The 64,736-nt window shown below is 43.6% G+C and overlaps 1 protein-coding gene across 1 annotated transcript; it reads right to left on the bottom strand.

The window, feature by feature from the left end:
* Nucleotides 1-5,305: 5,305 nt before the first annotated feature.
* LOC124544913 (cytochrome P450 6j1-like) lies at nucleotides 5,306-44,187 on the bottom strand. Its single transcript, XM_047123652.1, has 8 exons — nucleotides 44,098-44,187; nucleotides 34,778-35,187; nucleotides 28,352-28,476; nucleotides 18,787-19,046; nucleotides 17,682-17,793; nucleotides 16,003-16,221; nucleotides 9,776-10,027; nucleotides 5,306-5,807 (listed from the first exon to the last, which is right to left on the bottom strand). The coding sequence occupies exons 2-8, from the start codon at nucleotides 35,164-35,166 to the stop codon at nucleotides 5,635-5,637; spliced, it is 1,530 nt and encodes a 509-aa protein (XP_046979608.1). The 5' UTR covers nucleotides 35,167-35,187; nucleotides 44,098-44,187; the 3' UTR covers nucleotides 5,306-5,634.
* Nucleotides 44,188-64,736: the final 20,549 nt, after the last annotated feature.

Genomic DNA, 64,736 nt, shown 5'->3' with positions numbered 1-64,736 from the left:
ACTGGCCATTAAAATTGCTACACCACAAAGATGACTTGCTACAGACGCGAAACTTATCCGACAGGAATAAGATGCTGTGATATGCAAATGATTAGCTTTTCAGAGCATTCACACAAGGTTGGCGCCGGTGGCGACACCTAAAACGTGCTGACATGACGAGAGTTTCCAATCGATTTCTCATACACAAACAGCAGTTGACCGGCGTTGCCCGGTGAAACGTTGTTGTGATGCCTCGTGTAAGGAGGAGAAATGCGTACCATCACGTTTCCGACTTTGATAAAGGTCGGATCGAAGCCTATCGCGATTGCGGTTTATCGTATCGCTACATTGCTGGTCGCGTTGGTCGACATCCAATGACTGTTAGCAGAATACGGAATCGGTGGGTTCAGGAGGGTAATACGGAACGCCATGCTGGATCTCAACGGCCTCGTATCACTAGCAGTCGAGATGACAGGCATCTTATCCGCACGGCTGTAAAGGATCGTGCAGCCACGTCTCGATCCCTGAGTCAACAGATGGAGACGTTTGCAAGATAAAAACCATCTTCACGAACAGTTCGACGGCGTTTGCAGCAGCATGGACTATCAGCTCGGAGACCATGGCTGCGGTTACCCTTGACGCTGCATCACAGACAGGAGCGCCTGCGATGGTGTACTCTTCGACGAACTTGGGTGCACAAATGGCAAAACGTCATTTTTTCGGATGAATCCAGGTTCTGTTTACAGCATCATGATGGTCGCATCCGTGTTTGGCGACATCGCGGTGAACGCACATTGGAAGCGTGTATTCGTCATCGCCATACTGGCGTATCACCTGGCGTGATGGTATTGGGTGTCATCGGTTACACGTCTCGGTCACCTCTCGTTCGCATTGACGGCACTTTGAACAGTGGACGTTACATTTAAGATGTGTTACGACCCGTGGCTCTCCCTTCATTCGATCCCTGCAAAACCCTACATTTCAGCAGGATAATGCACGACCGCATGTTATAGGTCCTGTACGGACGGGCCTTTCTGAATACAGAAATTGTTCGACTTTGCCCTGGCCAGCACATTCTCCAGATCTCTCACCAATTGAAAACGTCTGCTCAATGGTGGCCGAGCAACTGGCTCGTCACAATACGCCAGTCACTACTCTTGATGAACTGTGGTATTGTGTTGAAGCTGCATGGGCAGCTGTACCTGTACACGCCATCCAAGCTCTGTTTGACACAATTCCCAGGCGTATCAAGGCCGTTATTACGGCCAGAGGTGGTTTTTCTGGGTACTGATTTCTCAGGATCTATGCACCCAAATTGCGTGAACATGTAATCACATGTCATTTCTAGTATAATATATTTATCCAATGAATACCCGTTTATCATCTGCGTTTCTTCTTGGTGCAGCAATTTTAATGGCCAGTAGTGTATTATGAAAGAGCCTGTACTCCAACAACTTGCTTAAAGGTAAGTAGCTTCTTGTTCTTATGAATGAAGAACCCAGTTGATACATATGCGCAGTTTTGTTGTAGAAAGAGGATACAACCACCAAACAACATCCTCTCCCTGGCTTCCCCTTGTACAAGACTCTGCAATGTCAATGACACACAAAGATAAAAAATCAGCGCTCAGATTCAGCTGCCTTTTATTTATTTATTTTTTTTGTTTATGGTCGAAACGTTGTTGTTTTATATTTGTATTTGGCAAGCATTCAACATAGTACAAATATTTTGCATAGTTAATTATTCACATACAACCTGCGTTTTCCTCTCTTTTGACACTCCTATGGTATTTCACATGTATTTAATCACTGAATGTCTAGTAACATATTTTGATCTTTCTCCAAGAGAAACATAACTGGTTAGTACTCTAGAGCCAATGATTAAGTTTAGAATGAAGAAACAGACTCAGCCTAAACTATCAGTTTTCGATGACTTTCCATCATCAATTAGCCGTCAAAAACAAAGGAAGGACCATGTATGGCGGCTCGGTATTCCTGTTAATCTGTTTGAAAGAAACACGCTTTAAAAGGCCATATAATGAAAAATGTTCCGACAACGTAACTGGTGCTTGGCTTACGTTGTACCAACATAATGTAAACAAAATTTTATTTATTTACACGCTGCGTTTGTGTCAGTCAGGGAAATTTTGACCTGCCCTTTTATATCTGTTGTTTATTCATATCCTTATGCTTCATTTAGAACGCGTGTTGAAGGAGAACTGATGAGCACGGTGGGTGCAGTACATGTTTTCCCAAGTTGTTCCTTGTATTTCTTTAATACTTAGGTTGGAACTTAAATAGTGGCAACACTGCTGTGGGGCCACTACGCAATGGAACCTACTATTGTCGCTGACAGCACACGTTGTTGACATACCTACCTTTCCTCCGAGAAATGGACTCGCCCGTCCCACGTCACCGGGGTGCGAACAGTCGAGGGAAACAGTCACTTGTAAGCGAGCGGTATACCGTAACGGTGTCTCTATTCGAAACAGGAACAACGGAGCTGGATCAAAATTGAATGTGCCAGAGGTCGTACAGCGCAGCCCACCCGTCATTTTGCACGACAATGTGCGGGCGCATACAGCGCAAGCTGTGGCTGCTCTGTTCGGTCGATGGGACTGGGAAGTACTGTACCATCCACCATACTCCCCTGACTTAAGTCCTTGTGACTTTGATTTGATTCCGAAGATGAAGTAACTACTTCGTGGCATTCGCTTCAGAACTGTTCCAGAGATTCGATAGGCAGTAGACCGCTCCATTCGCACCATTAACAGAACAGGCTCTGCTAACGGTATATTACGCCTTCCACATCGCTGACAACGGGTTCTACACAACGCTGGTGACTACTTTGAAGGACAGTAACAGGTGCAAACATGTAACTCTTCTGCATCGGTTGTGAATAAATAGTTGCCACTATTTAAGTTCCAACCCTCGTATTTAAGTGTACCAGACAAAGAATCAGAATTACAATGCGTTGAACAATACACATAAATTTTATAATAAATTGCTTTAATACAGTTTTCAGTTTTTCATTACTCGCATCAAAGAGATTTACAAAAATTGTAACATTTATGTGTTAAAAATTACATTATTTTCTTATTTTAATTATTGTGCTATGACTGAATATAGCTACGTATGCAGTACTCCATGTGATTCATAAAAATGCAATTAGTCGATGTAGGTGTGACGTACGAGGTTCCCATTTTGTAACAAGATTCTCCTATGAAAAATATCGGAGGAATGTCTCAAAAACTCTCTACCATCATCAACATTCTGGAGAGTAGACCCACAGCAAAGGGTTTTCATTCCTTCAAGACAACCTGTTTATAGTAGTTGGCTGATCAAATATAGTTTACAATTTACAAAATTTACATGAGTCTCGCAGAGAGATAAACATAGACAGAAACTTAATTTTAAGCAGTCACATATATACAGAATATAAACCCAGTAGTACTTCACGAGTAAATCAAGTTACCAACACAATGTTTACGGCATGTGATGGTGCACAAAGGAACGAGTATTTTGTTGTGACGTTAATACTCTTACTATCTGGTTTAAGAACAGACTTACGCACTCTTAACGGCATTCGAGAGCCCTTGGAAAGCGATACAGTGCAATGAAACGGTCTACAGGAAATAAATGGGAGTTACGTTCAACTTATAATTTTAGACTGTCAGTCTAGTGTAATTTCAGCCCTATAATGTAATGTTTACATAGCAGTGGCAGTGTAACAGAGCTATTGTAGCAACGATTACTAATACTGCAGGATTCCCGCACTATTTACGACATCTTATACATTAAAGAAAGAAGCAAATGAGTACACGACTTACACATACGCATGCACAGCAGAAACAAGTATATTTAAATACACTCCTGGAAATGGAAAAAAGAACACATTGACACCGGTGTGTCAGACCCACCATACTTGCTCCGGACACTGCGAGAGGGTTGTACAAGCAATGATCACACGCACGGCACAGCGGACACACCGGGAACCGCGGTGTTGGCCGTCGAATGGCGCTAGCTGCGCAGCATTTGTGCACCACCGCCGTCAGTGTCAGCCAGTTTGCCGTGGCATACGGAGCTCCATCGCAGTCTTTAACACTGGTAGCATGCCGCGACAGCGTGGACGTGAACCGTATGTGCAGTTGACGGACTTTGAGCGAGGGCGTATAGTGGGCATGCGGGAGGCCGGGTGGACGTACCGCCGAATTGCTCAACACGTGGGGCGTGAGGTCTCCACAGTACATCGATGTTGTCGCCAGTGGTCGGCGGAAGGTGCACGTGCCCGTCGACCTGGGACCGGACCGCAGCGACGCACGGATGCACGCCAAGACCGTAGGATCCTACGCAGTGCCGTAGGGGACCGCACCGCCACTTCCCAGCAAATTAGGGACACTGTTGCTCCTGGGGTATCGGCGAGGACCATTCGCAACCGTCTCCATGAAGCTGGGCTACGGTCCCGCACACCGTTAGGCCGTCTTCCGCTCACGCCCCAACATCGTGCAGCCCGCCTCCAGTGGTGTCGCGACAGGCGTGAATGGAGGGACGAATGGAGACGTGTCGTCTTCAGCGATGAGAGTCGCTTCTGCCTTGGTGCCAATGATGGTCGTATGCGTGTTTGGCGCCGTGCAGGTGAGCGCCACAATCAGGACTGCATACGACCGAGGCACACAGGGCCAACACCCGGCATCATGGTGTGGGGAGCGATCTCCTACACTGGCCGTACACCACTGGTGATCGTCGAGGGGACACTGAATAGTGCACGGTACATCCAAACCGTCATCGAACCCATCGTTCTACCATTCCTAGATCGGCAAGGGAACTTGCTGTTCCAACAGGACAATGCACGTCCGCATGTATCCCGTGCCACCCAACGTGCTCTAGAAGGTGTAAGTCAACTACCCTGGCCAGCAAGATCTCCGGATCTGTCCCTCATTGAGCATGTTTGGGACTGGATGAAGCGTCGTCTCACGCGGTCTGCACGTCCAGCACGAACGCTGGTCCAACTGAGGCGCCAGGTGGAAATGGCATGGCAAGCCATTCCACAGGACTACATCCAGCATCTCTACGATCGTCTCCATGGGAGAATAGCAGCCTGCATTGCTGCGAAAGGTGGATATACACTGTACTGGTGCCGACAATGTGCATGCTCTGTTGCCTGTGTCTATGTGCCTGTGGTTCTGTCAGTGTGATCATGTGATGTATCTGACCCCATGAATGTGTCAATAAAGTTTCCCCTTCCTGGGACAATGAATTCACGGTGTTCTTATTTCAATTTCCAGGAGTGTATTATACTGAAGTTATGCTAATGTGGCATGGTTCCTACAGACATTTACCTGTTTCATGCCATATATTTAACAGGCACAAATAATTTCCTGTGTTGGAAACATTGCCATGACAATAACTTATATAGTTGCAAATGAAGCAGCACCTGTGACTTGCATTACAGTACGTAACTTAGTTCCTGGCTCCCGTGAGACGCATTTCTGGACGTTCTTCGCACTTCTTTGCAACTCTTCCCAGTACACAGCTCTAAAAAAGTCATACATAGAGCGAGCTGAAAAATAAAAAGTAATGCACGACGTGTGAGCTGTAACGGTGGCGGTCCATTTTTGCAGGTGCTGCACGTGGAACACTGGCTACACACGACGTGTCACTGCGCCGCCAGAGGTTGGAAGCTGAGCACCAGCGACCCTTCTGGTCTTCGGATGAAGTTCCTGGGGTCCAGAGGCAGCGGGACTGGCGTGTACGCCGTGGGGCCGACGACGAAGTTGCTGAGGATGTGCGCCAGGCCGAGACGCACCTGCATCTGACCAGCCCTCATCCCTGCAAAAAAAAAAAAAAAAGAAAAAAAAAAAAAAAAGCGTACTTGTAAGACTATGGAGAAATTTTCGGTTGGTGTATAAGTTCATGATGATTTTCCATAAGATTAATAAACATAACAGACGCACATCAGCAACATATCCTCATTCACTGTTTACAACAGTTTGCCACCGCTGGGGTAATTTTCGATTCCCACGACTATAGAAATCACGACTATAGAAATCACGACTACACTGACGTGAACCATTGTGTATTAATGCATTGAAATGATTTTCATCAAACGCCGAAGATCTTTCTGATCATGGAGAGTCTCTAATGTCAAAACGGTTCTACTTAAAAGGAGAAATCCATATTCTGTCAGTGCTGTGTCCCCCACAAGAATATGTCGGAAATGGGGGATATTGCCATTGGACAGGGCGTGAAAAGAAAATGATTTTCTCCTTTTAAGGAGGATCATTTGACGTTAGCGACTCAATATTCAAGAAGACCTTCGCGGTTTGATGAAGATCGTTTAAAAGCTTTAAACCACAATGATCCACATCGGCGTGCTCGAGATATGGCGAATGTGATGAACTCTCTCCACCTGGCACTCCATTTTCTAGCACCCACAGCTCCACTCACTATCTTCAAGTGATAAAATGACAATCTGTAAGCTGAAATAGTAACAGTCAACTACAAACTGACAATCGGTAAATAAATCTGTACCAACGTCCAAAAGAAAAACCCTACCAACTTATCCAACAAACCTAATATAAGATAATAACGTAAGATAGATGGTATGAACAAAGTGTATGAAACGATCCTTTAGAGGAAAAGGAGCGAGAAAGGTCATGCGGCACACCTACTTCAAGGTACAGATAACAGATCTTTGACAGCGTAGATTTTACTGATTCAAATGCCCTTGAGAACATGCTAGGTAAGGGGAATTTTCTGCCTCTACCAGTGTTTTAGCTCCATACTCAAGAGAGCAGTCAGGTGGAGCATCGTAATACAGCAGCCACATAGTCTTTTGTACCTTCACCGGCACGTCTTCCAGCAGGGGAGGCAGTGTCATCTACATCTACATCTACATCCATACTCCGCAAGCCAGATGACGGTGTGCGGCGGAGGGTACCTTGAGTACCTCTATCGGTTCTCCCTTCTATTCTAGTCTCTTATTGTTAGTGGAAAGAAGGATTGCCGGTACGCCTCTGTGTGGGGTCTGATCTCTCTGATTTTATCCTCATGGTCTCTTCGCGAGATATACGTAGGAGGGAGCATTATACTGCTTGACTCCTCGGTGAAGGTATGTTCTCGAAACTTCAACAAAAGCTCGTACCGAGCTACTGAGCGTCTCTCCTGCAGAGTCTTCCACTGTAGTTTATCTATCATCTGCGTAACGCTTCGCGATTACTAAATGATCCTGTAACGAAGCGCGCTGCTCTCCGTTGGATCTTCTCTATCTCTTCTATCAACCCTATCTGGTACGGATCCCACACTGCTGAGCAGTACTCAAGCAATGGGCGAACAAGCGTACAGTAACCTACTTCCTTTGTTTTCGGGCTGCATTTCCTTAGGATTCTTCCAATGAATCTCAGTGTGGCATCTGCTTTACCGACGATCAACTTTATGTGATCATTCCATTTTAAATCACTCCTAATGCGTACTCCCAGATAATTTATGGAATTAAGTGCTTCCAGTTGCTGACCTGCTATATTGTAGCTAAATGATAAGGGATCTTTCTTTCTGTGTATTCGCAGCACATTACACTTGTGTACATTGACATTCAATTGCCATTCCCTGCACCATGCGTCAATTCGCTACAGATCCTCCTGCATTTCAGCAACGGTCCTACGACACTCCCCTGCGGCACACCTTAAATCACTCTTACTTCGGAAGACTTCTCTCCATTGAGAATGACATGCTGCGTTCTGTTATCTAGGAACTCTTCAATCCAATCACAGAACTGGTCTGATAGTCCATATGCTCTTACTTTGTTCATTAAACGACTGTGGGGAACTGTATCGAACGCCTTGCGGAAGTCAAGAAACACGGCATCTACCTGTGAACCCGTGTCTATGGCCCTCTGAGTCTCGTGGACGAATAGCGCGAGCTGGGTTTCACATGACCGTCTTTTTCGAAACCCATGCTGATTCCTACAGAGTAGATTTCTAGTTTCCAGAAAAGTCATTATACTCGAACATAATACGTGTTCCAAAATTGTACAACTGATCGACCTTAGAGATATAGGTCTATAGTTCTGCACATCTGTACGAAGTGCAGACATGCCTCGTCTGTGAGGCGTTGTGAGAGGATAACTGGTCCCACGAGAGGGGGAGGATAATACCATTGGACAGGGCATGGAAAGAAAATGATTTTCTCGTTTTAAGGAGGATCATTTGACGTTAGTGAGTCGCCCGAGATCTGGCGAATGTGATGAACTGGGACCATTCCACCATCGTGCGACAGTTGCGTGCAGTGGGGAAGGTTCGAAAGTCTGGTGTATGGGCACTGCATTCTGTAAGCGAAAATCACAGAAATCAGCGGGAGGCTATATGTGAATCTCCGCTTGCTCGTCATCAATTGGCTCTGTGAACAACACAGACCATTTCTATCCCGTATCGTTACCGGTGAGGAGAAATGGTGCCTTTCTGCTAACGGAAGGAAACGAAAGGAATGGAAAAACAGCAACTCCCTGTAGAAAGACCTGTGCACATCCACAAAAGATAATGTATGCATCTGGTAGGACAGCGACGGTGTGGTGTTCTACGAACTGGTTCCGCCCAAGGTGTAATTTCACTACTGACGTTTATTGTCAACAACTGAGACGTCCTGCAGACGCAGTCCAACAACAACAAAGAACAGCAAAACAGCGGGAAGCCGGCCGAAGTGGCCGAGCGGTTCTATGCGCTACAGTCTGGAACCGCGTGACCGCTACGGTCGTAGGTTCAAATCCTGCCTCGGGCATGGGTGTGTGTGATGTCCTTAGGTTGGTTAGGCTTAAGTAGTTCTAAGTTCTAGGGGACTGATGACCACAGCAGTTAAGTCCCATAGTGCTCAGAGGAATTTTTTGAAACAACGAGAAGTGCTGCTACTCCATGATAACGTCCGCCCGCATTGTAATAGACCGACAGAAAACCGTATAGAGCAGTTGGGTTGGGAAGTCGTTTCCCGCGTCCCTTAGTCAAATGGTTCAAATGGCTCTGAGCACTATGGGACTTAACATCTGAGGTCATCAGTCCCCTAGAACTTAGAACTACTTAAACCTATCTAACCTAAGGACATCACACACATCCATGCCCGTGGCAGGATTCGAACCTGCGACCGTAGCGGTCGCGCGGTTCCAGACTGAAGCCCCTAGAACCGCTCGGCCACACCGTCCGGCGCCCCTTAGTCACTTCATCTGATACGTATCTGTCGTGTTTATTAAACTTAGGGAAAAACGGTACGAACATATGAACAAAACTAGAGTAATGAAGCATAAAATTGATACAGCATAGCAACAGAGTGAAACAAGTAGTCAGTACAATACAACAGGAAAGAGACATGTAGGACGACTGAGGAGTGAATGGCTCTGCTGGCCTCTGTGGCCGATCGGTTCTAGGCGCTTCAGTCCGGAACTGCGCTGCTGCTGCGGGCGCAGGTTCGAATCCTGCCTCAGGCATGGATGTGTGTGATGTCCTTATGTTAGTTAGGTTTAACTAGTTCCAAGTCTAGGGGACTGTCGACCGCAGATGTTAAGTCCCATACTGTTCAGAGCCATTTGAACTGAATGGCTCTAGTGAAGACGGAACAGGCTGTAAGCAGCAGAAGAAGTAGATTATGACGACCTTCTATGTCTGTTTCATCGTGTGACGTCCTTAATGAAGTATGCTGCACCCGGTAACTTAGTGATCTGGTGATGAATCCACTTAATGACCCAAAAAATTTCCAGAAATAACTCATACAATGCACGTAACTTGTTATGCGAGTGACGGAAGTACAGTACTTACCGATGCACTGCCTGGGCCCGTCGCCAAAGGGCATGTAGGTGTAGTTGGGTCGGCCCTTGGAGTTCTCCTCGCTGAACCTGTCGGGCATGAAGCGGTACGGCTGCTGCCAGTACTTGGGGTCGTAGTGCAGGCCCAGCACCGAGACCACCACCCCAGTGTCCTTGGGTAGCACCACGGACGTGCCGGGAATCTGGTAGTCACGCGTCGAGCGCCGGTCCAGAAAGTTGACCACGGGGTACATGCGGAGGGCCTCTGCGAGCAGCACACGTAAGGGAGTCCGTCAGCAGAGCTGTCGTACTATTCTGTCCAATCCTCCGCCATTTTTGTAGATCTGTTCACGTGTAATTTAACAGACACAGTGTGCTTCAACATATAATTGCTTCAAATTATCTTCCTCTTTTCGTATCAGTTATTTCACTTTTAGCGTACCTTGTTAAGTCCTCTAGTGAGATTAAAGTTTTCGCATCGAGTTTCCTTTTTTCGAAATTATCACCAACATTACTAACATTTGTCGGAAGTCACAATCAGCTCTCATTCGCAGTGACGTAACAAATTTTTGTGGAGGATAGCTAAAAGCAACTAATACCATCTAACTCGGTACGAAAGCACTGCATAACTTAATTTTTGACACTTTCTTTAAAAAAGGAGCAGTTAGGGTAGCCCAGTCGAAGGAAAAACTTGTTGCATCGTAAAAATTATGTTATATTATTATTATTATTATTATTATTATTATTATTATACTTTCCTTTCTCAGACATTATGTCTGGTTCAAAATCGAAGGTGACGCGGACCTTGATGAAGCGTGACTTTCTTTTAACTGTACGGTATATGTTACATTGCATTTAGCAACTTTCGGGTAATTGAACATGTGTCAATAATTACAGATTTCTATAGTTGTATATATACGTTTGGATGTAGCTGTATTGCGTTGATGTTCTGGTGGATATTGTGTGGTATGACTCCTGTAGTTGATAGTATAATTGGTATGATGACAACTTTATCCTGATGCCACATGTCCTTGACTTCCTCAGCCAGTTGGATGTATTTTTCAATTTTTTCTCCTGTTATATTCTGTATATTTGTTATATTGGGTATGGATATTTCGATTAGTTGTGTTAATTTCTTCTTTTTATTGGTGAGTATGATGTCAGGTTTGTTATGTGGCGTTTTTTTTATCTATTGTAATGGTTCTGTTCCAGTATAATTTGTATTCATCATTCTCCAGTACATTTTGTGGTGCATACTTGTATGTGGGAACGTGTTGTTTTATTAGTTTATATTGTATGGCAAGTTGTTGATGTATTATTTTTGCTACATTGTCATGTCTTCTGGTGTATTCTGTATTTGCTAGTATTGTACATCCGCTTGTGATGTGATCTACTGTTTCCATTTGTTGTCTGCAAAGCCTCCATTTATCTGTTGTGCTATTGGGATCTTTAATAATATGCTTGCTGTAATATCTGGTGTTTATTGTTTGATCTTGTATTGCAATCATGAATCCTTATTATTATTATTGTCTTCACTTTCTCAGACGTTAAGTCCGGTTAAAAATGGAGTGACGCGGACCTTGATCAAGCGTCACTTCCTTTTAAATGTACGGTATGTGTTATATTGCATTTAGGAACTTTCGGGTAATTGAACATGTATCAATAATTACGGATTTCTGTAGCTGTATATATATGTTTGGATGTAGCTGTATTGCATTGATGTACTGGTGGATATTGTGTGGTATGACTCCTGTAGTTGATAGTATAATTGGTATGATGACAACTTTATCCTGATGCCACATGTCTTTGACTTCCTCAGCCAGTTGGATGTATTTTTCAATTTTTTCTCCTGTTTTCTTTTGTATATTTGTTGTATTGGGTATGGATATTTCGATTAGTTGTGTTAATTTCTTCTTTTTATTGGTGAGTATGATGTCAGGTTTGTTATGTGGCGTTGTTTTATCTGTTATAATGGTTCTGTTCCAGTATAATTTGTATTCATCATTCTCCAGTACATTTTGTGGTGTATACTTGTATGTAGGAACGTGTTGTTTTAAAAGTTTATGTTGTAAGGCAAGCTGTTGATGTATTATTTTTGCGACATTGTCATGTCTTCTGCGGTATTCTGTATTTGCTAGTATTGTACATCCGCTTGTGATGTGATCTACTGTTTCTATTTGTTGTTTACAAAGTCTGCATTTATCCGTTGTGGTATTGGGATCTTTAATAATATGCTTGCTGTAATACCTAGTGTTTATTGTTTGATCCTGTATTATTATTATTATTATTATTATTGGTATAAATATTATTATTATTCACGTTTGGGTGCTACTGGACAACAGGAGCATTACCGAGGGGTTTCCTTTTAGCTTTTCTTCTCTCCTATATTACTGTCATTTTGTCAGAATGTAATCTTTTCCGCTCGCCAGACCAAGCTTTCCGCTCGTCTTTGGTCCTACTGCCAGGCCAACGACCCAAACGTTGAATTTATTCTTGAATTTTTTTTTCTATCTGCTATAGCCAGTTGTGTTGCTTCTGATTGCTTTAGGTTTTCTCTAATTTCACCAAAACTTTATTGTTACAATTTTAGCTTTACTGCAGCTTTCATAGAATTCCACAACCTATCTAGTTAATCTTGTTGGTTCCATTCATTTGATATGCCCCTGCAATTTTAGCCTTTCTTTATATCGAAATTAATGTTGGTATGCTTTTCAATATTTTTATTTGGTCTTGACATGTATGTTCTCTTTTCAGTATAATTTGCACCTAAAATTTCCTTGATTAATATTCTTTCTCTTTTATCGATTTCTTCAATGTTTTCTGTTTAAAACTAGTATTTCAGTCCCACAAAGACACTCTCATTTGATGACTCAGTTTGGCGTATTTTGCGATGCATTTTTTGTTATAGATGTCTTTCGTAACCCTGAAAGTTGTTTACACTAAGTGATCACAAATTTCCTAACCAATCTTTTCCACGTTTCTTTCCAGACTGGTTTCGTCTAAATATTTGAAATGAGAAATTCTCTCGATTTTTACGTATTTAGTTTTTATATCTATGGTCCCCAGGCAGCTGCATGTACTTTTTTCAGTTGATATTTGGAGTCCTACTATCCGTGCTGTTTATTTCAGAGTTTCTGTTGTTTTTACACTACTTGCACTGACATAGAATCACCAGACAGTCTGCAAAAGCTAAGCGTCCTAATACCAGGTCTTTTATTTTGGTTTGTTCGTCAATTTTAAACTTTTATTTTAGGTTTCGGCACTGTTAGATTACTTTTTCTAACACACTGTTGAAATGTAATGGTAGAGTCCATCACCTACTCTCACTCCTGTTGAACTTTCAAAATTTTCCGAAATTTCTCTCCTGAATTCTAACTTAGTGTTTGAATCATTTAGTGTTTCACTAACAACTGCAACGGTTTTCAGGTCAACACCTTCTTTCTCAGAATTTGGGAGAGAGAGTTACAGGCTATTGTTCCTTCCCAGATTTTACAAAACTTTTGACTCGATCTACTTTCTTATTATAAATACGTTGATGCCAGAGAATTAGTTTCAGAACTAAAGGTTGTTCTAGGCAAAACCTATTTGGTATGAAACCTGCTCGATATTCGCCAATTTTGCAGCCAGGTAGCAGCTATACTCATTCCTGGAGACGTTGACGCAGAATGATGTGCGTGACAGGGAGAATGTAAATCCTCCTATAAATCGTAACATTCATTCTGTCTTCCTCTTCATATAGCAACTATATCAAAGGGGTTCTTCATTCTTCTGGAATTTTCTCAATTTGCCAAATTTCTTTTAAGGAATGCGGGTTATCTGGTTACGGAAGACATGCAACAGTTGTCTTCTGGGTTTTAGGGCTACTTGTGGAATACACCTTTCTGTGGGATGAGGGCAATTGAGAAGTTTCATAAATATAATTGTGAAGTTTCTGTAGTTTTCTTGGCTTGTCCGCTTTCCTTCTTGAAGCAGCGATCTTGGGATGGTATCCCGTTAGCTTTGTTCTAAAAGTTTTTATAAACAGACCTGGTATTGTATGTTTGGAGGTCTTCTTTCGTTTCACGGAGTTGACTACTCTCATATGTCTTTTTTTTTTGTCTATTTAACTCTGAAGCTTCTTTTCATCTATCCAGGAGCATGCCATGTTCTGATTTGTTAGTTTTCCATGTTTTGAATTTCTCATGTCACGATTATTACTGCCTGCTCACAATCCCCATTCCAACGAAGGATGCTTTCTTCGCCTTGTAAACGATTTTTTTTTTTTAGTTATTTTGAGTCACGGATTGTCCGTTGCGTGTAAAGATATAAATGGTTCAACTTTCTTTCAGAGCCTTGTTTAAATTTGCGGCAGCTGTCCTGAGTCTTTATAGCCTCTGGTTATGGCTTCAGCATTAGAAGACGAAACGCAAGGCACGGAAATGTGCCCTTAAAATGAAATTCATCAAGGACACTACGTACCCGTCACCAACATCATATGGTGGCATGTGAGGCGTAAAGGTAGATGTACCGCTTAGTTGTAATTAAACTGACGTTGTTCTAAGGGCTGCAGTGGAGGCTGTGCATTGCACGCTGCTGACACGACGTAGATACATTCATGCACTCGCGAAGTATGCTGAAAAAAATATAGTTCCACTTTCTACAAACTGGTGAAAATGTAGCGCTGGAAACAGTCAGAAAAATACGGTGTGGGTGCAGGAAAAGGTGAGGGAGGGTCAAACACATGAAAACGGTGGGTCTAGCACGTTTATTAGGATGTGGTTGTAAGTTGTTACATGTGTTCAATATGTTTTCCCGACTCAGCAACATACTGCATCCGTAACATGGCATGGTCGACAGTTGCTCAAAGCATTCCAGTGTAATTACAACGATATGTCGTCGTATGCTATCATTCAGATCAGAAAGAATCCGAATGCATCCCTGATAGAGACGATCTTTCAGGTATTCCAACAACCACTAGTGACGAGGATTTAGGTCGGGTGAATTGGGAGGCCACACGTTTTCAAATCGCCTAGAGATGAGGCGGTCGTCACCAAAAGTTTCTCGAAGCCAATTTTTCACCTAGCAAGAGAAATGAGGTGTCATCCTATCTTGTATGAAAATAGTTGTGTGGACACAGTTGCGTTTATGCAAAGCTGGAATCACGTATTGTACAAGGAGGTCCTTATAATGTGCAGATGTCACTGTACACCTAACAGGGACCTGAGATACCTTCTCCTCGAAGAAAAACGGACCCAAAGTGAAGGAGCTTAAGAAACCACGCCACACAGTCACATAACTTTAGTGCACTGGATTCTCCCGCACAACATGCGGGGGAGAAGAACCTCATATGCGACCATTCTGTGCATTCACGTTAGAGTTCAGAGTAATATGTGCCTCGTCCGTCCAAAGAATTTTCCGCAGCCACGTGACATCCATTTCCATGACAGCCAAAAAACGAAAGGTGGAGTCTTTGTAGACTGTCTGGGGGCTGCATTTGGCGCACATCCTGAATCCTGTAGTGATATCGGTGTAAAATGCGTCGCAAAAATTTTACGAACCGCTGATCACTGGAGAGACAATTTCCGTGATGCAGCTTGAGCAATGGCTGCAGAATCTGAGGCTTCAACAACTTCATCAACATCTGTCATGGAAATGGGCCGCCTCTCTCTTCCTGCTGCACTACCTAATTCACTTGTTTCTACAGATTTCTTGATCACATTCTTTGGCCCATTTATTGACATGGAGCCTCTTCGCAGCTGTCTCTGTCGGCGATATTCCAGAAATGTAGCGCTGCTATTGCCAGCTTTCTGATTAAACAACTTTACCAGAAGTGCAGTGTCTTTCTTCTCAACAGTCACTTCGTTTTATATAGTAAACCTCAACCTTCCTAACACTTTACACCAACAGTCACTTCACAAACGAAATCAACACATGTCGCCAAGAGACAAAGAGTGTACTGACTCCAAAACAGGAAACATTTCACATTTACAGCGCCGTGTTTTCACCTGGTGGCAGGAAGTGGAACTACTATTTCTTCAGCGTACTCTGGCAGTGTATCGATTAACGAGCATACCTACGATGCCTCAGCATCCTGCGACGTACAGTATACATCCCGCACTGCAGCAGTCGGAACAATGTCAATTTAATTATAATTACCCAGTGGATGTTGTGTGGTGATTTGTAAGTGTATATTTGTAGCTACAGATTTGTCTGTTTCCTTAAAGCTCTAGAGGATAAAAGAATAAATGACGAGACGCTCACCGTTGATGGTGTTTATGAGGTCGGTCATCTCCGCGACCGATTCATACGTGATGCCGCCATGCTTGGCGGCCACCTCCTTCACCTGATGACGGATGCGTTGCTGCAGTTCCTGGTTCAGGGCCAGCTCGTACAGTGTGAACATCATAGTCGAGGCGGAGGTCTCGAAGGCGGCCGACAGGAAGGTCAGCACCTGCGCCACAACGTCCCTCTGGTCGAATTCTGGCCACAAAAAGAAACAAAGGTTCTACGTCTCCACTGTCTCTCACTGAACAAATTATTTCACCTGCTTTATTTGTAATGACCTTTCGTAATGGCCAATAATACTCCTTCATTAACATCACTGAAACGTCCGATGTGCCGAGCAAAGTGGCACAGCGGTTAGCACACTGGAGTCACATTTGGAAAGATGTCAGTTAAAATCCCCATAGAGCCGCCAAAGTTCGTTTTTCCGTGATTTTCCTAAACAAGTCGAGGTAAATGCCAGGGTGGTTCCTTCATAAAGGATGGCCGCTTTCTTTTCTCATCATGCAGGGTGACACACAGGAGTTAGTATATTTTCATTTGGCTGTTATGAGTTTTTACGTATAGTGCACCAATATAACAAATAACCTAAACTAATATTTCGTTGTTTAATCGACATAAACTTCAAAATGTCTACCGACGATCTCCTATATTAATTAATGAGTGAATAAAATTTTCCCACTGTCTCACTGTAACACTTGCTGTCTGTTGAACAGAAGGGCGTGAAGCTAGGACCCCACCATCAAATTCGTCTTCCGAGCTTACAGGGGTTTCGTGTAACAACGGTTTGAGGTAACCCCTCCGTAATACGTAGAGTTGCACAGCTAATGAAGTAAAACGATCACGTAATGTCGATGGTTGGGAAGGTTTATTTGGAGAATTCTAGAAGAGCCAAGGCAGTGTGAAAGCAACAAGATGCTTCATCGTCAATATGTACCGCCTTGTAATGAAATACAGTGACAGGAACATACATGAGTAAATGTTAGCCAGCCACTGTTCCATTCGCCTCGTTGTGAAAAGTAATACTGAGGAAAGCGAAACTGAGATTATCAAAACATCCATTAGAGCTATTGAACTTCTGAAAGCTTAGTTTGTGGATGAGGGACATTACATATTTTTTGTCCAAGAACTTCACGGTAAGATATTAAGTAACTTTTAAAACGTAACTGTCGTCACGGACCAAAGCAGATTATTTATGCGTAAGAAAAAGCAGCTACGAGGTACATTAATTATGTTCTTGCTGCTACCACACCTAATCTATTTGTCTTTCAGCTGACTGAAAACATCACACTGAGGTGCATTATTCCAATTCGTGTAATCGCAACTTGATGTATAAAAGTCTTATATTTAATTATTGTATATAAGATCTCCAGTTTAGAAAGCATAACAAATTTATGATCCCAAATGATTTACGTATAGTGCTATTAACGGAGGACACCAGATTAAATAACTTGCCAGATTGGGGCTGAAAAATTGTTCAATGCTGTATACCAGCAAACTGATAGGTCACCAAAAGATAAAGAATGGCAAGGTCAACGCATACCTGTACATTAGTTTTCCTACACATTAGAATTTCAAGGCGCTAAACAGGAATTTCCAACATTGTTTTCCGTATATAGCAGAAGTGGCATACTGTGGTGTGTCAGGAGAGTACGTACTGAATTCCTGACCAGTCTCGTCCACCATGCGCTTCGACTCGTCAAGGACGCGCATCAGCAGGTCGATGCTGTCTTCTCGCACAACGCCGTTTTTCTTGCGGTAGTCCATTGTCTGCAAACAGAGACAGAAAAAGCTCAGAAAGCGGACATGGTAACGTCACACCATACAGTGGCTATAAACGAAACAGCACCTGTCTGAAATCTCTCTGCTTTTATCAGTTCACACCTGGGGAGTCAGCTGTTCAAGAAAAGATTTATGAAATTTCGATGCGAAGCTAAACTGAAATCGGCAAAATTTTTGGAGCGTTTCAGTTGTGATGCAGTTAAGCTCAAATATGCGTATTAAGAACCCTTTGACACGGTGGGTCTAAATCAGTTCATTTATTAAAAATAACTTCGTGTAAATCGATTTCTACTCCTCTCATTTGATATGAATTGAACAATGTTGTACTTAATTAAGGAAAAGCATAAATGTTAATTTTGTAAAGTTATTTGCAACAGAGTTTCCACTAAATTTTGTAATAGTTATGCACATCTGCGTAAAGTGTATTTAAATAATTTCGAGGCTAGTTATCTAAATGCTCAGACTCTTTGCTTATAACTGTAATATCCCTGTTTCTCTATCTCTTACTTGGCAGAACGAGAAGTTTATCAGTTGTAACAGAAATGTTTTTGCATTTCTAGGAAGTTGTATTAATGTGAAAGATGGTTAATTACTGTGGAAGAGTTTGCTTGTTTACTGTTGAATAATGCAGAAGGAAAGAACTTAAAAAATCCCTCGTTGTTTAGGAGCAGGCGCTACCTTTATAAACCAAACTGAACTTTGTAGATTGTCTATTTAAAATTACAAAGCTTGTGCCAACAATCATAAGGGGAGGATAACAACAAAGACAAGTACCAGATTTTAGAGTCTACCAATTACACAAAATGACAAACATCTGTATGGTTAATACGTCATTGGAGATACCATCACTATTGAAATAGTGTAACTATGAAATTCGTATGCTGATTACGTAATACTTTCGCTTCGGGCATAACATTATATAATAGAATTTAGATGCTGGGCAATCGAAGACTTGTAATAACTCATTTTTTGAAGTCATACCTCTTGAGTGGTCTTGGAAAGGAAATCCTCGAGTTCCTTATTGAAGACGTTGACGTTCAGTTTCTCGAACAGCTTGGGCGCCAGCAAGCTCATAGACTGGGCCAGACGGCCCACGAGGTCGTCCCGAAAGATCTTGCTTATGCTCTGCCGCATGGGGGCTTCAGGGTCCTGCAGGGCGCCGCCCTTCACACCCAGAATCGTCGAACAAACCACGTCAATGGAGTAGCACACCATCAGGTCCTGCACATCCACGTTGCTGTCTGCAACAACAAGTTTTAATCTTCAGTCTGAAGGCTCGTCTGATGCGGTTCTCCACACAATTGTATCCTGTGCAAGCACCTCTGTACAACTACTGCTACCGACAACGGCTTGTACCTTCTTACTGTAATCGGCCCTTGGTCTTCGTCACAGTTTTTCTTCACACACTTTCCTTAATTACTGAATTCACTATTCCTTTAGGCCTCAGGATGTGTCCTATCAAATAATACGTTCTTTTAAGTTTTGTTATTTCTTCACATTCGATTCAGTATCTTTTCATTAGTTACTAGAGTTGCACCCTACCTAAATTACGATTCCATTGTTCAGTTACACAACATAAATGACGTAGTGAGTCGTAGGATTACCGGTCGTATTGGTATCATTAGTAGGAAAAGAAATATGAATGTGAATGAACATGTAAAAGAGAAATTGGAAGTCGACGACTTCTCTTTGATTTTTGTTTGTTTGGTTGTGTGTTTTGCACAAAATCAGAACCACATCTCATTCGTTGTTAGTCTATGGCGTATTTCATACACTTATCGAATATAAATTGCCTTTTACATGTAACAAAAATTATTTGACCCCCTAACTTCTGCACTTTCACGTAACCAAAGCAATTACTTTTGATGCAAGTACAGTTTACGTTCACTAACATGTATAATTTGTTATTCTAAACTCAATAAAACTTTCTTCATCTTGATCAAAGCAGGAGATTGCTCGTATTAATGATAAATGCGAAATATGTTTATGAATAACAGGAAGATACATTCGACGAATTATTGAGGCAGCGTGTAATATATTTTTGTTTTTCGTATTTTTTTTTTTTTTTTTTTTTTTTACTTTTATCTTGTTGTTGAGGAAATTGAATTTTCTAGTGCTATATGATAAATCCATGTTGCATTGCTTTCTTTATTTTTACCACAACATCCCTTTGTTTCAACGTACAAAGCAACAGTTTTCGAATGAAACCTAAATTAAACAGCGAATATTTTAGTTATGTTATAAATACTCTTTACTTTTAAGTAACAGACAGGAGGATAATTATGTAGAACAAAAATGTTTCGCAGTTACCTGACCCTTTATATATTTTCAAGCCGTTTCTAGACAGTTCACCGCTTTCGGGTTTTAGGGGAATTTAGTAAGACATTGATTCCGCATGTGAAGAAGGCAATCGTTTATGAGGTAACGCCCGATATTTATGCAACACACAGAACATACAGGAATTGCGGGTATGACCTTTACTGACCAAAGCTACCAGGAACAGGCCGACGCTCCTTTTTTTCGTTTTCCTTACGTTTTATTTTCTTATACAGAATTTTGTATCTTTTCCCGCTTTCTTTGCGTGCATGCTTCCATTTTACTAAATTTGTCCACATTCGTTCCTTTTAATGTATGTCAGGGCGCTGATGACCTCGACGTTGAGCGCCCGTAAGCCCCAACACACACACACACACACACACACACACACACACACACACACACACACACACACACGCTACGCTTACTAATGATAGCCTACGTTGGCCTACGGTAGTTTTACAGCTCTATTAGTTACCCTTCTAATCTTCGACTTTCTTCTGTTCTATAACATAATAAATGCTTACTTCTCCTCTTGACTGAACTCTTTCTCATTGCAACAAGATAACAGAACAATATCCGGTAAGTACACTTCTAAAACGTCAATTCACACGTTCCTCTTGCCACACAATAAGAGTCCGCAGTGTTGCTTAGGCTGCGTAAACTCGCTAGCCCCTCTTCGGTGCTTCAAGTTTTACAGAAGCGAAGGCAGTTCCACATCTGAGCGTGAAAGTGCGTACGTTGTTACACGAATCCTCCAGATAAAAGCCGAAGCGTTCACTCACAAGTATCCTTTCATACTGGGAATATAGTCTGTCCGTGAGTTCTTCATAGATTCAGTGCCTCACCGACAAAGTGATTTAAAGGAGAAAAGTCTGGGAAAGGCAACAAAAAAAAAGTTATTCGAAAAATTTGACATCAGTGTTTAAAAAGGTTCCTTGCTTTTTTTAAAAAAAACTCATTATTAATAGCGAAATCGTATTCAATCAGAAAAATGCATTACCCACAGGCACAGAAGTTATTAGTATTACGCTGGGGTCTCATGTACGTGCCAGGATTTAATCAACTCCATTGCATAACAACACAATTTCGAGGACAATAGACGACATGGTTTTTAATGTGGAAATATCACATTTTGCAAAAATGGGTTCAGTACAAGAAATACACTCTGAGGTAAACTCATAGAATAGCGACATGCACAAATACAGGGTTATTACAAATGATTGAAGCGATTTCACAGCTCTACAATAACTTTATTATTTGAGATATTTTCACAAAGCTTTGCCACACATACAAAAACTCAAAAAGTTTTTTTAGGCACTCACAAATGTTCGATATGTGCCCCTTTAGTGATTCGGCAGACATCAAGCCGATAATCAAGTTCCTCCCACACACGGCGCAGCATGTCCCCAACAATGAGTTCGAAAGCATCGTTGATGCGAGCTCGCAGTTCTGGCACGTTTCTTGGTAGAGGAGGTTTAAACACTGAATCTTTCACATAACCCCACAGAAAGAAATCGCATGCGGTTAAGTCGGGAGAGCGTGGAGGCCATGACATGAATTGCTGATCATGATCTCCACCACGACCGATCCATCGGTTTTCCAATCTCCTGTTTAAGAAATGCCGAACATCATGATGGAAGTGCGGTGGAGCACCATCCTGTTGAAAGATGAAGTCGGCGCTGTCGGTCTCCAGTTGTGCCATGAGCCGATTTTCCAGCATGTCCAGATACACGTGTCTCGTAACGTTTTTTTCGCAGAAACCGTGAGATTGCACAAAACACGTTAACATTTGGTGAATTGCGAAGTTGCTGCACGAATGCGTGAGGATTCTCTACGGCCCAGATTCGCACATTGTGTCTGTTCACTTCACCATTAAGAAAAAATGTTGCTTCATCACTGAAAACAAGTTTCACACTGAACGCATCCTCTTCCATGAGCTGTTGCAACCGCGCCGAAAATTCAAAGCGTTGGACTTTGTCATCGGATGTCAGGGCTTGTAGCAATTGTAAACGGTAAGGCTTCTTCTTTAGCCTTTTCCGTAAGATTTTCCAAACCGTTGGCTGTGGTACGTTTAGCTCCCTGCTTGCTTTATTCGTCGACTTCCGCGGGCTACGCGTGAAACTTGCACGCACGCGTTCAACCGTTTCTTCGCTCACTGCAGGCCGGCCCGTTGATTTCCCCTTACAGAGGCATCCAGAAGCTTTAAACTGCGCATACCATCGCCGAATGGAGTTAGCAGTTGGTGGAGCTTTGTTGAACTTCGTCCTGAAGTGTCGTTGCACTGTTATGACTGACTGATGTGCGTGCATTTCAAGCACGACATACGCTTTCTCGGCTCCTGTCGCCATTTTGTCTCACTGCGCTCTCGAGCACTCTGGCGGCAGAAACATGAAGTGCGGCTTCAGCCGAACAAAACTTTATGAGTTTTTCTACGTATCTGTAGTGTGTCGTGACCATATGTCAATGAATGGAGCTACAGTGAATTTATGAAATCGCTTCAATCATCTGTAATAGCCCTGTACCGATGGCAATAGTATCACGTCCACAACATATAAAAGGACAGTGCATTGGCGAAGCTGTTATTTCCACACAGGTGATTCACGCAAAAAAGGTTTCCGGCGTGATTATGACCGCACGACGAGAATTAACAGACTTTGAATGCGGAATGGTAGTTGCAGCCGGACGCACGGGACATTCCATTACGTAAGTCGTTGTGGAATCCAATACCCCGAGATCCACAGTGTCAAGAATCCGCCGAGAATACCAATTTCAGGCACTGCCTCTTACCACAGACAACGCAGAAGCCAGCAGCCTTCACTTAACGACCGAGTGCCGTGCTTTTGCGTAGAGTTGTCAGTGCTACCGGACATTTTTCGAGCAAAACCAAAATTAATATTCCCACAAATCAATGTGGGACATACTACTGACGTATCCATTAGGACAGTGCGGCGAAATGTCGCTTTAATGGGCGATGTCAGTAGACGACCGTCGGAAGTGCCTTTGCCAACAGCAAGACATCGCCTACAGCGCCTCTTCCAGGCTGCTGACTATATTGGTTGGACTCTAGACGCCTGGTAAAGGTGGCCCGTGTGATGACCTCAACCCACAGGAAAAATAATTATCAAAATCTGAACTGTGAAGTCATCCAAAATTCTAGTTGGCAAACCACACTCTTTGTTATACTTCTCAATTGGTCACGATCCCACTTTGTTTACGAACTGAAAACTCTAATATTCACGAGAAACTGCTCTGAAATTAACCTGAACCAACAAAATTGTGTATATATTCTCTGAAACTTCAAAGACATCTAACACAATATCTGAAAGGAATCAGAAAAAGTGACAAAATTTCGTGAATCACACACAATACTGTTAATAATTGCATGAACACTAGGGGGGGGGGGGGGGGTCACCATATATCTACCCACTTTTGAGTATAACCAGTGTCTCTTAATACTACGACTCGTAGCAATACAATATCAAAAACTTTTATTACTGGGTAAACAGTCACTACGTGATTTGACAGCTGACATTTATAATTCACGCTCACGTCAGGAAATGCACCAATACGGGAATAGCAGCTTTTACGTTATTGGTCAGAACGCAAGCAATTATGGCGGTCGCCGTAATTTTCGCGCGAAGCCATATTTCGCGACAAAATAGTCTTATTAGTCACTGTCATGCATCTAGTCCCACAACAATACATAAAACAACTACAATAATTTTGACATGCAAGGAGAATTAGTTCTAATGAGAGGAAGAAGTTTATTTTTACTGGTGTTTCAACAATGACTACCAGGCAACTTTTAATTCACTAATTGTAATTTTATTTTCGTTAGCACAAAGCAAACATAAACTAAACAAAGAATTTATTTGAATAGAGTCTGTAACTCTTATACTTTTGATAGAGAAAGAAAGTTTCTAGGCCAAGGGATAGCTTTCGGCGAAATCTCTTAACTTGTTGACATGTCCTCTCTTTCAGAGTACATTACGTAGACATCGCTCGTTTTTACACTTTATGCACTGTCCGTGACGCTATCGTCCATAATTACACTGTTCGTCACATTCATACAGTCTTAGCCTCAAATACACAGTTCATAGAATTGTTCGTGTGTGTGAAGCACACCGTAAACAATGTCCACTCTGTTCTCACGTTTCAAACTTCGACAACGTCACTGAAAGTCATTTATATAGCACAGTTAAAGTCTTCACTTTGACGGCTTGATAGAATGTGATAGACAACAGTTCCACCACCCAAAACCAATACAAGCAAAGTTCATTTGCATAAAAGCACTGCTCGTGTCGGCCGCAACAAAGTATTGTTAGCGACACTTTCACAGTCCGGTTTATTTGCTCTTAAAGTTCGCTGGCGATGGCATTACATACCGCAGTGGTAAAGAGAATTAACAATCTGATAGTTCGGTATCACTGTCCATACAATTACGTATGCTTTTCATAAAACACAGTACTATTTTTCCGCGCACGCTTCACAGACACACCATCCACCATCCCCTCTACTACTCAACAACCTTTCGACTATCGATATCACTATCGCTGTCCCCTGTCTATAGATGTTATATCGTTATCGTAAATTACATAAATCTTTATGACTGAATTTTTCACAATTAGTAATATTCCAAAAGAGAACTTTGCAAACTTTACCACAGGCACAAAGCAAGAAGCATATTTATCCATTGGCAAACTAAATAACCACAATTACATCTTTACATTTAAAGGCCGCAGTAGAATGTTACATAATCGCAATTAGAAATGCCCACATGAACAAAAGAAAAATAATAGAAATCTAAAGAAAATCACGAAAAAAAATTATTTGCGTAGTTAGCAATGCCTTCACACCCGGTCAGACAGTCCTAATTTCAGTTGGTGAGAGGTGATGCTAAGGCTCAAGTGTGGTGCAGACCTCACAGTGCCACGAATCCAGGTTGTCAGCAAGGCAGTGAGCCAGCTAGTGGTGACTCCATAAGGACGTGGGCTGCAAGACGTCTCAGTTGTTGACAATAAATGTCAGCAGTGACGCTTAGACCTTTGCAAAGAACTTCGCAGTACACCACACCGTCGCTGCTCCATGGGATGTATAACATTATCTTTCGTGTATATGCGAATGTCGTTGTACAGGAAACTGCTACTTTGTCTGGACTTAACCATACCTTTCTTTCTCTGATATTAGCACAAAGACACCATTTCTGATAAACAGTAACGATGTGAGATAGGAATGGTCGGTGTTGTTCACGAGCCAATTGACAACGAGCAAGCAGAGATAGGTATAAGGTCACCCGCAGATTTTTGTGATTTTGGTTTAGAGCGCGCGGTACCCGCTCTCCCGGTTTTTGAACCTTCCTCATCGCATGCAAATGTCGCACGACAGGAATGATCACAATTCATTACATTTGCCAGTTCTCGAGTACACTCATATCGATCAATGTGGGCTATTACGTCGAAACGATCTTTGTCAAACTCTAAGGTCTTCCTGAATATGGGGGTCACTAATGTCAAAATGGTCCTCCTTAAGGCAAGAAAACCATTTTTTGCCGTGTTCTGTCCAACGGCGTGATCACCATACGAGACGCAAATGTTTCTGGCTGCCTCCTACTGTACTCAAACAGCAGAATGTCTAGGAAATTGTCCGATTTCTCCACTTGGTACGTCCATTTTCTTGCGCTCACGGTTCCACTGACTATTCCCAAATAACAAAATTACAATATGTGAACTCAGATAGATAAGGTGAACTACAAATGAAAGATGACAGTCGACAAATAAACCCATGGCAACCGGAATAAGCCGGCCGAAGTGGCCGTGCGGTTCTAGGCGCTCCAGTATGGAAGCGCGAGACCGCTACGGTCGCAGGTTCGAATCCTGCCTCGGGCGTGGATGTGTGTGATGTCCTTAGGTTAGTTACGTTTAACTAGTTCTAAGTTCCAGGGGACTAATGACCTGAGAAGTTGAGTCCCATAGTGCTCAGAGGCATTTGAACCATTTGAACCAACCGGAATACCAACATGCAAAAGAAAAAAAGTTGTACTCCAACCTAATAATGACGCCGAAAGAGTGATTACCTAATACATCCATACTACAACGAAGAATAAATCGTTAATGAACCCTCAAATATTCCATGATTGTAAAGGTTTGCAGCAGTTACTCACTCACATCATCATGTTTGCGTCGTCCGCCACCGGTAGCTGAGAGGTTAGCTGGCACGGTATCTCATCGTGTTGGGTCAGAGGGTTAGCTGCCCTCCGTGATACAAGAAACTAAGTGAAAGGACCAACAGCGAACTTGAACGGGTGTCATGGGACGTCCGCTCCGAACAAATGCAACGAACAATGTCGAACAAAATGAGATTAAAAAAAACAGTGGTTAGAGCGACCGAATGTCGCTCTAACCTAATCCTAAGGGCCTGGGTTCGATTCCCGGCTGCGTCGGAGATTTTTTCCGCTCAGGGAGTGGGTGTTGTGTTGTCCTAATCATCATCATTTCATCCCCATCGACGCGCAAGTCGCCGAAGTGGCGTCAAACCGAAAGATTATTTTTATTTCTACGTCTTGAAATCAGTTTGCCTAAACTCGCATAGTCTCATTAAACCCTGCAAGTCGTTGAGAAGAAGGCAGTGTGTCCCCTGATCTGCTGCTGACTGCGCCTGGTGGGGAAGAAGTCCTTCCACGTTGTGGGGAAGAAGTCCTTCTGCCAAGGAAGGAATGATCTCTTCTTGTTCTCCAGACTATGTCTTACCTCTGAGACTGCACAACTTCCTGCGCGCCAGTGAAATTGTTTTTTCAATACTCCGACAAACGGTACAGTAGTAAATAAACCGACAATTTCTGAGTTAGTAACAGCTTTGCAATATTATCCTGTAGAAGAACGCAATTCTTAATAATTCTGTCTGATATCCCTTCTCTGCAGTCGTGTTTGCTCAGCAGCCAATGCACTGGGCTCCACGTTTGGAACCGAGCGCGGTGGCGCAGTGGTTAGCACACTGGACTCGCATTCGGGAGGACGACGGTTCAATCCCGCGTCCGGCCATCCTGATTTAGGTTTTCCGTGATTTCCCTAAATCGCTCCAGGCAAATGCCGGGATGCTTCCTTTGAAAGGGCACGGCCGACATCCTTCCCCGTCCTTCCCTAATCCGATGAGATGTTTGGTCTCTTCCCCCATACAACCCATCTACGTTTGGATTTTATGGAAAGTAGCGTTCACAGTCCCTCAGTTAAATGACAACTGTAGATGAAGAGCAGCGCTACCTCGTTTCTCACGGTAGAGCATTGTAACTGCAATCCCAATTCACTCTCTTATGGGAAGGACTTTCCATCACGAGAACAAAGTTCTTCTGTCAACACCTACGGTCGGCTGGCTCGGCTTGTTAAATCTGCAAATCGGCCCAAACTTGGGTGTTCGTCACCCCGTTATCCGATTTTCTCAAGATGGCGGCCACGCCTCACATAGTGTGAGGTGATTTAGTGAATTGTTATGTAGATAGCAGCAGGATGGGCGCAAGGCCCAGATATTGCCGTGTCTCCATGGTTAAATGGTCAGCCACACAGATTACCCTGCCTCCTGGTTCCTAAGCTAAAATGGTTCTCGTCCCCACGGACCGTATGAGACCTCAGCCTCGCCATTCACCTGGGATTCTCCAACTCCAAGAAAATTGCAGAACGAATCGCACGCAGCTTCCACAAGTTTACGGAGAGAGAAGTAAGAAGAATTTACAGCCTAATCGCCAAAATCACATAGGTTGCTTGCTATAAACATGAGCATTAATCAACTGACATCGCTCGAACTCAAACCAAGTGAACTTAAATAAATTATGGAAATATACATGAGACATGTCAGTCCAGCAATAGATTGTCACGTATGAAACGGTTCAAATGGCTCTGAGCACTATGGGACTTAACATCTATGGTCATCAGTCCCCTAGAACTTAGAACTACTTAAACCTAACTAACGTAAGGACATCACACAACACCCAGTCATCACGAGGCAGAGAAAGTCCCAGATCCCGCCGGGAATCGAACCCGGGAACCCGGGCGTGGTGTCACGTATCAGCTGATACTATCGTTGGTTTGCACGTTGTATGTAAATAATCCATTTTGGGAAACTATAGCTCACGTTCCCATTATATTCCATATCTTTCTGTTGATTCATTTATACCGTAGAAACTTTCCGATATAGTAACATAACAGAAACAACAATTACTATAACAAAACAGCCATACCTTTTTTCGTAGCGGCTGTCAGGTGCTCAACCAATTCCTGTCCACACTCTTCGACCAGGTGGAACATGCGCTTCATCTTGCCGGAAGTGAAACCTGGCGTCAACACATTACGTAACATCTTCCACCTGTCGGAGGAGACACATTTTTACTACACCTTCATACATACCTCACCAGATCGTACTTCTAAACAAATAACAAGGGCTAGATGTCGAAGACATTCGCCAGCTTTCCATCCTAAGTGCCGCATATTTATTTCAGTCTTAAGAATTGGGCGGAAACACTATGTGTACTCCTGTTTTTTGCTTACTTCATATACACTCCTGGAAATGGAAAAAAGAACACATTGACACCGGTGTGTCAGACCCACCATACTTGCTCCGGACACTGCGAGAGGGCTGTACAAGCAATGATCACACGCACGGCACAGCGGACACACCAGGAACCGCGGTGTTGGCCGTCGAATGGCGCTAGCTGCGCAGCATTTGTGCACCGCCACGGTCAGTGTCAGCCAGTTTGCCGTGGCATACGGAGCTCCATCGCAGTCTTTAACACTGGTAGCATGCCGCGACAGCGTGGACGTGAACCGTATGTGCAGTTGACGGACTTTGAGCGAGGGCGTATAGTGGGCATGCGGGAGGCCGGGTGGACGTACCGCCGAATTGCTCAACACGTGCGGCGTGAGGTCTCCACAGTACATCGATGTTGTCCCCAGTGGTCGGCGGAAGGTGCACGTGCCCGTCGACCTGGGACCGGACCGCAGCGACGCACGGATGCACGCCAAGACCGTAGGATCCTACGCAGTGCCGTAGGGGACCGCACCGCCACTTCCCAGCAAATTAGGGACACTGTTGCTCCTGGGGTATCGGCGAGGACCATTCGCAACCGTCTCCATGAAGCTGGGCTACGGTCCCGTACACCGTTAGGCCGTCTTCCGCTCATGCCCCAACATCGTGCAGCCCGCCTCCAGTGGTGTCGCGACAGGCGTGAATGGAGGGACGAATGGAGATGTGTCGTCTTCAGCGATGAGAGTCGCTTCTGCCTTGGTGCCAATGATGGTCGTATGCGTGTTTGGCGCCGTGCAGGTGAGCGCCACAATCAGGACTGCATACGACCGAGGCACACAGGGCAACACCCGGCATCATGGTGTGGGGAGCGATCTCCTACACTGGCCGTACACCACTGGTGATCGTCGAGGTGACACTGAATAGTGCACGGCACATCCAAACCGTCATCGAACCCATCGTTCTACCATTCCTAGACCGGCAAGGGAACTTGCTGTTCCAACAGGACAATGCACGTCCGCATGTATCCCGTGCCACCCAACGTGCTCTAGAAGGTGTAAGTCAACTACCCTGGCCAGCAAGATCTCCGGATCTGTCCCCCATTGAGCATGTTTGGGACTGGATGAAGCGTCGTCTCACGCGGTCTGCACGTCCAGCACGAACGCTGGTCCAACTGAGGCGCCAGGTGGAAATGGCATGGCAAGCCAATCCGCAGGACTACATCCAGCATCTCTACGATCGTCTCCATGGGAGAACAGCAGCCTGCATTGCTGCGAAAGGTGGATATACACTGTACTAGTGCCGACATTGTGCATGCTCTGTTACCTGTGTCTATGTGCCTGTGGTTCTGTCAGTGTGATCATGTGATGTATCTGACCACAGGAATGTGTCAATAAAGTTTCCCCTTCCTGGGACAATGAATTCACGGTGTTCTTATTTCAATTTCCAGGAGTGTAGTAAGGTATATACTGCCTAACAAAAAAAGTGCAGCACCCACCGTGGGTGCCCCATTTTTTTTTATGCGTCGATCAGTGTAGGAAACAATCTACTCGAATAATGAGGTCAGGAACGCGCATATTATCGTTATTTTTATAGGATAAACGGGCTATTTCCATTATCTTAGATGGCTTTTGGCCGTGATAAAAATGGCTATGTGGATGGGTCGATGACGATTAAATCTGGCAATAGTTCAGACTGCAGAAGCACAGATACTATATCAGGAACACAGAGCATCAATGATGTGTTGGAGTTCATCCTAACAGTTCTATCAGAACACAGAAAAAATAAGTACTGTACGCACAAGTTGCACAATTGTAGATTCAGTAATGTGGATCATAGGCAAAGATGTATAAGTTGTGGAAAAACTTAAAATTACGAGTACGTACTACTTTTATTTCATTGTTTCAGTAGACTATTTTTAAAACCTATTTTTAAACTGTGTATACAGACTCCTGGCTAAATTTAATGACTATCTTTTCACCTTCACACATTTTATTATGTTTGAAACATTTCATTACATTCCCTATCTCTAAGCCGACCTTCCAATATCTACAAGAAGGACAAAATTTACAGTTTCTGATAACTGAAACGGAAGATCGTTTATGTATGGTAAATCAGAAACAGAATAGGAGGCAAAATATTTAACCTGTGGTACACCATGTCCGATTACTTCCAATTTCGATTTCCCTCGCTCTGTGATCGACACTTAACCAGAACACACTGAAATGAATACAACGTATATCAAAGCTCTGTTAGTAGGTTACGGGGCAAAAATCTGCATGTATTATTTCAATTCTTCTGTACTCCTGTGGCAAATTGGATTTCGAACAGTTTGGAAGCTCGTATGAGCCTAAATGGCATTATCGTATCTCAGCAAAACATTTCAGCATTAGAGTGATATAAGCTTTCTTTATCTTATCTCAACAAAACATTTTAGCGATTGGAGTGATGTAACTTTCGGATGACGTAACTTATTCAACTCACCTTAAGAACAGAAAATTAAAAATTTAGGTGAATTTACATTAAAATCGTTACACTACTGAATTTATCTCAGTGTAAACCGTTTCTGGCTACAGATATCCGTACAAAAAGAACTATATTTATGTTTATGCCGGTGTTTAACACTGCAGAAACGTATTGGTCCCTACTTTGTAGGTTACTTGTGTCTATTCATCTGGTTGTAAGCACTTCATCAACATGTTTAATGTGATTAAAGATGCTTCCATAGAAAGTATTATGCGGTAGATGGCTTCATGTACGGTGTTTGTTCTAGCTTGGGACAACTAAATACCTCGAAACTGGCGCATGGTATGAAAACAATGTTTTACGTGAAAAGTCAATATTAGCAAAGGGAACATCAGTCTGTGCTACAACTGGCCACCTCCTAACCACAGCTCGTGCATGGCAGGCAGGGTCAGCTTTGTATTTTCAAATGGGAACCACCAATTTTTATCGCATATTCGGATTCTGCCTCAAAGTATACGTACGGTTTACTCAGACCATTGGTTCCCATTTGCGCTAGGTGGAACCGTAATCGACAGATATCAAGTATGCTGATTTTGAAAAAGAGAACCGTTACGTTTAATTCTACATTTCATTTGCGGTGTAAATATAAACGTTTGTGTTACAACGGTTGATATTGATACTCGAAATTTACTTTAGCATCTCAAATGTGATTCTACAGTACAATATGGTTAGTCGTTTCAATGTCTGGTTACAAACTACATTTCCCATGATCCAGAAACACCGATGTCAATGTAATGGTTTTGTTGCCAGCAGAGTGCTTGATATCCGTGAGAGCCCTAGCCTCTCACCGTTGGACTGCTTAATTCTGGCCAGTCCCCTTTCCTCTCACCACTGAATGCTTGAATTTGGTGAGTGCCCTTGCCTATCACCATTGAGGTGACTATCCATGGCAGTTGCGCCTGTCACTGAATTTATGGACATTTTACCTTATTACAATGGTTGTTGGTTCATTCCGCCGGTTAGCCGAGCGGTCTAAGGCGCTGCAGTTATGGACTGTGCGGCTAATCCCGGAGGAGGTTCGAGACCTCCCCCGGGTATGGGTGTGTATGTTTGTCCTTTGGATAATTTAGGTTAAGTAGTGTGTAAGCTTAGGGACTGATGACCTTAGCAGTTAAGTCCCATAAGATTTCACACGCATTTGAACATTTTATTCCACCGATAGTCGCATAGCGGCAAGTACAAGAGTTACGGCGTTGGATGGAAACACATACGGAAATCAGTCAATCTGATGGTGGGGTTCGAGGGCGGCCACCGAAATCAAGCATTCCGACGGTTTCGGTAGTCACCACTGTCAACTTCGCAGGGAACAGAAAACTACGTTACCATACATGTAGCTTATTTGCCATAAACGTCAATCTCAACCCATATTATTAACTACTGTACAATAGCGTTTGTGACACTCAAGTAACGTTTGAACACAACTATCAGCCATTAGAACACAAAGGTTTACATTTATTAGGTTGGTACACAAGTTCGTAGGTTTCCCATTAGTTAAATACACACAATACATACAAATAACACAGACTTTAGTCGTCAATGATATCTTCTCCTTCACTATTTGCAACAGTCTGCCAGTGCTGGGTAACTTTCCGATTCCACTGCTGTAGAAATCACCTGGTTTTGAAGAGAAGAACCTGTCAAGCCATGTTCGGAGCGGCTTTCCGTCCGGAAAGGAAATTCCTTGAAGGCTGCTTGGTAGAGAGCGGAAAAGATGACAATCTGAGATCGCATGATCACGTGGATAACGTGGGTGCGGAATGACTTTCCAACCTACCTCTTCCATAATGTTTATGTCAGTTTAACACAATGTAGGCGGGCGTCACCACAAAGTAGCATCACTTCAGCAGTCTTCCTGGCCGTTGTTCTTGGATTACGTCTGCAAGTCGTCTCAATTGTTAAAATGGATGTCAGGGGTGATGATTACACCTTGAGGAAGTTCACTGTGGTTCAAATGGCTCTGAGCACTATGGAACTTAACGTCTGAGGTCATCAGTCCCCTAGAACTTAGAACTACTTAAACGTAACTAACCTATACACCATTTCTCGTCACCAGTAACGATACAGGGTAGGAATAATAGGTGTTGTTCACGAAGCAATTGATTACGAGTAAGCAGAGATGCACATATGGCCACCCGACAATTTTTTCTGATTCTGGCTTAGAGCATGCGGTGCCGATTTTTTAATCTTCCTCGTCGCCTGAATACGCCGCACGAAGGTGAAATTGTCACAGTTCATCACATATGCCACTTCTCGAGTACACTGACGTGGGTAATTGTGGACTAAGGCGATGAAACGACCTTCATCAAACGCCCAAGGTTAGGGTTAGGTTAGTGTTGTTTAACGTCCCGTCGACAACGAGGTCATTAGAGACGGAGCGCAAGCTCAAAGGAACCATCCCGGCATTTGCCTGAAACGATTTAGGGAAATCACGGAAAACCTAAATCAGGATGGCTGGAGACGGGATTGAACCGTCGTCCTCCCGAATGCGACGCCCAAGGGCTTCCTGAATATGTAGAGTTACTAAAGTCAAAACGAACCTCCTAGAAACGAGAAAATCATTTTCTTTCCAAGTACTGTCCAATGGCGTTATCCCCACACACGTCGAAAATGTGTCTGGCTGCCTCCATTGCTGTCGCCGAAGAAGATGTCGGAAATGTTCCGATTTATCCACTTGGCATACTATTTTATAGCGTACACAGCCCCCACTCACTATTTCCAAATGATAAAATGACAATATGTAAACTGAAATAGGAGCAGTGACCTACAAATAATAAAGGACAATCGATAAATGAACCCTTAGCAACCGGGATACCAAGATGCAAAACATAAACGCTACCAACTTATGCACCAACCTAATACATCGTAAATGAAACGTAGAGTCAAATGCCTCGGTTCTCAGACGGTCGTTGTGGCCAAGCGGTTCTAGGCGCTTCAGTCCGGAACCGCGCGACCGCTTCGGTCGTATGTTCGAATCCTGCCTCGGGCATGGATGCGTGTGATGTCTTTAGGTTGGTTAGGTTTCCGTAGTTCTACGTTCTAGGGGACTGATGACCTCAGATGATAAGTCCCATAGTACTCAGAGCTATTTGAACCTCGGTTGTCAATTGCAAAAACAGACACGCTTGATATGTGTCGATTACATCGGCATCTGCTACGAGTGAGAAATAAAGGGTTGAGTAAGCAATTCATATATTTTGGCGTAGAATCTGAATGTGCTGAAAATATGGGCTGTATACCGTTTGAAAATACAAAGTTGTCCCCACCCATGCTGTAGGGGTGGTTATGAAGTGGTTGGTTGTAGCACAGACACATGTCTTTAATGTGTATTAGCTTTATATCTAGAATGTTTCTTCGAACCATCTGTCGTTTCGAGACATTGGGTTATCTCAAGTTAAAACAAATCCCCTGTATGCATTTAGGACGAAAATAAATAATCTTTCCTAATTTTTAATTACCCATAGAGACGTGTAAGTCTTCCATTTAGAGTACTGAAGTAGACTGTAATTTTTCCATTTAATGTGTGCTTATAAAGAAATAGGCATTCTGGGCAAAACTTTTGTTCAGCGTCGTTTTCATCCTGTGACTTGTGTAAACTAACTGAAATAATTGTACTTCTTACCTTGGACCATTGGTGGAGAAGATTGACCGTCCACCCACAGATTCCTCTGATTCCGGTATGGTAAAATTCAGCCGGTAGAAGGAGGAAAAATCTGAGGCCAAGACACGGCCCACGAGCTCGGGGTCCTTGACCATGAGGAGCGGCTGATCGAAGGCGAACATTCCCATGAAGGGCTCGTCCCCTGCCCGCAGGTAGCACTCGTATATGGGCTCCCCCATGTGCTGGCGGCCCGTCACGACGCCGCCCATGTTGCCGACGACCAGCGTCGGCTTCAAGTAGGGCACCCCGAGCTTCCTCCAGAGAGAGTAGTGGCGCGTCGTGTACCAGTAGAGCAGCGGCAGCAGCACGAGCAGGCCGTCCAGCACCCAGCTCCCAGTCACCAGCGCCATGGTCGTCCCGCGGTCCGGCTGCTGCTGCAGACAAGAGAACGCACACAGTCAGCGCTGTAGGCCGTTACGATGCACAACCCCTCCCCTTCCCTCCCCACCAACCCTTCAGGTTGTTGACCACTCCGCTTCTGTAAATACGCCGGCATGCTTTGACACAACAGCGTGTATAGGCAAAGAGCAAAATGTGCCCTACTGGCCATTAAAATTGCTACACCAAGAAGAAATGCAGGTGATAAACGGGTATTCATTGGACAAATATATTATACTAGAACTGACATGTGACAACATTTTCACGCAATTTGGACACATAGATGCTGAGAAATCAGTACCCAGAACAACCACCTATGGCTGTAATAACAGCCTTGATACGCCTGGGCATTGAGTCAAATAGAGCTTGGATGGCGTGTACAGGTACAGCTGCCCATGCAGCTTCAACACGATACCACAGTTCATCAATAGTAGTGACTGGCGTATTGTGACGAGCCAGTTGCTCGGCCACCATCGACCACACGTTTTCAATTAGTCAGAGATCAGGAGAATGTGCTGGCCAGGGCAAAGTCGAACATTTTCTATATCCAGAAAGGCCCCTTCAGGACCTGCAACATGCGGTCGTGCATTATCCTGCTGAAATGTAGGGTTTCGCAGGGATCGAATGAAGGGTAGAGCCACGGGTCGTAACACATCTGAAATGCAACGTCCACTGTTCAAAGTGCCGTCAATGCGAACAAGAGGTGACCGAGACGTGTAACCAATGGCACACAATACCATCACGCCGGGTAATACGCCAGTATGGCGATGACGAATACAAGCTTCCAATGTGCGTTCACCGCGATGTCGCCAAACACGGATGCGACCATCATGATGCTGTAATCAGAATCTGGATTCATCCGAAAAAGTGTCGTTTTGCCATTCGTGCACCGAGGTTTGTCGTTGAGTACACCGTCGCAGGCGCTCCTGTCTGTGATGCAGCGTCAAGGGTAACCGCAGCCATGGTCTCCGAGCTGACAGTCCATGCTGCTGCAAACGTCGTCGAACTGTTCGTGCAGATGGTTGTTGTCTCGACTGCTAGTGATACGATGCCGTTGGGATCCAGCACGGCGTTCCGTAGTACCCTCCTGAACCCACCGATTCCATATTCTGCTAACAGTCATTGGATCTCGACCAACGCGAGCAGCAATGTCGCGATACGATAAACCGCAATCGCGATAGGCTACAATCCGACCTTTATCAAAGTCCGAAACGTGACATTACGCATTTCTCTTCCTTATACGAGGCATCACAACAACGTTTCACCAGGCAACGCCGGTCAACTGCTGTTTGTGTATGAGAAATCGGTTGGAAACTGTCCTCATGTCAGCACGTTGTAGGTGTCGCCACCGGCGCCAACCTTGTGTGAATGCTCTGAAAAGCTAATCATTTGCATATCACAGCATCTTCTTCCTGACGGTTTAATTTCGCGTGTGTAGCACGTCGTCTTCGTGGTGTAGCAATTTTAATGGCCAGTATTGTATAATCACCGTTACATCTCCATCTATATGCATACTCCACAAGCCGCTGTACGTTGCATTTCGGAGGTTACCCTGCAGCACTACTACTGCACTAAAGTGACCGTCTCGGAAATAGGCACCTCAAGGTCGTCTCACAGTCCTACATCATTGGCAATACACTGCAAAGTTGCGTCGATCTTTACACTACCTTAAGTGTCGCTTAGATTGACCATCCTCTGTAATGCTCGGCCATCCCTGCCCATCACTGTATGAGATCTGTCGTGTCGTGGTTTAGCTGTGGCTGTTCCCTCGCGTTTACACTTCACAATTACATCACAAACAGTCGACTTGGGTGGCATCAGAAGGGCTGAAATGCCGCTGTTTGTTTTTTTAATCAGGTGTCATCCAATGGCTGGCCCACATTCCAAGTTCCTGAGTTCTCTTGACAGCTCCACTCTGCTGCCACTGGTTCTTTACTATCAACAGAATACTTTGTACCTCCTTTCGTATTGGCAGACCCGCATCTTGTGATATCTGGTGTTGAATTCGACGGTACACGGGAGTACCGGGATACTTTTGATCAGATAATGTGTGCGTACGGAACTATTTAAAACGGAACGGCCGCGCGGGATTAGCCGAGCGGTCTAGGCGCTGCAGTCATAGACTGTGCGGCTGCTCCCGGCAGAGGTTCGAGTCCTCCCACGGGCATGGGTGTGTGTGTTTGGTTCAAATGGTTCAAATGGCTCTGAGCACTAGGCGACTTAACTTCTGAGGGCATCAGTCGCCTAGAACTTAGAACTAATTAAGGACATCACACACATCCATGCCCGAGGCAGGGTTAGAACCTGCGACCGTAGTGGTCACGCGGTTCCAGACTGTAGCGCCTAGAACCGCACGGCCACACCGGCCGGCGGTGTGTGTGTGTGTGTGTGTGTGTGTGTGTGTGTGTGTGTGTGTGTGTGTGTGTGTTTGTCCTTAGGCTAATTTAGGTTAAATAGTGTGTAAGCTTAGGCACTGATGACCTTAGCAATTTAGTCCCATAAAATCTGACACACATTTGAACATTTGAAAACGGAACGACGACAAAAAACAAATCACAGGAAAGCGAGATGCCAGAAGGATATCCGTTAGAAGAATCCTCAGAATTCCACTCGCGAATGACGTAGCATACCAAAACCCTCGCTCTACCGGTACTTGAATAGTGTTCGGTAGTCTGGCACCCATGCCTCAAAGGACTGATAGATGAAATGGAGAAGATCCAAAGAAGAGCAGCACGTTTAGTGACAGGTTCGTTTAGTTTGTGCGAAAGCGTCACAGAGATGCTGATACAACTCTAGTGGAAGACGATACACGAGAAGCGTTGCGGGTGACGCCGTCGTTTACTGTTAAAATTTCGAGAGCGAACGTTTCTAGATGAGTCAGTCACTACAGACAAGAGCTCTCACGGATGCTCATCAACAATGGGAAGTGGGGAGGTGATAGTGTTAGGCTAAGTACCCTTCGTCGTATGCCTTAAAGTTCCTAGCGGAGTTAGATGCAGTTTTAGTGAGCTGCTCGTCCGCTTATCGATATGATTAATCGCGTAAGGCCACAGTTCAAGGTCGGAACACAGTTGCGAATCACCAGTAAATATTAGTCTATGTTAGGTTGGTGCATACGTTCGTGGCCTTTTTGCTTTGTATGTTGGTATTTCGTTTGGTGTGTGTTTATTTATTGATTCCCATTCTTTATTTGTAGTTTACTGTTCCCATTTGAGTACCTATATTGTCATTTTGCCATTTGGAGATAGTGTGTGGAGCCGTGGACGTAGAAAATGGAGTGCCAAGTGTCGGAATATTTCCGAGGCATTCCTCTGATTGAATTCGGTAGAGGGGTAACAGCAGCAGAAGCAACAAGCAGTATTTGCGCCGTATATGGTGATAATGCCACTGCACAGAGCACGGCAAGAAAATGAATCTCTCGTTTTAAGGAGGATCGTTTGACAGTAGTGACTCTGCACGACCCTCAGGGCTTGATAAAGATCGCTAGACGCATTAGTCCGCAATGATTCACGTCAGTGTACTCCCGGTCTGGCAGATGTGACGAACTGTGATCGTACCACCGTCGTGCGACATTTGCATGCGACGACGAGAGTCCAAAAAACTGGAGTGTGGTTACTGCATGCTCTAAGGGAAAATCACGAAAAACGGTGGGTGGCCATATGTGTGTTCCTGATTGTTCATCATCAATTGGCTTGTGATCAACACCGTTACTGGTGACGAGAAATGGTGTGTTTATGCTAACATAATGGAAATAAAGGAATGACTGAGCCCAAACAAAGCAGCAACTCCCTGTACAAACATCAGAGGGCATCTGGTGAAACTGCGGCGGTGTGGTGTACTACGAAATACTTCCCCGAGGTGTAACCACCATCGCTGACAATTATTCTCAACAAGCGAGACGATTTTCAGACGTAATCCAAGAACAACGACCAGGAAGACTGCGTGAAGTTATGCTATTCTACGACAACGAACGCCCGCATTCTGCTAGACTGATAAACACTACACACGAGATGCTTTGGGAAGTCATTCCGCACCAGCCTTATTCACCTGATCTTGCGCCCTCAGATTTTCACCTTTTCCTCTCTCTACCGAACAGCACTCAAGGAACTTCCTTTCTGTATGCAAATGCCCTCCGAACCTGGCTCGATGACTTCTTCGCCTCAAGACCAGGTGATTTCTACAACAGCGGAATAGGAAAGATACCCCAGCATTGGCACACTGTTGTAAATAGTGAAGGAGAATATATTATTGATGACTAAACTATATGACACGTGTATCTGTTGTGTTTATTAAACTTATGGAAAAACGCTGACTGTGCGACTGGTCTCGGCGGAGGTTCGAGTCCTAAAAAAAATGACTCTGAGCACTATGGGACTTAACATCTATGGTCATCAGTCCCCTAGAACTTAGAACTACTTAAACCTAACTAACCTAAGGACAGCACACAACATCCAGTCATCACGGGGCAGAGAAAATCCCTGACCCCGCCGAGAATCGAACCCGGGAACCCGAGCGCGGGAAGCGAGAACGCTACCGCACGACCACGAGCTGCGGACTTCGAGTCCTCCCTCGGGCATGGGTGTGTGTGTGTTTGTCCTTAGGGTAATTTAGGTTAAGTAGTGTGTAAGCTTAGGGACTGATGACCTTAGCAGTTAAGTCCCATAAGATTTCACACACATTTGAACATTTTTTTTTTTTTTTTTTTTTTTGAAAAACGCTGCGAAGATATGCACAAACCCAATAATCCCTTAGAAGTGCGCAGTGTCTCACTTTATGGATTGGATTGGATTCGATTGTTTTTGGGGAAGAGACCAAACAGCGAGGTCATCGGTCTCATTGGATTAGGGTAGGACGGGGAAGGAAGTAGGCCGTGTCCTTTTAAAGGAACCATCCCGGCATTTGCCTGGAGCGATTAGGGAAATCACGGAAAACCTAAATCAGGATGGCCGGACGCGGGATTGAACCGTCGTCCTCCCAAGTCTCACTTTATATCGTGCTGCTGTGTCTTCACATACCGATTAAGCTTGCGCACTGGTAAGACGCTGAACACGTCCGTGATTTTCCTAAATTTCTTAAGCCGAATGCTTGCTGGGTTCCGCCCATTGAAAGTGCATGCTGGATTTTTTTCCCATCCTTCCCGAATCCGACCTTCATCTCGAATGACCCCAACGTCGACGGCACGTTGAAGTTCAATCTTCCGCCCTTTCTCATGTACGTAGCTTCTTATGTAGGTAGCTACCAACTCCTGTCCATCGGGGGCATACATTGTTATGGAGAAAATTGCACCATAGAAATGAGTGAAAGTAGAGTACCATAACCGGCAACAGATACCACAACAAAATGGAGTGGGAGAGGCTCGTTTTCTGAGATAGTGGCGCAGACTTAACGTCAGCATTGACTTAACATCAGTATTGGAAGTACGTGAAGTGAAGTGAAGAACATCGTGCGGACAATAGTTGTTCAATCTGAAATTTCTTGTCTAGCAGACTTTACTGGTGAAGACTTTAGAGCTCACAGGGACGTGACAAATTACCTGGAGAGAAAATGCCCAGATTTTTTTGCATACATATACTGACGGATGTAAAACAAACGAGGGAGTTGGTTGTGCATATTATTTCTTTAGGTCACAGATAGCTAGACAGTTTCTTATTGGCAGCATTTAGTAGTATTTATTCACTAGAAGTAACAGCTATAAAAAAAAAAACAGCTAAGTTTCAAACTGGAAAAGTGAACGGAATACTAAATTCGACTGACTCCAAAAGTACTTTTGAGCAGTTGGAGCGTCGAAAGTGGAAGCCTGGTAACAGCTATGTTTTTGATGTGGCACAATTAATAACAAAGGCCAACAAAGAAAATGAATCTGTTCATCTAATGTGGGTAAAGGGACACTCAGGTATGCGGCATAACGAAATAGTAGATACTCTTGCTAAAAGAAAAGGTATCAAAGAAGGGGACCCGCTGTTTATAAAGCTTCCACACTGTGACTTTGTATATATGTCAAAGAAAGAGGCATACGAGCAATGGGAGGCCCAGTGGCAGACATTGGAGCAGAAAAATGGTTTTTCGTTCGCTTCAATACAGCTTACTATACTAACGAAACCGTGGAACGCCAAAAAAAATCTCCCAAGAAGATATGTAACATTAGTTATCAGAATAAGATTGGGACACGAATGTTTCCCTGTTAGTCACAGATTCTCCCACATGTAGTGAACATGCAGAAGACGAAGAAGATTATCATGTCATATTGGGATGTTACAAATATATACCACAACTTGCAAAGTAGGTTAGAAATCAGATTAATAATGTTGCTCACGCAGCATATGTTCGCTTTATCGGGCAACAACAAAGTTATTGACTGTTGATGGTATCGTCAGAATGGAAATAATGGAGTCATTGTAACAAAGTCATTAATTTTGGCACTTATCTTGAATGGATTCCCATGTAGATTTCGTCGATGTTGTTATGGCTCATCTTGTTGATTCTAGGGTGATTCCACTTTGACTGCTAGAAGGTCCAGATCTGTATTTTAGCAATATTTGAAGACCTAACAAATGCGTTTTTCAGAAAATTCTTAATGATCATCAATCCCAGATCAGAACAATGGTACGGTAGAAATAATTTTTGACTTGGTCTTCACGATCCATATTTTTATTACACTTCTTGTAAATTCACATATACTTCTTCTTAATTGTCACATCATCAAGAAAACAGTTGTGTATCAATCTTCATGTATTTAATTTCCACTTTAACCAAACACAAGACTTGACTGTTCTTTTACAAAGCGAAATAACAACTGCAAAGTGAAACAAAGACTGCTCTGTGCGCATTCCCACCAAAACGGTTACAAGTAAGTCAAAGACTATGACAGTCTCAAAGAAATGAATACATACAAGAACCATATCACTGTAATATATCGATACATCGGAGTACCTATACGTTAATAAAACCAAATGTGAATATTGTCACAAAAATATGTCTGTTACTTCGCAGAAAAATAGTACGATTTTACTGGTTGGAGTGCCGTAATGGTCACGTAAATAAAGAACCATTACAATGCCAACAAATACTGAAACACTGACGAGTGAGAACAACCTCAAAATTGAGAGTTCAATAGTACGTTACGTACAAGAGGTAGATATAGATCTCGGACATATTAGCTGCTGAATTTGTGATCTTTTTGTACAGAATAGTTGTGTTTTTGAAATTTAGTTGTTGTCACTAACATAAGCAGTTGAAATGGCTGTACTGGTTGCTGTAAAAACCGTTGAATTTAATTAATTAATCCTTGGAGGAAGGCTCTTGCAACGACAGACTTTAGAAGGAGTAGCTGAACACTCACTGAATGTTTTCCGTCTTTTTTCATGTCAGAACCTGACAGTAATATTAAATACTAAACACTTTCATGATGTTTGTTTGATAACTAACAGTTTCTCAGGTTCTTAGATAATAGTCATTTGACAACTAAACACCCCTACCACAGATAAGAAAATGCAACCTACGCAGATACCACTGATACAGTTAAGGAAAAAACTTTTTTTACTGTTTCCTGTCTGCGTGTTATGGCCTGAAGAGGTTTTGCTAGCCTGGTCAAATATCGGGTTCCCGATGTTGTCGGTTGTTTTACACAAATGTTTTACACCATCAGTTGTTTTACAGCTGTTTGGAAATCAGCTCCTCTGGTTTCTAATTTAGTCAGCACGACGACCATTTCTGATCGATTAAAAATGCTGAGTATAAAGTTTCAACTTCTCCGTCACTGCACAAAAGTTGCTTCATGTAGATTAGCGGACTTTTTTTTGTAAAAAACAAGAAGTAACCTGATAAATCGGTCACGTGTCAGAAACGATTGTGAGTCCATATAAGGGCGAAACTCGACTGTGGAAGAGGAAATTCGGTACCTAGAACCGAAATTCCATTATCGTTATTGTATTTTTTACATGTCTAACGAGAAGCGGTATAGGAATATCGTTTCATGATGTAGCATTTTGGGAACCTCACGTACACATAGCGACAGAGCATCTGCTAAGGAAAGAGCTACGTCTTATATATGTTATATTTAACAAGAAAATAAACATTTTTGTGTTTTGTGAAAATCGGTACATTTTAACAAAATGTTTTAGATAGAGTTGAATTTATAATCCCAATCTCAAATTCGCATAATAAATTTAATATAATAGAGGGGAAAGACAAAACTGTCTTTTATCATTTAACCCCAAGCTGGCCATTATGTATCACACGTTTTCTGATTTCAAGTGTTTTGTAAGAAAAGTATTAACTCATAAGAAACTTTGGGATTAGAATGCATAAAGAAATCACTTTGTGATGTATGTGAAACGAAAGTTGTGTGGTAAAATAAAACAGCAAGAAGTAGACAATTACAGAAGAAAGCCACAAAGGAACTAAAATCATCAGCTACCACAGGACATTGATTTATATCACTGGGACAAATGGGAAATCTGTGCTGAGCTGGGCTTCGAACCTGGTCTCCTGCTTGCTAGACAGTTGCGCAGACCAGTATGTCATCCAGACCCAGTGGTCACCACAACCACAACACGGACTACCCTAGCACACTTCCAGTCAGACCCAAATTCTCGACTTATACCACACACTACTGATATAGTAATCCTGCTCATTAGTCTCTCTACACGCATCATCCCGCAATTACCGTAAGAGTTCTAGCCTGGAGTTCATCTGCAGTGAGGGATGTTTGGCTGTAATCTCCTTAATTATGTATGTAATGTCTGTTCTTTCAGACACGTTCGAATGAACAGACATCACATACATATAATTACCAAGTAACCTCCAGGACGAGACATTTAGCTCCGTTTCACTCGAGCCCTTACTGTTGTTGAATCTGACGTCGCCGTTACAATGCGTTGCGCCAGTCCGGCGTGAACACTCACCGTTGTTGTCTACGAGTGGAGTCTGGGCACTGAAGCGATGGACCACTGTGTCTTATGGATGCACAGCTCTCGCCTTATATACTGTAAGAGCGAGCGCGTGCAGATAACCGAGTTCACCATGACGCATCAGTTGTCAGCTGTCCACTATCAGCGACGTAAGTGGCTGGCGGCAGAGCTTGCGTACGTCCCACATGTTTTACTGTAACACAGCGCTCTAGCTATACCGGCAGAAGGTCCTTGAACTAATTTCGCGAGCTATTAAAGCCTGGAGGAATCTCGCAAGCGGTAACTACTGTTTCCTTTGGTTATAAGAGTGCTGCAACAAAATTTGCTGATTTGAAAAGTCAATAAAACAATGCATGTTTATCGTGTTAAATTATTATTTGGTGTTGAAATTTAATATGCAGTGTCCGCCCCGATACCTACGTGATCTGCGCGACGGAATGCTGTGCAAGGGGGCCATGGTTCGATTCCCGGCTGGATCGGAGATTTTCTCCTCTCAGGGTCTGGGTGTTGTGTTGTCCTCATTATCATTATATGCCCATCGACGAGCAAGTCACCAACTTGCACCGGGCGACCAACGTACCCAACGGGAGGCCTTAACCACACGACATTTCATTTTTTCATAACAAGCACTAATATCTGGCAAATGACTCCTCTTATTATCAAGATGGTGATTTCATTCACCAAGGACTTTCATACGAAAGTGTATGCGGTTGAAACTGGCGATGAATGGTTGTGTATGATACCTTTGCAACGTTTGCTTTTCCGGTCATATGACACCAGACTGCGAGCAAATATCGCTGCTACATGCTGATAAGCATAGAGACTATCACACACTGCGTTTGCTGTATCGTCTGTTCAATCATTGCATCTTCTCTTATTTGTCTTCACCTCTTATTCTACTATCTGAACAGCAGAAATACTCGTTGTCAACAAAGTAAAGTTCTCTCTGTACCATAATAGTGTAGAACTACATCCATACTCCGCAAGCCACCTGACGATGTGTGGCGGAGGGTACTTTGTGTACCTCTATCGGTTCTCCCTTCTATTCCAGTCTCGTATTGTTCGTGGAAAGAAGGATTGTCGGTATGCTTCTGTGTGGGCTCTAATCTCTCTGATTTTATACTCATGGTCTCTTCGCGAGATATACGTAGGAGGGAGCAATATACAAAGTGTGACAAAGTCTGTGACACCCCACTCTGCATTGTTGCCACATTTATTCAAGATTGTGGACCTAAGACGGCGGCTGTAGATAAGGCTATGTCGCAATGACGTCATTGCAGTAAGCTGAAATTTTGGCGGGAAAATAGGTCTATTCGGCTGTCTCCACTAACCTAACCCGCCCATTCCCCTCACCTGACCCCTCCCCTGCCCCCTCCCCTCCCCCTCTCACACCCCCGTACCTTCCCCCATCCATCAATTGGCACCAAAAGGGCTCAGTCTGTGCTGGGCTGCTGGATGTATAGACATAAGTATGGAGTGTTTATTTAAACAATTTGAGTTGTCATAGACGGTAGCTCCATCCAGTGTGTTCACCATGAGGTGCAGAGTCCAACTGACCTGGTTCACAACTACTGAGGGTGCTGTCGGCCTGTGAAACGCAATAGGTCCTGAGTTCGAGTCTTGGTCTGGCACACAGTTTTTATCTGCCAGGAAGTTTCAGGGATGAATTTAATATGTGTATTACAGGCTGAGGGCTGTATCCATAGCCTCCTACACAATGAGTGGAAAGAAAAAGTAATGGACGAGCATGTGGTGAATACTTTTCGACAAATAAAGGCAGTGCAGTGGAATGGTATGATCATGCTTTTCACTACTCATGCAGATAGATGCTTGTGCTGGAACAGCATACCTTTTTTGAAACTGTCTAACACCCCACATCAACTTCGCCGTATTCCACAATGAATTATAGTTGTTCACCTTGAAGTTTGGAGACCAGCTGACCTAGTTCACAACATCGTCACCAGAGTGCACTGTCGATCTTTCATCACTTCCTCCTGTGACAGTCCAAGATGGCGGACCAGGAAAAAGGGTGCGAACCAATAGGAACCCTGAATATGGTCACATGATAGGCTTCAGCCAATAGGATGGCAGTATCTGGTGATGTCATTGTGGGGATATAGGGCAGATTCAGCAGCTCTGTGACCTCTATCTCCCTCAGTTAGCCAGCAGCAGCAGAAGAGGAAGAAGAAGAAGAACCATGAAGCATCAGTAACAGTTGTTATCCAGCCCAGTCTTGCAGAACAGGAAGTAATGGAAAAGTAAGTATCCCATATAACATCCTTGTCTACAGTTATTATTATTATTATTATTATTATTGGTTGTTTTCATGTCTTGGTCCATTTGTAAAGCTTCCTCTTGTTTGTTCGGCAGCAACATTCGACACGTCCAAGCCTGCAGGGGCGAGTGCCAACATATTGATCTCTTCCGTGTCTGGACCTGCAGCAACCTCAGCCACAATCTTGTCGAGACCTGCACTGGCCTCTCTACCTGCGGCAGCAACAACCTCCAGCATGTCTGAACCTGCACCAGCCACCTGGGATCCTGTAGCGCACATAGCCCACTTGCTAGAGCAGGACACAGAGCTGTTATTGTCAGTCCCACTAATCTATTTGTATGATGACACACGGTCTGCTCCCAACACATTGAATGCTGCTGGTGGTCCTAAACAACAGCAAGATGAAGGATAATACTGGTCACCGTGTAATGCCACAATGAAGCATAGCCAAGGCGCAGCTGTTGAATAAGTGAACGCTCATGCCATCTGTCAGATAGTTGCACAAATAAAAGCACAGGTGCGTCTGCCTGGCGGCAGTCAAATGAAATAGCGCTACAAGTAAGACAGTATTTGTCTGCTTGTGTCTGTGTATGTGCGGATGGATATGTGTGTGTGTGCGAGTGTATACCTGTCCTTTTTTCCCCCTAAGGTAAGTCTTTCCGCTCCTGGGATTGGAATGACTCCTTAACCTCTCCCTTAAAAGCCATATCCTTTCGTCTTTCCCTCTCCCTCCCTCTTTCCTGACGAAGCAACGGTTGGTTGCGAAAGCTTGAATTTTGTGTGTATGTTTGTGTTTGTTTGTGTGTCTATCGATCTGCCAGCACTTTCGTCTGGTAAGTCACATCATCTTTGTTTATATATATATATATATATATATATATATATATATATATATATATATATATATATATATATATATATATATATAATGACTGTAATTGAATATGGTAATGTTATGGTATGTCCATTTCTAAATAGAGAACTTGGCGTAGTGTAAATTAATATTTAAAAATGTGTAAAAGTGAGGGAAATCCCCGAGAACGCGGACAATGCAGGTTGGCGCGTGAATTTGGCAGTAGAGAGAGATGTGTTCTGGAACTGTTCAGATGCAGAACAGAGATTACGCGGCGCCAAAGTGACGGTTTAAGTACGGTACGATAACGTTGCTTATAGACAGTTAAAAGTGAGCTGACAACAAACACGAACTGAATTAATGGTGCGTTAGCAAGTCAAATGGACAATAAGGCTTGCAGCATGCAACATTTCGACGGAGACGGCTTGTGAGCGATGTAGTTGCTGTTCCCGCTCAAAAAGCACATGGCACGCTTTGTGGAAGTCTGCGTAATTTACGACGGACTGCAGCGACCAGCAGCAAGGTATGAAGTGACCAGTGTCTGCAGCTAATGTTGCAATGTGATCTTACTACCATATGAGATCCATTGATGAGCCCACGCCAGCACAAGCAACGAACTAGTAGTTATCGTACGACAGTGTTTTTATGAACAGTAGATTTTATACCGCCGCCATAACAAGTACATTTATCCGTAGCGAACCAGTTTATGTATTTATCAAGTCAAGTTCTCTACAGTGTAATGTCTGAGTGAATTAATAAGTTCGTGATTCAAAGTGCATTCCACGAGTGTCATCAATTATTTACAAAAAATAGTTCATCATTATCCCAAATCCATCACTGTGTGTGCAGCAATACCAGGAAAAAGGGCTATATTACGTATCAGCGTATTAATGCAACAAGAGGGTATAATCGGAGTTAACGCCGAAAATTTCCAACAAACGCCGGATTATACAACTGACAGAAGACGCCAGGTACTGTGCCACATTAATTACAGTTCAAGTCGATGTGGTGGCTTTTCAGTAAATTATCAACTTAAAAACCCATTCAGTGTCATTAGAACAAAATGATTCTAAAGTAATGTTTTTAACGTCTCTAGTAACCATCAGTTCTATAGTGTTCATTGATATTCAGTTAAAGAATTTATTGCCACCACAGCACTCATTGTACCTTCAGTACAATGCAAATTCAGTAACATTAAAATCATTACTGATAGTTGGTGTAGATCAATCTAACTTACAGCAAGTTCAAGTGTTTATCATATGTGTGGGTATATTGTGTTACGTAAATGTTGTACGCCTGCTAGGCGTGATTAACCTACACCAGTTAGTGCATTCTGTTCAGTCACTTCAAAGAGATTATTTTTGTTAATGAAAATCAGAATTCATTTAACAATCGATTTCTTGTACGCCATCGCCAATATTTATTCAGTAATTCCGTGTAGTAGTCTGAACTACATAGCAAAGCTATTCAGCCTTATTACACGCGATAGCCGCTTTCCAGACGTCCGATGCCGCATGGTCTAAAAATATTACAGTACATTCGGATAGTGGCATCGCAACCGACATACAACCCATCCCAGCAGAACATCCCTGTGCTAGTGCATAGTGCAGGTACAGAATGCGGATGTTGTGGATAAGAAGGTGTCAAGTGTAACTGTGCTTTTCAATTCTACATACAATTTAATTCGTAGTGGACTGAAACGTGTGAATGTGGCTATAGAAGCGCACTATGACTGGGGCTTGCAAGTAAGAATAGAAATTGATAAATCGTCGAAGAGGGTTAAAGTGACTATTTCTGAGTTCGACTGGGACGAAATATGTCGGGCTGAGCGCTACAGCAATCAACAGATGACTACAGTGCATTATCCCACTCGTACCTCCCCTGCCCCCGGACATTCGTCCTACTGGTGTGACACTACCTATTCCAACGGGGTATGATAACTCTCCATGTGTGAAATCGGGTTACAAGTGCGTTTATCTATGGTAAGCCTCAGTTACGAATTTATACAATGTGGATACTGTGCCACACCTTGTATTGGAGAGACTGAGTCGTTGGTTGCCGAGTATAGACTCCACAATGATGTAACCTTTCTATGTGTGCATAGTATACATGTTGAGGATTTGGAGCAGTACCTTTGTTTGCACATGGACACAGAACCAAATGAGAAACAAGTTAAACTCGCCCGTGACACACCCGTGTATTGCGAGGTACCCGTTGGTTTGAAGGGGATGTGCGCGGAGTTTATTGCATATCAAAAAGCTTTGTTTAGGAAATACAGTTGAGGTGCAAAGAAGAAGATAAAGGAATAGTGAAGAATTTTTTAAATACTGCATCCAATGTGTGATATTTAAATAGTAATGTGTGTATATACATTGAACCGCCAAAGAAACTGGTATACGCATGCGTATTCAAATACAGAGATATGTAAACAGGCAGAATACGGCGCTGTGGTCGGCAACGCCTATATGAGACACCAAGTGCCTGGCGCAGTTGTTATATCGGTTACTGCCGCTACAATGGCAGGTTATCAAGATTTGAGTGAGGTTGAACGTGATATTACAGCCGGCGCACGAGCGATGGGACACAGCATCTCCGAGGTAAAGATGAAGTGGGGACTTTCCCGTACAAACATTTCAAGAGTGTACCGTGAATATCAGGAATCCGGTAAAAGATTAAATCTCTGACATCGCTGCGGCCGGAAAAAGATCCTGCAAGAACGGGATCAACAACGACTGATGAGAATCGTTCAACGTGACAAAAGTGCAACCCTTTCGCAAACTGCTGCAGATTTAAATGCTGGGCAATCAAAAAGTGTCAGCGTGTGAATCATTCAACTAAACATCATCGATATGGGCTTTCGGAGCCGAAGGCCCACTCGTGTACCCTTGATGACTGCACGACACAGAGCTTTACGCCTTGCCTGGGCGCATCAACACCGACATTGGACTGTAGAGACAGCAAACATGTTGCCTGGTCGGACGAGTCTCGTTTCAAATTTTATCGAGCGGATGGACGTATACGGGTATGGAGACAACTTCATGAATCCATGGACCCTGCATGTCAGCAGGGGACTGTTCAAGCCGGTGTGCACTTTGTAATGGTGTGGTGCGTGTGCATTTGGAGTGATAAGGGACCCCTGATTGGTACAGATACGACTCTGACAGGTAACACGTACGTAAGCATCCTGTCTGATCACCTGCATCCAATCGTGTCCATTGGGCAATTCCAGCAGGACAATTCGACACCCCACATGACCAGAATTGCTACAGAGCGGCTCTAGGGACACTCTTCTGAGTTCAAACACTTCCGCTGGCCAGTAAACTCCCCAGACATGAAAATTATTGAGCATATCTGGGATGCCTTGCAACGTGCTGTTCAGAAGAGATCTCCACCCCCGCGTACTCTTGCGGATTTATGAACAGCTCTGCAGGGTTCATGGTGTCAGTTTCCTCCAGTACTGGTGCAGAGTCCATGCCGCGTCGTGTTATGTGTGTTGTGGCATCTCTGCGTGCTCGCGGGGCCCTACACGATATTAGACAGGTGTACCAGTTTCTTTTGCTCTTGAGTGTGTATTCTGACTACCCCAATGAGCTAACAGATCGGCTATGGCTGCCCATGGCATCAACTGCTGCAGGTAATACAGCACATTCGAGTGAGGCTGTTTCAGTAGTCTCTGAGCTAAGGGAAAGAGGTGTCATCGAATACGTATGGAGACAGTAGTTCCAGAACTGCACAAACCAGCACGCAAAACATACCTTCGTATGGACATTATGATTAATGTTTTGGATGACTTATGGCAGGCTGGAGTTATAGATATGACTGAATACTCTCATGAGAATAATGGATTCAAATATATTTGAATGATTATTGACACATATTCTAAATTTTCCTGGGCATTACCTGTTAAAACAAAAACGGGAAGAAATGTTTCGGACGTGTTTGAGCGTTTGCTACAGACAGGGACAAATCGATGCTCAGACAACCCCCAAATCGATCACGGTGGAGAATTTTACAATAAGTATTTCAAGACCGTGATGCAGCGCTATGGAATACATCACTACTCAACATTCATCCATCTGAAGGCAGGTATCATAGAGCGTCTGAACAGAACAATCAAAGGTCAAATGTGGATGCGTTTTCATCTTCGTGGCCCGTACATATGGACACATATCCTTCCAGAAATAATTGCTCAATATAATCGAATCAAACAAAGCACAATAAAAATGAAACCAATCGAATTTCATGATAATGGACTCATGGATACGGTGTACTATCGCATTAAAATGTTGGATCCACACAAACTGAAATTTAATGTAGGTGATTTGGTACCTACCTCAAAACACAAGGCAACATTTGAGAAATCATACCTACCAAACTGGTCAACAGAGATATTTACAGTTTCAGAGGTGCAAAGAACGAATCCTAGAACTTAAATCTTGAAGGACAATGAAGGTGGAGAAATTGCAGGCTGCTTCTAGGCCAAGGAGTCGCAGAAGAGATCAGGCCAGGATGTGTTTATCGAGGAGAGAATCATAAGACGACGGGGAAACAGAGCGCTAGTCAAATTTCTTGGTTTTCCTGCAGCACAAAACACTTGGACTGATGCTACGATTTGCTACATAATGGGGTGCGCAGTCCACAACCACCGCAGTAGCAAGCCATGCATGCCAGGAGACGCATTGGAGTAGGTGGTGGTACTCTAGACAAATTGCCAGTGGAATTACACATTCCGGGATATAACTACTGTGGACCCAGAACAAAGCTTCAGAAAAACTTGGCACGAGGTGCTAAGGGGGTAATCTGCTCGACGAAGCATGTATGGAATACGACACTGCGTATGCTACAAACAAAGATCTCTCAAGTCGTCACATTGCAGATAGGATTTTAGCTGATAAGGCTAAGGCGATACGCAGAAGAAATGATATTGGTATAGGTCAATGCATTGCAGCATTTGCAGTTGATAAAACCAAGCGTGGAAAATTAAATTGGGTTTAGGAGTGATGAATTTCAAGCGAGTTATGAATGCTGCACGTTGTGGACTAAACAAGAAGGAGGAAGAAGGTGAGGAGCAGAGCTGTTTGAAGAACTGAATCCTAACATCTATGTATGCAGTCAAAAACTCTCTGAAGCGGAAAGGCGCTGGAAGAAGAAGAGGAGGATCAGTTAGAGCACATCGAGTTTTTCGAATACCCAAGACATCTCTTGGTTTTCTTCCATTTCTTATCACAGCCCTCTCCGGGCTCTCAGCGACATGATCCCTTGCTGATGGTGCTGCAGTTAATGTTCGAACAGTCAAGAACGCGCAAAACTCCCAAGCGTAGTTAGAAGAGGCAAGGAGTCATAAGCGCATGATGGAAGCCGCAGCCATCGGAAAAGGACTATACTTGAAACAGTACAGGAAAGGGCTTGCCTATTCATAAATTTTTAAAAAAGCCCATTAGCAATCCTACCAGATCAATCATTCACAAATATTGATATTCGTAAGTTTGTTAGAAAATGCAAAAACCGTCTATTATTTCGACTCATTTGGTGACCTGCAACCGCCGGAAGAATTACAAGAATACTTCACTCGCAGAATACGTGTGTTCTACAATTTTCGGGGCTATCAGGACTTTAATACACACCTCTGCGGACATCTACGCATCATGTTTCTCTTGACGTTCATCAGTTTACGTTCAGAAGCAATGTCGTAAACTTTGATTTTAAAAGAACGACCATCTGTATTACGTGCAAATTGATTTGAGCATTGGTGAATGGAGTGTTACGTTGACTGGACTGGAGACGTACAACAGCATCCCAAATACGAAGGTTGTCCAGAAAGTAAGTTCCGATCGGTTGCGAAATGGAAACCACTGGGAAAAATCCGGTAAAGCTTTTCGCATACATGTTGGGCAGTGTCTCCAGTATGCCCGTCGATCGTGACGCGTCGCTCCTTTCAGTTTTGAGTGAACAGTGAGCACTTAAAGATGCGTAGGGAATAGTGTCTCCCGCCAAGTATGAGGGCCTGGCTAGAGATTTCGCCTGTGTCATTCAGCCCACATAACACAACAGTCGGGCAGTTCCTTCTTTAAGCCAATTCTCTGCTGCACACGGCAGGGGCAATGAAGACGATCCTGCAGCGTTTCCGGTGAGAAGTGTTTGATCACCCACAATACAGTCCTTAATTGGCTCCCCCTGAGTCTCATCTCTGTTCACAAGAACCGTTGGATATGAAGACAAAAATTTTCCACAGACAACGAGCTGCAGACCAGTGCAGATAACTGGCCGAAAGCACAGGCGGCTGCTTCCTATGACGAGGATATTGGAAAGTTGATACAACACTACGACAACACTCGAAGTCGGAGCGGCGACTATGTAGAGAAGTAGATGGAAGTGTACCTAACTGTTGCAAATAAAACGTTTCTGGTTTTCACTCTGGTTTCCATTTCGCGACCGATCGGAACTTACTTTCTGGACACCCTCGTATCACCGAGACTAACAACAAACTGCATCTGGTTACTAATGGTGAAAAAGGCATTGTGGAAATAGAATCTGCTGCGTACGATATTGACGATTTAAACGAAGTCTTAAAACAGTCTGGAAAAGGTATTGGGCTACATGCAAACGTAAATAAGCTCGAATCTGAAATATGGACTGTGACTGCAATGATTGACTGTAACCATAAAGATTCAATAGGACGCTTACTGGGTTTCACAAAAGGACAAGTTCTGAAGAGGGATCCTAGTAAGTTTACAAGTCAGAACAGACTGTGGACATACTGCCCATCGGCACAATCCGACTGGAGTGTAACGAAGTCCTGTCTCAACGACTGATTCGAATTATTCACGGATTCTTCCCCACAGTTGCAATGGGGTATAAGATTGTTGAGACTCCCACCAGTGCAACATACCTCCCAGTGACAGTTCAGACAGTGGACTATTTGGAGTTGAGTATTGTGCGGAGTGAGGAAGTCATTGTCCGATTACATCTAAGGCAAGATGGGCGTATGGTATAAAACCAGTGCACATAATCCGCAGCATGTCACTTCGCTGATGAACCGCAAAATGATAACACATGTGAACTATGAATTTATTAAATCAGTTGATTTGAAACCTCCCAATGACGTCCTCACTCAGTATAACCAGTCCAGTGGAGTATGATGAGCGAATTGTACGCCAGGAATACTTCTCACATAAACCTTATGCTTCAACCACATTTAACAAGAATGATGAAATTAGAATTGACATCCAGTACCAATATAAGCTGATGTTCCCTGCAAGAGTTTCATATATTTGGAGGGATGATTCAACAAAACCGACGGCAGTGTCACAGTGGGATCCAAGCTCACATGTAACGCTTTAGCATTCCTGTTTAAAGAGACACACTTTGAGCTCAATGGGTCTGAGATCGACTGTACACGCAATGTCGGCATAATATCAACCATTAAAATATACATCCCTGCATCATCCACGGTGATGGTTTCGAAAATGCGGGATAGAGCAGGAGAAGAGTACAAGTGCTTTACTGCATGCATACCTCTAAAAAGGATAATGGGAGGCAGATTTCTATGAATGCTGAAAAGGAACTCATTCTGGTATGGGGTGTGATGCATAATAGCTTGATCACAATCAGCAAGATAATATGGAAAATGCCTCACGTCAGTGTATCAGACAAGGAGCGTTTGAATCTTTTAAAAGTCCTGAACTCCGGTGCATATCTATCACTAACATTTCGCTCTTGGGAGGTTTGGCCATGTGGAGTGGCCGCACAGTTAGAGGCGCCATGTCACTGACTGTGCAGACCCTCCCGCCAGAGGATCGTGTCCTCCCTTGGGCATGGGCGTGAGTGTTGTTCTTAGTATAAGCTAGTTTAAGTAGTGTGTAAGTCCAGGGACCGATGAACTAAGCAGTTCGGTCCCTTAGAAATTCACACACATTTGAACATTTTTCTTGGGAGGCTTTCGAGTACCCATTGCCACTGACTGCAAGTAGACTAACATGGGCTATTAAAACCTCTTTGCAGCTAGAGATGCCTAGATTCATCATACTTGCGCTTCAGACTAATAGTAGAGGGAATATAACAAATGATTCCACCGTATCCATCAACTGCAAGTTAACAAATGCCGGAGTCTACCTGAATTCAGAACTCTATCCATATGAAAATTCACAGCTGCAGAAGAATGAAAATGTATACAGTCTAGCGTATGACGTGTATGCGAGCTTTCGTGTTTCTTACTAAGAAAGTGCTGAAGAAGAAGGAGAAGGGTGTCTACTCAGTCCATGGCAATGCAAGGAGATATACCGATCATCATAATAGACTGCTTGAAACAGAGCGAGATAATTAAGTCTGGACATGTAGATGTACAAAGTGAATTTGAATCTTCGACAAATTTCCCAGACTACACTGCAGCTTATGCTCTAGTTCTACATGACTGTGATCAACTACTGCCCACTCACCGGTGTTCAGCAATGAGCTGTATAAATGAACAGGTGCTGCACTATACCCAGAGCATTCCGCAATGGCATGTCAAGGTGTGAACATCATTACAGACGCTCTGGGTTTCTATGATGATGAGCATATACAGTTCATATTTAAAGATGTCGCATTTGTAGCGTACACAGAAGATGAAGGAGTGATACAGACATTCTCAGCAAACAGCGCATAACCAAGGTCTTTCAAGGATGTGAAGTGCGCTAAAACATGAAATGGTGCAAAGTGGTTAACACATTTCTGCCATGGAATACACTGGGATGATCCATGCATACCCTATAGATGTATGGTGACGTCGCTTCGATTATTCGACCACTCAGATACCATCATCTATGTGAATGGAAAGGAGAAGATCTCATGGATGCTTCAAATCTTCAAGTTTGCTCCTATTCAAGACCCAAAATTCTACGGGTGTCCTGCTCTCCGTCGACTCAAGAAGAAGAAGGTGTGTGAAAGTAGTGTTGCTGTGTCTGCTTATGAAAATGTAAAATTACTTTTTAGTTGGATGAGATATAAATTAGTTTTTTTAACTCATAATATGTGTATGATTTCTCTTCACCCCGTTCCCGCTTTGACAGTGTACAGTTTCGTCCAGATGCTATGTCTGTGGTGTTCTTCAAGCACAGGAGATATTATTTTGGATATGTCTGCTATGTATCTTTGGAAGCAGATGCGGTCACGTGCCTCCTGCTCCCATAAACCGATTCGTGCTGCACGATAGGCGTAATTCTATGCAACCATTTTATATATTTTGTTATTCTCGGTCTTAAACGTCACCTCTTTAAATACCACTCATCTTCAGAAAAACTAATGTCATTTGTGACCTGTACAGCCTATATAAAGCAACTGGGTATAGGTTGTTTTGTAAATAGCAACAAAGACGTATGGTGACGAACTTTTTCGTTTACTCAGTTCTTTTCTTGAGACTACAATTCAGTTCTTGAAATTACAGTTCAGTTCTTGAGATTACAGTATAGTTCTTGAGGTACAATTTGACTCTGCTATTCCCATGTAGAGATATGTTTAACTTACATACTACAACAGTAACACTGGCTGAGAATAACTTTTAATTTTTTTTAATTTCCAGTAGCACTGCATGAGAATGTTTACAATTTTTCCAGATATACAAAATCCACACTGAAAACTAATGTGGAGATACTTTTACTACAACTAAATCCCACAGTTCCAGTAGCGTAGCTTTCATAATAATTCTCGTGGACAGTGCACACTTAGAATAGAATTTCAGCAGCCCCAGTAGCAAAAGTTTTTGCAGTAATAATAATTCTGATGGAGTGTGAGTTATTATATCTACTAATCTGACTTGGATGGCTAGTGGCAGATGGAAAACTTAAAAACTATTCTATTTACAAGACGCACATGGTGCGTAGATATATATTTACAGAGCACAAATATGTTACGTGTGAATAAATAAATGAATGTAATTTCAACAGACCCAGCTGCAAAAGTTTTAACAATAATAATAATTCTGATGAAATACGTTACATGTGAATAAATAAATATATAAATGTTTTCTGTTCATGGTTTTTTAATAAATACATTTTTTGTTTCCAGTTTTTTAACTTTTTAAACTTTTTTCTTTCACACATATGGTGTGCATATACATATACATACATACATTTTTTATCTTTTTTCCACACATGGTCTACGTGTGTATATACACGTGTGCATAGTACACATAAATATTTACACCACACACACACACACACACACACACACACACACACACACAAATTACTTACATTATGATAAAAAGGTCATACAACTACTTTGCAGACTCTCTTTCTCTCTCTCTCTCATTCACTCACCCGCTCATTCTCTCCCTCTCACTCAATCAGAGTTCCCCATCCCTCCCCTCGCTTTAAGTGAGTGGTGTGAGTACGGGAAAGTTTCAGCTGCATCATCACAAATGACCCTTTTATCGTCATACTAGCCTGCCTTACCATATGCACCACGAGCGCCGCTATACAGGCACTGCAACTAGTCTTCGACAGAGAGGGCTCTCGATGCCATATGACGCACATTCTTAGGCCGCCCCTGGGTGGCACCTTCCAATATGCGATACACGTACACTTTTGATCGCAGACCTACAAACTCCACAACCGGCAATCCATTCACCTCGTCCTTCATAAGGCCAATAACCTTCTTGTTCTGCGGAACAATACCATAAGGGTTATCGGTTGTGACACATTCGTTACCGTGGTACCTCATTACTTCATATGGATCGTAGTTCGTCACCCAATAGATGAAGCTATCTGTATCCATATACAGTAATTTAGCATCTGCGAAATTAGTTTTTGCAAAGTCGTAATGAAAGCGGTAGATGTGGAGTTTGGATAGGTCCAGTATGCACGTCCCCACATAAATAGGTTTTGTAAGCTCTACTGCAGTCTTTGCTATCTCCACAGCAACAAAGTGCTAGTTGAATATGGTGACCCTCTTAAAATTTGGTCTGGCAAGCATTTCCTTACGCCATAACGCCCATTCCTTTCGGTTCTAATCAAATTTTCACGTCGTTCCCTCAAATTCTCCATTGTTTTACCAAAAATTGAATTATTCATTAATTTATACAAATCTATCTCAAAGTCACACCTTACGGAAGATCTCTGTCTCGTATTCAAATCAATACACGCCTTCAACCAAGGGAACTGCTTGAAGGAGATAGCCTGGGTGATTCTAACTAGCTCCATCCCCAAGATGAGATACTACTGGAGATTACGATAGTGAATAATGTATCTCCGCTTATTCCCCAGCGATGTCATCAGTTTTGGGGTGGAGCATCCTCGCTGAACAAGTTGATCTAGACACAGCGGCAAATCAACATGCACATTACAGAAACTAATAGGGTATGTGAGTTCTGCCTCCACCACACACACTACATCAGATTCAGCTGCCATAACCTTTATGGTTTCGTCTTCAGGCACCCATCACAGTCGGCCGTGACTGCTGCGTGGCGTGCTCGTATAGGTTATTTACATCCCGGTACATTATGTAACTCCAATTAAAACATGACAACCAACCATGTTATTGTACAAATATTCATTCTCCTTCGATTTGGTCATGGGAACGTTGTCGCTGTGAAGCTTATCAACCTCCCATGGAAGTTTTTCGAGCTCATTGAGCAGCCAAATTGCAGGATTATCTCCGACATAAGATTTGTAGCGGTTAAGACTCGAATCACAAGACTATACAATTTTGTACGCTGCCACATATGGCGGTATGTGAATTCGTGGGGTCACCTACAGAGCGGGTCACAGGAGCGAGAAGGCATTCAGATTCGACGTACACTATAAACAGGCATCGCTCCTAGTGGTGAGCATTTTTAAGCTTTAAGGATTTCTTTTCCTCAGTAGGCATAACAACAAGTACCGGATCCTTGGAACCGCAATCTTCTAGATGTGCCGCTAATAAATTGTCTGAGAAAAAATAACGCAAGCACCTCAAGCAAATGTGCTTTACGCGATGGTCGGTTGATAGCTGGACTGAAGGAGTTCAGATGGTTCAAATGGCTCTGAGCACTATGGGACTTAACGTCTGAGGTCGTGAGTACCCTAGAACTTAGAACTACTTAAACCTAACTAACCTAAGGACATCACACACATCCATGCCCGAGGCAGGATTCGAACCTGTGACCGTAGCGACTGCGCGGTTCCAGACTGTAGCGCGTAGAACCGCTCGGCCACTCCGGCCGGCTCGGGACATGTCTTTGATCCAAACATAATTATCATCTTCAGTGAAGAGTAGCTTGTTTACATCAAAGTCACGCTCACCGTCAGATTTTGAGAAATGGAGGTTGCCTGCTCATCTGGCTTGCTTTTCTTCTCCAGGCTATAAACATTTACCGATATTCCGGTATTCTGTGCCTGAAATTCAGGCATGTTCTGAATCTTGACTTTGAACTCGTTAGCATCAAAGTTATAACACCCACCAGTACTGTCACTTGTCACCTGCATGGTACATACTGGGACGCTCAGGATGATCTCTGTAATTCTAATTGCTCTCGCGAGCCGAGATTGACCATGCAAAACAAGCCTGATCCTTTCTATTTTCAACATTAATGCATGCCCAATTATTAGCTGTATCTTTAGGGAGCTTGATCTTTCTAGACCCTCCATTTACCGGCTCATAGACTCGCATATGGATGTCCAGGTGCAGTATTCGTCTGAGTGCTGACCTTCTCACTTCCATCTCGGAAAACCGGGCCAATATAGCACTCATGGTTAATTTACGAAATCACTCGGCGATTGACGTGCTCCGCGTTATCACGCCATCCCCCCCTCTCCCCCCCCCCCCCCCCCCGCCAAAGATAATAATCCCAGAACCAACTTGGGGAGGTGCAGGGGGGGAGGGGGAGAATGTGACAGTTTGACGCAGAGCTCAAATGGCTCTGAGCACTATGGGACTCAACTGCTGTGGTCATTAGTCACTTAGAACTACTTAAACCTAACTAACCTAAGTACATCACACACATCCATGCCCGAGGCAGGATGCGAACCTGCGACCGTATCAGTCGCACGGTTCCGGACTGCGCGCCTAGAACCGCGAGACCACCGCGGCAGGCCGACGCAGAGCACCGCACTGGATTTAATGGGGGTATACCAAGGATCATGGACTAACTTGAGGAGTTCTTTTTCCACGACAGGAACGTCCGTCCTTAGAAAACCAATAGGATCGCGATACCCTTCTGTCGGATCTCGAACCTCATGAAAGAGATTCGCTCCTCAAAGGCATCTGCAATCACCGAGTATTCTAGTTGAGGTATGGTGTCACTGACCTGACGTCCTTCGCTAAAAGTATGGGAGAGGGAACTGCCACTAGCCACAGGTCCTGTCGACGGTGGGGTCTGTGAGGTGGTGAGTGGTACCTGCCGTAGCAAACACTCCCTTTTCGAGCTACGATTCTGACGAAGATGAGAAAAAGGATGAGGAAGCGCTACCAGGTCAGACCAGTTGGAGCAACCTGGTTGTGGCGATAGTTCCCAATGCTGTTGCTGCTGCACCTGGCCCACGGACGCCACAGTGGCAATGCTGGGGCAGCAGCAGCGGCGGCGGCCTCTCACGCTACGTGTAGCAGCGCTGATGTGTGCCTTACCGGACACCACTTTGGCGAGAAAGAAGGTTTAGCCACCATCGGTATGCGCGCCACGTTGTGCTGCGGATGTGGACACGCGTCCACTGCAGAATAACGAAAAAAATTAAGTACAACTGTTGCTGTAAGGAAAGAAAGAAAGAAAGCAGCAGCTGGCCGAGACACACGCAGCAACAGGGAAGTAACCGATTTTGAGACTTTTAAGAGTTGCTAACCAGGATCGAATTCTATAATATCATCTGTGTGCCTTAATAGTTTAGTTTCTTGAGTTTCTGCGTGGTAATTTAATATGTAATAGCCACAATTCTTGCTTTTTCGTTTGCGTCGGAAAGTAAACCGATTTTGTGACATATTGCAAATTCCAAATCAGGGGCGAATTATTTAGTTTCACCTGAGTGCTTTGGTAGTTAGGTTTTTGAATCTCTGTGTATTAATCTAATTTATTAGACACAGCTCCCGTGTTTTCGTCAGTGTCTACAGCAGAGTTGCACAGCACGTGCCGATAGTCCATTTATCTGCATAGTTTAGTTTTCCGCGGTCTTTAGTATGGACAAGGACTGCTATTCTTGTGTGCAGATGTGAGCCGAGTTGGTGGCACTTCGCTCACAGATCCAGGCTGTGACGGCTCCGGTTACATTTCTTGAGACTGCAGTGGATGGGCACCACCATTGTGGGCTGGCCATGGGGATCCAACGGACGTCCAGCACGTTCGAGTCCTCCGATCTGTCCTCACCACGGGCCAGCCCAGTTACTGCTCGCATTGAGGTCGAGTGGGAGGTCGCCCCAGAGCGTAGCAGGCCGCTAAAGTCTTCCCAGGCAGCTGCAAGTAAGGCCTCCCCGTTTTGTCTGACAAACAGGTCCCAGGTGCTGTCTGTGGCTGACTCTGTCGCTGAGCCAGATGCTGTCGCCTGTCCCGCTTCAGAGGAAACCTCCCAGCCTGCAAGATCCAGACAACCACAGAGGGTGTGATTATTGATAGTTGGGACCTCCAACTCTAGGCGTGTTATGGGGCCCCTTAGGGACTTGGCTGCCAAGATGGGAAAGAAAACCAAAACTCATTGTGCATACCGGGTGGAGTCATTCCAGAAGCGAAACAAGTCCTTCCAGATGCCATGAAGAGCACAGGGTGCAGCCAACTGCAGGCGGTGGCTCACGTCGGTACCAATGATGTGTGTCACTTTGGATCAGAAGAGATTCTCCATGGTTTCGAGCGGCTGACAGAAGTGGTAAAGGCTGCCAGGCTTGCTCGGAAGATGAAAGCAGAGCTACCCATTTGCAGCATAGTCGTCAGGAACGATTGCGGACCTCTGATACAGAGCCCAATCTGAATGAGAGGCTAAGATAGTTCTGCGATCGCTTAGGTCGCAGATTCCTCGATTTGCGCCAAAGGGTGGTTGGGTTTCGCGTTCCACTGAATAGGTCAGGGTCCACTATACGCAGGAGGCGGCTACACGGGTAGCAGGGGCTGTGTTGCGTGGACTGGGCGGTTTTTTGGGTTAGAGGGTCTCGGGAAAACACAAGAAGGGCTTCAGTCACGATGGGTGCAGGCCGAACACAGGAAAAACGTAGATACAGTAACCATCGGTATAACAGCTGAAACTGTCGTAGTTCTGTTGGAAAAGTACCAGAGCTAAAAGCGCTAATAGAAAGCACTGATGCTCATATCGTTATAGGCACTTAAAGCTGGCTAAAGCCGAGGATAAGCTCAGCCGAAATTTTTGCGAAGAACCTAACGGTGTTCCGAATGAAGAGGCTAAACACGGTTGGCGGTGGCGTGTTTGTTGCTGTTAGAAGTGGTTTATCTTGTCGTGAAATTGAAGTGGATAGTTCCTGTGAGTTAGTATGGGCAGAGGTCATTGTTGGCAACCGGAATAAAATAATAATTGGATCCTTTTACCGACCTCCCAATTCAGATGATACAGTTGCTTAAAGGTTCAAAGACGTACCCGACTCATACGATTATAGTTGCTGGTGACTTTAATTTACCCTCGATATGTTGGCGAAAATACATGTTTAATACCGGGGGTACGCATAAAACATCATCCGAAATTGAGCTAAACACATTCTCTGAAAATTATTTCGAGTAGTTAGCTCATGAGCCCACACGAACAGTAAACGTTTGTGAAAACACACTTGACCTCTTAGCAACAAATAATCCTGAGCTAATAACGAGCATCAGAACAGATAAATGGATTAGTGAAATAGTTCAAATGGCTCTAGGCACTATGGGACTTTACATCTGAGGTCATCAGTCCCCTAGACTTAGAACTACTTAAACCTTACTAACCTAAGTACATCAGATACATCCATGCCCAAGGCAGGATTCGAACCTGCGACCGTAGCAGCAGCGCGGTTCTGGACTGAAGCGCCTAGAACCGCTCGGCCACAGCGGTCGGTAGATCAGTGAACACAGGGTTGTCGTAGCGAGACTGAATATTGTAACCCCAAATCCTCCAAAAATAAACGAAAGTATACCTATTAAAAAAAATCACTTAACGTATTCCTGAGAGACAATCACCACTCCTTCCAAACTAATAATGTAAGTGTAGACCAGATGTGGCTTGAATGCAAAGAAATAGTATCGGCAGCAATTGAGAGATTTGTACCAAATAAATTAACAAACGACAGAGATGATCCTCCTTGGTACACAAAACGGGTCAGAACACTGTTGCAGAATAAACGAAACAAACATGACAAATTTAAACAGACACAAAATCCCCAAGATTGACGATCTTTTACAGAAGCTCGAAATTTAGGGTGTACTTCAATGAGAGATGCTTATAATAGTTTCCATAATGAAACTTTGTCTCGAAACCTGGCAGATAATCCAAAGAGCTTCTGGTCGTATGTGAAGTTATGTTAGCGGCAAGAAACAATCAATGCCTTCTCTGCGCGATGGCAATGGAGATGCTATCGAAGGCAGTGCTGCCAAAGCAGGATTGCTAAACACAGCCTTCCGAAATGCCTTCATAAAAGAAGACGATGTAAATATTCTAGAATTCTAATCAAGAACAGCTGCCAATATGAGTAACGTAGAAGTAAATATCCTCAGAGTAGTTTTTGTGGCGGCGTTCGTAGCGACAAACAATTCGCTGTAGAAACGGCTTACGAAGTCACCGCCACACTTTTAATAGCGGGCCGACCGGTCCGCTGGAACAGTGAACAGAAAGATGAAAACCCAAACACTCTGATTAAATAAAAGTCGGTACTTATCTTTATTAACGAAGATACAGAAACACAGTAGTGAACTAGCGCTCGCGACTCCAGCGCTTAAGAAGCCAGAAGCCAGCGGTGGCGCGCGCAGACTTGCGGCGATTTCCTATCTCGCTGGCGCTGCTTATGCGGACGGCGTCCGGACTTTGATGCTGCCAACCTTTTGGCAGCGGGCTCGGGTGGCATTACCGGCTAGGATAAAACAGTAGTGAAGCAACTTAAATCAATTAACAAAAGCAAGTCTTCTGGTCCAGACTGTATACCAATTAAGTTCCTTTCAGAGTACGCTGATGCATTAGCTCCATACTTAACAATCATATACAACCGTTCACTCGACGAAAGATCCGTACCCAAAGACTGGAAAGTTGTACAGGTAACACCAATACTCATGAAAGGTAGTAGGAGTAATCCAATAAATTACAGGCCCATATCATTAACGTCGATCTGCAGCAGGATTCTGGAACACCTGTTGTGTTCGAACATTATGAATTACCTCGAAGAAAACGGCCTATTGACACACAGTCAACATGTATTTAGAAAACATAGTTCTTGTGACACACAACTAGCCCTTTTTCCGCATGAAGTGTTTAGTGCTATTGACAAAGGATTTCAGATTGATTTCGTATTTCTAGATTTCCGAAAGGCTTTTGACGCTGTACCACACAAGGGACTTGTAGTGAAACTGCGTGCTTATGGACTATCGTCTCAGTTATGTGA

The sequence above is a fragment of the Schistocerca americana genome, chromosome 8 (genome assembly GCF_021461395.2).
Source record: "Schistocerca americana isolate TAMUIC-IGC-003095 chromosome 8, iqSchAmer2.1, whole genome shotgun sequence".
NCBI lineage: Eukaryota > Metazoa > Arthropoda > Insecta > Orthoptera > Acrididae > Schistocerca > Schistocerca americana.
The sequence above is the reverse complement of the archived record's forward strand: the minus strand, read 5'-3'. Positions and strand labels throughout refer to the sequence as shown.

Bases quoted from the DNA above. Each gene is read 5' to 3' on its own strand.
- LOC124544913 (XM_047123652.1), bottom strand. From the start codon at position 35,166: ATGGCGCTGGTGACTGGGAGCTGGGTGCTGGACGGCCTGCTCGTGCTG. The intron at 19,047-28,351 runs GTATGGCTGTTT...TTGTTGTTGCAG, and splicing joins GACAGCCGCTACGAAAAAAG to ACAGCAACGTGGATGTGCAG. The intron at 5,808-9,775 runs GTAAGTACTGTA...TTTTTTTTGCAG, and splicing joins CGGGCCCAGGCAGTGCATCG to GGATGAGGGCTGGTCAGATG.